The sequence below is a fragment of the Monodelphis domestica genome, chromosome 7 (genome assembly GCF_027887165.1).
Source record: "Monodelphis domestica isolate mMonDom1 chromosome 7, mMonDom1.pri, whole genome shotgun sequence".
Taxonomy (NCBI): domain Eukaryota; kingdom Metazoa; phylum Chordata; class Mammalia; order Didelphimorphia; family Didelphidae; genus Monodelphis; species Monodelphis domestica.
Window position 1 is genome coordinate 45,012,162 of NC_077233.1, and position 72,089 is coordinate 45,084,250.

Genomic DNA, 72,089 nt, shown 5'->3' on the forward strand with positions numbered 1-72,089 from the left:
ACCTAATCTCCACAAATTAGGAAGGATTTTCAAGATAAGGAAATGCTTAGTATAAAAGTTACCAATGGTCATAACTATAACATAATTTTAAATTATAAACGTATCACAATCTAAGAGATTAACAGTTACTATGACTTTATAAAATATATAACTGTAATAATGCTTGTTCAGTGAATCTTGAGAATTCTGTCAGATATTTAGATTTCAATTAGGAGTAGCAAAGTTTCATTTTTTATTTTGGTTTATCATGAAATGATAAACTTGTATCTTCAAAATACTGATCAGCTTCTAAAGATTATTCCAACATCATTCACTCCCTTGAATCCCATCTCTACTTTTTTATTCTTCTCATGAATCACATCAATTGTGTACCACTAATTATAACATTTATGAGAGGACAGTTCAGATATCCTATAGATTTTGTTGGATAATTCCAAGGGAACTGCCCAAAACAGAAATTCCTATAGATAATTCTGTTGTGTAACTGAATCCCATAAACTGTAGGATATATCAATGCAGAAAGCTAGAATCCATCTTCCCCATAAAGGTACTTCTCCTTCCCCCTAGTAGTGATTATTTATATTTGCTATAATAGAATATGTGACATAAATATGATACACATGACTTGTTATAAATATGTAATAAGTTATGATAAATATGCTTAACCAAGAGAAACAAATTCTCATATTAACTTCTATCCAGAAATCTATGTCTTATTCTCTTTTCCCTCCCTTCTACTCTTCTGCCCTCCTCAAGAAGGCAGGTAATATTATAAGACTGTACATATATAATCATATAATTCACATTTCTCTGCTCATCATATTGTGAAAAAGGCACATAATGCTCACACTAGAGACAAGTTCATGAAGGAAATAAAGTGAAGAATAGTATGTTTCATTCTGCATTTGGTTCTGTTCTTTTTATGGCAGAGGTTATCCTTTTTTGTTATAAGTCTCTTGGAGTTGTCCTGGATCCTTTCCTTATTGCAAATAGTTGTCATTCACAGTTGATCATCACACATTATTGTTACTGTGGACAACATTTTCCTGGTTCTACTCACTTTATTTTGAATCATCTCATATAAAGTTCTTTTTTTCCCCCAACTCCATCTATGATCCTATGATACTATGTTTCTGATGGAAAATACAAAATCTTCTGCCTTGTACATAAGGATTTCCAAAATCTGGCTCCCACTTACCTAGCCAGTTTACAAACTCTCCATTCCAATCAAAGTGGCCTGCTAGCTGTTCTGCATAAAGGATATTGAATTGCCCACCTCTGAGCCTCTGTATTTCTTCTTGCCAAAAATGCCTTCCCTTCTAGCCTCTCACTTTTAGAAACATTAGCTTCCTTCATGGCACAGCAGGGTGGGAAAATGAATGAATGAGGGTCAGAGAAATTAGGTCTCCCAATTCCTTTTATATAACAGGGACAAGAGTTGGAAGGAGGCTAAGAAACCTGCCAAACTTCTTTTTCCTGGTAATCTGCCCTCTTCCCTCTCCTTTCTGAGTGACCTTATCTTTAGACTCTGGAACTTCTGTCTATAGTCCTTGGAGGCAGGGAAGATGAGAGCATGTTCTGAAACCATCTCACTGAACAGCATTGTATTGTATGGCATTGTACAGCACTTGTAGCAATAATCCTCTCATCAGTTCTCCTTGTTCTCTCAAAACATTCTCTCCATCATTAACACTGTTTATTCTTTTCTAGCTGCCATGACAAGATGCCAGGTTGGCTCCTTGACTTTGATGGAATCTGGAAATGCATCCTCCCTTCTCCCAGTTTGCCTATAGCTCATTATTAATGTTAATTACTTGACTTCATGTAGCATTCCACATACATGACCTGAGTTTGGATCCTACTTTGGTACTGGTTAACTCTGTGGCTCTGGACAGTTTACTTCATCTCTTAATCTCTGCTTCCTCATCTGTAAAATGAGGATAACATTTGTCTTAAAAAAATAAATTTAAAAAAAGAAGAGAAGGGAATGTATGTACCCTGAAATAGAGAGGGGGAAGAGAGAAGAGGAGATACCCCCCTTCCACAAAGCGGATTTTTGTGAGGATTAAATGAGATAATTTACAGTGATTTGCACTTAAAGTGCCATATAAATATTAGCTATTACCATTATTATTTTGAGTCAAACTCACAATTTAATGTATATTTATGAGACTCCCCAAAATGAAACTCTTCCTACCAATAGTGATCAACACTTTTTCTGGAATTGGAATCTAAGAGAGTAGCCTGGAAAGATTAAATGACTTGGCCAGAGTCATATATGTATCAGAGGCAGAACATGACCCCAGATTGCCCTGACTTTGAAGGTCAGTTCTCTACCACTATGCAAACTACTTTCCACTAAGACAGACAGGCAGGCAGCTAGGTGGCACAGTGGAACTCTGCCTTACTTCAAATCTAACTTCAGACACTTAACTAGCTGTGTGATCCCCGCAAGTCACTGAACCTTGTTTGGCTTAGTTTCCTCATATAAAAATGAGCTGGAGAAGGAAATGGTCAACTACTCCATTACCTTGGCCAAGAAAATCCTAAATGGGGTCATGAAGAGTAAAATCCAAATCGAACGAATATACAAGATAAGTACTATAGACTTCTTGAACTCCATTTTATAGGTAAGAAAACTGAGTTTTGGCAAAATTAGGTAACTTAAAATTCTAGTACTGTAGCTTTAGAGCTGAAAGAAGCCTCTGAAGTCACTAATTCCTCCCTGCTCAGTTGCAGATGAGGAAAATGGGGCCCAAAGAGGTTAAATAACTTGCCTAAGGACACTCACTTAGAAAATGGCAAAGTTAAGATATGAATTCACCTCTGCCCTCAATGGGCTTTAATATTCTGATTCTTACTAGGGCAAAAACTAATCTTTCCAAAGGTGTGTATCATCATCATTATCATCATGACAACTTCCAGGCCTTTTAGTTACTCTATAATTATAGTAAGCAATTCTATTGGAAATAACTTGTCAAATTTTCGAATCACTAAAATAACCAATGGAAAGTTCCCATCCTATGGGTGGTATGGTGAAATCAGTATTGGCTTTGGAGTCTGGAGGTCTGGATTCAAATTATCTCCAAGAAAAAAATAAACAAATACATATAATATATATACATTTTCTCTGATACACAGGTGTCTTTATGTGTTTGTGTGTTTCTATACAGCTTATAGATTCACAAGAACTGTTTGTTGATTTGTTTTGAAAACCAATTGCCAAGGTCCCCTTGATGACATTTTTCACTCCCCTGATATGTATTTGTATTCCTATATTTTTCAAAGTGGTTCTTTTTTTAAACAATGCATCTTGACCCCTGTCAATCTTGCCCCCATTGTGCGCTCTCTCGCTCTCTCTCTCTCTCTCTCTCTCTCTCTCTCTCTCTCTCTCTCTCTCTCTCTCTCTCTCTCTCTCTCTCTCCCTCTCTCTCCCTCTCTCTCCCTCTCTCTCTCTCTCTCTCTCTCTTTCTCCCTCTCTCTCGTTCTCGGGCTCGCTTTTTTTACAATCCTCTGGCTAAGAAAGGGCCAAGCGCCTTCCGCCTCCCCCCACCCCTGACTAAGCCCTCTTCCCCAGCAGCCGGTCCCCTGGACAAAAAGAGTAGCCCACTGCTCTCACCCCATAGGCGATAGAGCCTGTCCAGCCCTCTGCAGACAGGGCCAACCGGGCGCGCTCCCTTTGTTACCAGCCCCTCCGTACAGATGGTGCCTTGCCCGGGTCTCGGATGAGAGCGAATGAGAAGGTGGAGGGGGCGCTGGGGCTAGGAAGGAGGAGGGGCGGGGAGGGGGGGCGAGGCAGGGGGCGGGGGGCTGGGGGCACAAGGACGGGGGTGGGGGGGAGCGGCAGAACAGCCAATCAGCTTGCAGCCCATCAGCTGACCTGTTTTGCTTACACCAGGTGCACGCTGGCTGCGGGCAGCACAAAGCCAAGGGTGAGAGCGAAGCAGAGAGCGCACGGGTGGGCAAGCAGACCGAGGCGGCAGCCGCGACCCCATCAGCACCAGCGCCAGCCAGGGCATAAGGACCGGGGGCCAGCTGCGGCGGGCGCTGCTGGGGCCAGTTGCTCCAGCAGCGGACGACAGTCACAGCCCCGCCACCGCGGGCTCCCCATCCAAGAAACCTGCCTCTAGACTTGACCGTCACCTAACTGGGGAAAGGAAGCAGCTGTGGCCACCGAGCCCCACCCCCTCCCTCCAAGAAGCCAGTCGTGGTTCCCCAGTGCCGGTCCTCTCGGTTCCCGGCGTCCCGGTGCAGCAGCTGTTGAATGTGTCCCTGCCTCCCCGGAGCCCCGCCATCCCCCGGGCTCCCTGCTTCTAGAGCCGGGGTTGGGTGCGCTCTGTTGCTGCGGACTGGGTGGCTAGGTTCAGTCCAGCCTCCACCGGCCTTCCCCCGCTATCCTCCTAACACCCTCCTCCCCCACCCCCACCCCCAGCCCTCCACGCACACCCGGCGCCGGTTCGGGCCGGGCTCCACGGTGCCGGGCCTCTCTGGGTAAGTGCGACTTCCCTTAGGGGCTGGGGACCCAGGGAGGGAAGTCACGGTAAACTTGGCTAGATGTACCGCGGGAGTCCGGAGGCTCAGGGGACGTGGGTCCTGCTGGGGGTTTGCAGGGGAGGCTGGACCAGGAGCAAAGGAGGTAAAAAGGAAAAGAAAACAGTGGTACACGGGGGGTGGGGGAGAGGGAAGGGGTAAAAGATAGGGGGCTTCTAGATAGAAAAGAACCCATGAGATTGGAAAGAAATTGGAAAGAACTAAAATGTATTGGGGGGCTGGGAAGGAGGTGAGAAGAGAGAAGGAGAAAAGATCCGAGCAAAGAATGAGAACGTTGCGAGTTAAGAGAAAAGGGGAGAGCAGAACCAGAGAGAAGAAAAGAAAAAGGCAGAGAACAGGGAAGAGAAAGACGGGGTTTCAGTGATGGGAGAGGGAAGTATCAAAGGATAAGGAAAAAAAGGGGGGTGATGGGATGTGAAGGGGAAGGCAGAGGGTGGAGAAGAAAGGAAAAGATGGAGAGGAGGGGAATTAGTTAAGAAGGAAGAACTACTAGGAAATATGAAGCGAGGAAAGAAAGGCAGAAGGATGAGGGAAGGAAATGCCGGCATTTGAAAAGATCATGATTACAACCCTAGCTAATATGGGGGAAGAAGGTGCTTACATGAGGACAGAAGAGGTGCCTGTCTGGGAAACAGGTCAAGATCATCAGTCACCCTGGAAAACATTTTGAGTAGATTGAAGCACGTTTTTTCTACTTAGATAATAGCTAGAACTAAAGAACTAAAGAGGCTAGTTGGGGACCCCACAGTCTAAGGATGCCTGTGATTTTAGGGAAACATCTTCCAAAGAGAGCTGCATGGACGCTGCTGCCAACCCCACTACATCAGAGAAGTCAGTAAGGAAAGTTTGCCAGCAAGTGTCCTTTGTACTGCCCGGAGAGAATTTCATAGGAGAGAATGCCAAGGAGCAAAATGAGCATCCCTCCTTTCTTTTTTCTCCAAGCCCTTCTCTAAAGAACTGTTTGTCTGGGTAGGATTAGGTATCAGATGTCTCTGCGGATGTAAAAGGAGTTAAGCAATAAAAGTTATTATCCATCAAGGAGCCTGTCTGGGGCTATGGTTATCAAGAAAGGGGGGTGGGGAAATGGTAGCTTAGCTTAATGCCTTGGACTGACTCTTAGATTAGATCACAGTCAAGGGTTAACAGTGCAGCCCTATACTCTCGATGCCAGTGCATCTGCTTATACCACAGTATAATAGCTGAGAGAAACTCACCTGATATTGAGGGGCAAGACCTTGAGAGAAACGATTCTTTTTTCTAATTTCTATAATATTCCAATAACAAAAACTACCCTGCTGAAATAAGTTTCTACCTGTGACATTCTGGAGAAAAAGAAGGTTCTCGTTTTCCCCTTAGTAATTATATTCTCACAATTTCACATCATTCCCCTGTAGTAAAGTGCTTATCCACCATGCTCTTTTGTTTTGTTGGTTTTTAATTATTTGTTACTAGAATGAAAAGTTCAGGAACGAAGTTTGAACACCATAAATATAGAGTAGAAGTGATGTTTGGCTACCAGGAGCATGTGTGTCCCTAAGTCTCTGATTTGCATGCAAATGTGAGTGTATCCTGGCAGATGTCTTGCCTCATCCATTCACATGAAGGAATTTTAAAAGACAAGGAGTCTTCAGTCAACAATGGTCCTTAAGAAAAGGGAATAAAGGCGCAGTGTGAGTTTTTCTGTTTGAGAATTGTATGGCTTGCTGTCACCTTTATTCAGGAGCCAAATTCTTTGAGTGCTATTGTATTAAAAGCTCAAAAAGTAAAGCTAACTCCCTACCTGGCTGTTTGTTGTCTTGTATAATATTCCGGCACTATTTTCTAGATTGGTAAATATGGATTGTTGTGAAGCAGTATGAACTTTAAACTGCTTTTGATGCTGGAGAGTGGTTTCCTCCACATTCATTTTTTAGATTAGTTAAATATATTGTTAGGGTATTAAGTTCGAGCTATGTATAAGGCACTGTCCCAGGTACTGGGAATGTAATGATGTTCATTCATTATAAGAAAATTGAGGCCAAAGGGATCAAGGAGGGTGGGTGTGATCAGAGATGGTTTCATGAAAAAGGAATTGCTATTTAGGGTAAGCTCTATTCTCTGTCTCTATCTCTGTCATAGATAGATAACTATAGATACTTGGAGAGATCCCTATTTTGTATAGCTGTATAGTTGCTAACATCACCATGTTCTCCCCAGGAAGGGGAGTTAAGCATCTGGCTAAAAGAATTCTCAGTTTCACTTCTATCTTCTCCCAAAGCACATCTCATATCCCACTTGCCAGGTCCTTCCTTATAGTGAGTTTTTTCTGATTCCACTATTGCCTGTCCCAACCGCAATTACTAGCACTTCCTCTCGAAGTTCTTGTGTGTGTATCTGTGCTTATGTGTAGCTACTTATGTACATATTGTATCTTCCCTGACCATCTTCCACATACCCCCAGTCGTCTGTAAGCTAAGGGCAGGCTGTCTTATCAACCTTGTCAACCTTATGTAAATTCCATAAATATTTGTTGAATGAGTGACTGCCCAATCTATAGAATGGGCAGTGCTACACGATTGCCACACTCTCCAGTCCCCTGGCCATTGTAAACATTTAGGTGTAAGTACCACTGATCGTAGAAGTTTGTAAGAATAGTACAATTCAAAGGGACAACAAAGCAAGAGCTTCACTCCATCTTTGCTGACATTAGCTTGATAGACAACACACGGTGCACTGTTCACCTTCTGGTATTGTGTAACCTGCAATACAAAGGGTTGGCAGCATGGGCTACACGTGAGGCTGGGTGAGTACACCTAGTAATGTGCCAGCATCAGTTGCCTCTTCCTTTGTTGAATCTCAAACAGTGTCCAAGAGTAAAAAGACCTATTCTATTCCCCAAGAGGGGTTTGCCCCACTATTCTATAGCTTCATGAAAGAGACATAAAAAAAGAAGACGGCATTGTGTTGGAGTTCAGTGTTATTTTGGGGGAAGGGGGAAACAACAGATGTTAGTCTGCTATTCTACATGTTTTCTTAAATTTTTTTTTTGGTGCTCGTTCAATGCCTTTTACCCATGAGAGAACATTCTCCCAAAGAGAAAAAATAAATAGAATCAAATTTAAACAAGAAAGAGTTCTAGTTCACAAATGCTATATCATCAGAGAACGTATACATTTTCAGGGGGTAGGTATTAAAGCTGTGATGCATCTTTAAAAGGCAGACGTAGAACACTATCATTGATGTGGAAATTGGGAGTCTACCTTCTATGTAGACTGAAAGTATATACAAACTAAACTTGACATTTCTAAGCTAGAAGATGTTAAGCTTTTTTAAATTATTATTTTGAATACTAAACAATTGAAGTGTTTGTGAAGTAACTCTCATATCTTTAAAATGACAAACTCCCTGATTTAAATGAGAGCCTGACACTTTAATTTAACCTTGCTGGGCAGTTTGGTGATCATGCTCTACTTAAAGAAAGAAAGGCTTGGCTTCAAATTCCAGACCCTGGGCAAATCTTTTCCTTATCATTAGAATGGATAATAATGACATCTACTTCATGGCAATGTTGTACAATTCAAATGAACTCAAGGATATAAAATGCTCTATCAAAGTGAACTATTATTATTACCCTATTTCTAGATAGAATTTCCTTTGTAATATTTTATTTTCCCCCAAGTACATATAAAAATAATTTTAAACATTCATTTTTTATGTTTTGACTTAAAAATTCTCTCCTTCCCTCCCATTTCTCCCCAATCTCTGAGATAAGCAATCTGATAAATATTTTACACATATAATCAAATAAAACATTTTCCCATTTTAGTCATTTTATGGAAGGGATCTCAATTAAAAAAGAAGTAGAAAGAAAGTGAAATATAGTGTATTTCAGTCTGCATTCAGACTCCATCAGTTCTTTCTTGGAGATCAAATAGCATTTTTCAAGCCATTCACAATTGTTCGTAAAAAAAAAAAACATATATATATATATATATTGCTGTCATTATATATAGTGTTCTTCTGGTTCTGCTCATTTTGCTTTGCATCAGTTCATGTAAGTCTTTCCAGGTTTTTCTGAAATCATCCTCATCATTTCCCATAACACAGTAATATTCCATCACAATTATATACTACAACTTGTTCAACCATTCCCCAATTGCTGGACAACCTCTCAATTTCTAATTCTTTGCCACAATAAGAGCTGCACTAAATATTTTTGCACAAATATATCTTCTTCCCTTTTATTGATCTCTTTGGGATACAGAACTAGTAATGGTATTGATGGATCAAAAGCTATGCACAGTTTTAGAGTCCTTTGAGCTAGAAAGCATTTCTTCAATAGATGTAATTGAGTAAAAACGTTTGAAAATCTGACTTATAGTAAGCAAGTTAAGAGTAATGTTAGAAAATGAAAGACTGTTAGAAAAGTCACTCTGTGAAGTAAATGAGGATTAATGAAACTACGTCCATCCATTGATCCTACTTCTTAATTACATATAATAAAGTCCAGGCCAGAGATTCAGAAAAATAAAGGGGAATAGATGGAATGGAGACCACCTCAAACCTAGTCTTTATCCCCCTGTTATTGAATCTAGTCACTTATTTTTAACCTCACCAGATATAGTAATTAACACTGAATTGGCTTAACAGCAGCAATTCTAGCAATTCTTAACCTTTTTTGTGCCATGGACCCCTGGGGAAATCTGATGAAGCTAATGGACTCTTTACAATCAGCATTTTAAATGTGTAAAATACATGAGATTCCAAAAAAAGTACCAGTTATGTTGAAATAGTTATCAAATATTAATGACCAACAAGTTCATAGACAATTGGTTAATAACTATTAGAGATCATTGACTCCAAATCATTCATTTTAGAAAAGAGGAAATTGGGGTCTAGAGAGATGAAGCAATTTGCCTAAGGTCACTCAAGTGACAGGGCCAGGATTAACCTGGAAAGTCTTTGACTTTCCAGAAGAAGGACCATTAAATCCAATAGAATTTTTTCTGCAGTTTCTGAAAGTTGGCTGCTGGAATAATTTTGTTGATAATAAATTCCAATGAAAAGTCTTATGGTCATGAAGGAAAACATGGCAAATTATAAGGCATGAAATTCATTTCTTAAGACTTTCATAAAGCATTCTTAAAATTACATTTTCAAGTCATGAAATAATAGGCTTTCTCTGATTCATTTTCAAAGTTAATATATGGTTGTTCAAATATTGTATTTATCATTTTTAAATGGTACTGAACATCTATTTTTGGTGTAAGCCAATCTGGAGATAAAACATTCCATTTTAGAATCATATTTCAGCTCCTAGAAACAATAGAACCATCTTTAACTAGTGAATAGAACTTTGATTAATATTTATTTAGGGTAAGGTTTAGTGTATGAAGTTGAAATTACATTTAAGCAATCAAAATCATGCAAAGCTAAATATGTTTGGTCTCTTTTGCCTTAAAGCAGAATAGAAAGATGATACCATTTAAGCCTTATGCTTAAAATTTAGATATTTTAGAGACAAAAAAGAATGGTTCCAATCTAATGATTCAAATGTTGGTGTCTCTTGGTTTCTTTGTACATCTTTTAATTGAAAGTAATCCATCAGTGTTATTTTTTGCAGGACAATTTCCTCAGAATCTATTCAGTCATTTTTCAGAAATTTGGGGTTGAGGTATTTCTAGATAACCTTTCATGTCTCTTTCAGATCAGGGATCCTATGCTTTGCTTTACTAAAAATGATTAACACAATACCTTAATGAATCTATTATAATTTTAACTTTTGAATAGTTTCATAAAGCTCTCAAAAAAAGATGTGGAATACTTAGTTTAAAATTCGGCAAAGCCAGGTGTCAGTAGAAAGAATATTGACCTGGGAGGCAGGAATCTTGGGTTTTGTCCTGGATATGCCACTACCCAGCTGTATGACCTTGGGTCCATCATTGAACCTCTATGGCCCCTATAAATATGAAAAGTGAAGAGACTAGACTAAATTATATCAAAGGTCTTCTTCCAGATCTAATATTCAGAGATCCTGGTAAAATATTTCTCAAAGTGAAACTTTTAATAATGTGACTAATATCAAAGTTTAATTTGGAGTGTAGTGAATGGATTTAAAACCTTTAAAAATCACCACTGAGATGAATGCAAGAAGCTAGACCCAGAAATTGAAATGATGAAACTTGATATCTGCACAGGGTCCCAGCAACTTTGACTTTGGAAAACTCTCATAAAATGTTCCTGCATCTGCTGAGGGTGCTTATTTTGAATGCTATTGCCTAAAAATTATCTTTGTAATGTTATGTTCCTTTCCATTTCCATTTTATAGCTCTGAGCCTGGGATGCTATGTGAAAGCTCTGATTAATATAAATGAGTTGTAATTTTCTGACCCAGGCCATCCCTGTTCACATCTATTATTCTATTGGCAGACATGTGGACTCCACAGCTGTCCCCTCATTTGTGTATGAAATGGACACACTGGTGGCATTTGTAGGTTACCATAGCTACACCAACAATACACGTGTGACACTACATCCTTCTAAAGCTAAAGATTGTTGTTTTTTTTGTGGCAGACATTTTGTGGACCTCTCACTCAAGGGAATCTATTTAAAGTCCGAGAGAACCCATAAATTAGTTCCCCTTCACATGGGAGCAAAATTTTTTAATAACAGAGGAATAAACTAGCGGTCCAAAAGTAGAGACCAATAAAGGTTAACCATAAGATTTTAGTTAACTAAGATTTCCAAGAGGTCATCTCTAGAGATGTTTAACCTCTTCAAGATACTATTCATTGAATATTCATGTTTAAATATTTGACTTCATATTTAAGAGTATCCTTTCTGGAATCATATATTAACACATCCTTTTAAAATTCAAATGAGGAAAGCGGGAAGTATTAATGCAGCACCTATCACAATAGCACCTAAGAGTTAAAGCATCCTCCCCCTCCATTAAGCAAAAAACACAAAGAAGGAATCTTCAGGGAGGTGTAGGGGAAGAGCCTTTACCTAGAAAGAAAAGTTACTTAACTGGTTCCATGTCTATAATTTTCCCCTCTAGAAAAAAAATTAGCAAAGTAATAAAGAATATCATTGACCTGCATTGCTTTTTCACTATACTAAAAAGTATTAATTTGCATCCAAAGTAATCAGCTCCTTTGTAAGGAGTTAAGATGATTGAAATCCATGAACTTCTGTCCTGGGCTTTGTTCCCATCTCTGTGCCAGTGCTTCAGTCTATGACCTTCAGCCTGTCCCTTTAAATCTTAGGACTCTGGTTTTCCCCATCTGCAAAATGGATGGTTCTAAAGAAAAAGAAAGCCTAATAAGCTTGGTCTTGGTAGAGGTGTTTCAGAAGGATTGATGGGAACTGTTCCAATATGGCTTCCAATAGTTTTGATTGTTTCCCACATTCTACGTTCATCCATAAACTGGGGTGGAGGTGAATATCACACAACTGTGATACTGTTGTGTGTATGTGTGTGTATGTGTGTGTGTGTGAAAGAGAGAGAGAGAGAGAGAGAGAGAGAGAGAGAGAGAGAGAGAGAGAGAGAGAGAAAGAGAGAGACAGAGACAGAGACAGAAGAGAGAGAGATGGTGGGGGAGAAGGGGAGATGGAGAGAGGGAGGGGAGGAGAGAGGTAGCACAGTACAGGTAATAGAGCACTGGTGTCAAAGTCAGGAAGATATTATTTCAATTTCCATCTTAGATATATACTAGGTGTGTATTGACTGAGAATATTTCTACATATATGCTTATATACACACATACACACATGTGTACCTATCTTCATGTGTATGTATAAATAGAGTATATATGTAGGTACTACATATAAAAGTAACTCAACTGCTGGACATGTATTAAAAACAAAGATATCTCCACCACCCTGCTTCCTGTCCCCCAAACAGGTGATTTATCTGGGGGTCAGGATCTCACTGAACCCCTACCTAATCCCTACTGAGATCAAAGGCATCCATTTGTAAGGTGGCTGATTGGGAATAGCTTGTTAAGAACAACGGTTTATATAGCAATCGACAGCTTGGCAGGTGCTTGCAATATTTAATTCAGATCTCCAGCAATGTTGTGATAGACACAGGACAGGTATTTTTATCTTCCTTTTCCATTAGAAGAAGCCAAGACCCAGAGGGAGTTTGACCTGATCATAGTCACGCAGAGAGTCAGCGATCAGTCTAGGACTCCGCTCCCATCGCCTCATTGTAAATTCTACTCTGTTTTCATCATGCCCCCCATCTCCTCTGGGGTATATACACACCCATGAACCAGAGGAATATGGATTTGTTTGGGGGGGTGACCCAACTCTCACGCCCTAACTTTTGCCAAATCGAGACATGCTGAATCATAAATGTCAGAGTGGTGTCAAACCACAACACAAAGCTTTAAAACTTGCAAAGTTTTGTACTCATCTCATTTGTCACAACAGCCCTGTGAAGTAAGTGCTATTCTTATCCCCATTTTTCTAGTGAGAGAAACTGAGGCTTGAGAAGGTTAAACACCTTAACCAGAGTCACAACCACAAGTAAAGGTCAAAGACAGGACTTAAACCCAAATCTTCCTCTCCCCATGCCATTGGGCTGCCTAGAAGCTCCCTAGAAGACCCTAAAAGTCTTCTCAGCTGGAGTCAATCCTGAGTTCACTGTTCATTAACTTGAATTGTAGAATTAATTCTTTAGGTTTACCAGTCCAGAAAATAAAGAAGGAAATGGAGAACTAGTGGGAGGAAAGAGTGGGTTGCTTCATATGGAATGCTGATAAACTCTTCATTTTCCATTGCAGAGAATGATAAAATAGTGGAAAGAAATTAGCTTGGTTGTAAAGGAAATATTTCTTAATATTAAAGAGTGATTCATAATTTCATTGAAAAAGACTGGACTTGGAGTCATATGACTTGAATTTGAGTCTTAGAACTGCCATTTACTGTTTGTATGACTTGTAAGACATAACCATTCTGTGCCTCAGTTTCTCTATCTGTCAAAATGGAATAATAATATTTTAACTGCCAGATTTAAAGGGTTGCTGTGAGGAAAGCAGTAGAGATGAATATAAGCTGATTTTATCAGAAGGATTTATCTAGGGAAGTTGAATAATAGCTTTCTCTGGATATCTTTGAAGGTAGGTTGAATTTTAGGTGGAGGATCATGGATGGTCAGAGCAGGAAAGGACCTTAGAGATAATCTCATCCAACACTCTCCTATTTAGAGATCAGAAAATTGATATTTTATGTGTTGAGAAATTAAATTCAGTTGATCTCTCCAGGTTCTTTTAATTCCTATAATTTTACAATTCCAAGATGAGAAGTTATGATGTTCCAAGCCTTCATTAGTGGTATGGCACTTTGGGAATCTGCTTTAAATCTTCCAGAACACTGCAATCACATGCAGCAATTAAATAACTATTGACTTGAGTGTCTCTGGTCTGTTAGGTCAGAGACTGAGACCACAGTGCTAAGAAGGCCCAGGTCCCTGGACTCCATCTCCCACCAAAGGACCCATGAGTCTAGGCTGGCCTGATTGTTCCTGCAATCCCAGTTAGTCATCCCACAGATTCATGCATGCCCTAGGTTTCAAAGTACCTGATAAAACATCGGATATATCATTGTGTGTCCATTCTTAGTATAAGGAAAACTCAAATGGGCAGATAGAAGATGCAGTATATAGAGCACTGAGCTTGGAATAGGGAAGACCTGAGTTTGAGTTGTGCCTTGGAAGGCAATTACAAGGTTTGTAACTCTGGAAAAGTCACTGAAACTTACTGAACCTCAGTTTCCTTATCTGTAAAATGAGGATAATAATTTGCAGGGTTATTGTGAGGAGGATTAAATGAGACAATATACCAAACTACTTTGCTAATCAAACATTTTATAAATCCTAGTTGTTGCTATAATATATCAAAAATGTTTTCATTACATGTGAACTTATCATTCAAGTATGTGTTCATCATTTGTGAATTTCTTTTTTAATAATATTTTATTTGATCATTTCCAAGCATTATTCATTAAAGACAAAGATCATTTTCTTTTCCTCCCTCCCACCCCCCATAGCGGACGCGTGATTCCACTGGGTGTCCATCATTTGTGAATTTCTAAAGAGCACTCGTATATAATATAAAGACTAGCATTGGAAGACAGGCTTGATAGAAGATGTTTAAAGATACACGAGGAAGGGATATTCTATAAACAAAACAAAAACATAGTCAGAAGAACTGGAGAGGACTCAGGAGTCAGCAAACCCCAAGGTTATTCTCAGTACTGCTGTGAATTTATTGAATGACCTTGGACAAGTCACTTCACTGCCATTGCTTTATGTGGCGAGGTAATCTCCAAGGTCTCTTCCAGCTCTGAAATTACATGATTCTATTATGAAAATATAGTTGTATAAAGCAGACCAGCATGCTATTTTATCGCTATTAACTCTGGAATCCATTTATTATTCTGATAACCGATGTTATTGAATCATCCTTTATTTTCGAAAGAATCGTTAAGTAAAAGAGTCCTTTTTTAATCACGTCTCAGCCAAGTAATTTAAATTACATTTTTCTAACCATGGTCGTGATACTTCAAACTCATTTGTGTAGCTCTTGGCTAAAAGTGTCTTTATATCAATCTCAAAGTTTTTCTTCATTAGACAAAGACAGATAGAAACAAAGACAATGGTCTTTGAGATTATTGTCTTTAATGTCTGCAAAGATGAACAAATAGTCTCTTTTTTGCAAATCAGGAGGTATTGGGAGTGAAGAAATCTCCTTGGCCAATGCTGATTGGTAAGTCCCCTCTAAATTATGGTCTTGGAGAGTAAAAAGAAAACTCAATATATAATTTAAGCTCTTGTGATTATCCTCATTTTATTTCATTTGTTTTTGTAGAGTAGAAAAGAGCTCCTCTTCCTTCTATATGGTACAGTTCCATTTTCTCAGAAGAAAACATGAAATACTTTGTTTATGGAACAAGACAGCTAAGTTCCTGCAGTATCATTTTATAGTTTCACAAAGTATTATTATCTGTGCCTAAAGAAAAGTTATACCACAAACAACATAATATATAAGTATACCTTGCTTTGCTAATATTCTTCTGCCTAGCTCCCAGCCATGGAGAGTTGAAACTCTTCAAGGCTCTACAATCTGTTGCCATTCCACCTTTCTAGTCTTCTCTCCATGTCATCTGGCAGCTCATGGCACAGTCTCTAGAATTACCTGGAGGTAGGATGTTCAGCCAGCCTCAGACATTTCCTAGCTTTGTGACCCTGGCTAAGTCACTTAACCCCTGTTTCCTCAACTACAAAATGGGGATGATAATAACACCTACTTCCCAGGGTTGTTGCAAGAATCAAATGAGATAATATTTATAAAAGAATTTAGCACAGTGCCTGGCACATAGTAGATGCTCAATAAATGTTTGTTTATTCCCCCCTTACAAAATCTGTGCCCCACCATTCCCATCCTCTGTACTACTCCATCCAGCTTTATGCCCTTTGTGATACAGTTTGCTGGATCTGGGATGCTCTTCCTTCCCCAATTCCAAAACATTGAACCCCTACCCATCTTTTTTAACCTGTGAATTCCTGGTCAAAGTCTTCCTCCCTAAAGTCTCCTCAGATTTCTACCCTAAACAAGTATCAGAGACTTAAGACTTTATACTTCTCATGCAAATATTATATATATATATATATATATATCCATCTCCATCTTAGTTGCTTTTATATGTGATTTTACCTGTATGACCTTAGACAAGTCATTTAACTGATTTGAGACTCAATTTCCTTATCTGTAGAACCAGGGAGTTGGACTAAAATGTCCCTGAAATCCCTTTCCCCTCTCTTTCTTTTTATTTTGGGGAGCCTATGATAGTGCCCTAATGGACTGCAATCTCAATGAATACAGGCAGCCTTTGGGCTTCCCCTGGCACCTCTTCCCCTACACCTAGCTGAGTCTTTCCTTGAGACTATGTGAGTTGAAATGAGTTGAACTGGAGTTTCCAGTAAAAGGTAAAAGCCATAGGAACAACAGTTGTTCCTCTTGTGTCCTTAGTCCTTCCTGCATTCTTAAAAATTCAAATCGAGTCCACAAATATTTAATAAGAGCCCACAGACACCCTGCTATGCTCTGAGGGTAGGAGGAAAGACAAGAACAGACTCTGCCCTCAAGGGGCTTCCAGTCTATTGGAGGAGACAACCTGCCAACAAGTATATACAAAAAAGATCTATACAGGACAGATTGGAGGTAATCTCAGTGGGGAGGCACTCCAGTTACATTAAGGATGACTAGGAAGGTTTTTCTACATTTTCTCCTGAATTCATCTCCTCGTGTCTCAGCAATAATAGGAAAAGACAGAAAAGGTCTGAATGGCAACTTGTCAGGCTCCAAGAGAAATCTTGCCCTGATATTTGCTGTTTCTAGATAGATTACCTCCAAAAAATTAAAAGCAAAATATCAAATTTCAATTTGAATTCATGGCAGAATACTTCAAGAAATTAGTAATAATAGCTAACCAATAAATAGAGCTTACTCTGTGCCAGGCATGGTGCTAAATGCTTCACAATTTTTATCTCTTTTGATCTATATAACAACCCTGAGAGGCAACTGCTGTCTGTTACAGATGAAAAAACCATGACAGATAAAAATTAAGTGACTTACCCAGGTCACTCAGCTAGTAAGTTTCTGAGGTCAGATTTGAACTCAGGTCATCCTGATTCCAGATCTGTCATTCTATCCCTCTGCATTCTAACTGCCCAATATTTTCAGTGAATGTCAAGCAGGGAGCTATTGAAGGATTTTTGATCAGTGAAGCGATACCAAGCAAAACATGTGTTCTCATTTATCAGGTTCTTAATGGTGCATGTCTTTAGAATTTTTGAAATAGCAAATAATAGAATTTAGTGACATTCTTCCATAGGAATTTTTTAAAAATCCTTTTACCTTCTGTCTTCAAGTCAACACTAAGTATTGGTTCTAAGCCAGAAGAATAATAAGGACTAGACAGTTGGGGTTAAGTGACTTGCCAAGGTCAAACAGCCAGAAAGTATCTGAGTGTTTGAACCCAGGACTTCCCATCTCCAGGGCTAGCATTCTATCCACTGACCCATCGAACTATACCCCACCCAAGGGAATTTTTAAACAAATTATCTAAACTCCAAGTAGAGTAAATAATAAACCACTTTAGTTTCAGGAGCCATGCTAGGCGCTAGGGTTACAAAAACAAAAATAAAGATGCTACTCTCTAGCATCTTGTGATTCAGTCAAGGCAGAGACAACATAGCTGGACAGAGACGTAGACATACACACATATACATGGATATATAGACATATGAATATACAGGATAGACACAAGGTGACTATGGGGAGACACTAGGCACTGGCAGGATTGAAGAAGACTTTCTGGGGAAGGTGGTACTTGAACTAATGCTTGAAGGAATCAAGGAATACCAAAAGAAGATGGTGAGGAAGGAGTGGGGCTAGCCTGTGTAAAGAGCTCTAGATGGCAGATGATGACCTGACACCATTTTTGAGGCACAGTAAGAACAATTTGACTAGATCATAGCATGTGAACAAGAGTGGATTCAGGTTGTGAAAGACTTTAAATGACCAGTAAAGAAGTTTGTATTTGATCCTAGAGATAATAGAGAGCCTTGTTTAAATGAGCCAGGAGTTATTTACCCCCAAAGTAGCCAGATCCATCCATCCATGCAACTCGCCTCGGTCCATGAAACTCTTCTCCCTGTCCTCCTCTGGATTCTTCACAAAAGGTCCCTATTTTATCATTTCTGTCTCAGATGTGTCAGAGTTGTTTAATTGTGAGCTAGAACTATTTTGCCATTCTCTATGAATTCACATTTTTGCGTGTCAATGGTCAGAAGTCATGTGTGTTGTTATTCAGTATTTTTAGGTTATATTTGACTCTTCCTAATCCCATTCATGGTTTTCTTGGAAAAGATACCAGTATGATGCACTGTTTCCTTCTCCAGCTCATTTTAAAGATGAGGAAACCAAGGCACATAAGGGGAAGCTATTTGCCTGAGGTCACACAGATAGTAAGTGTCCTGAGGCTAGATTTGAACTCAGGAAGATGGGTTTTTCCACTGTTACTTGCTACCTATTTATCCTTGGGCAAGTAACTTCCCTGGACATCAGTTTCTCCACTTCTCAAGCGAAAGTATTAGGCTAGATGACCTCTAAGGTCCCTTCCAATCCATGATCCTTTTAAACTTTGAAAAGTCTCATTTTCTTTGTTTCTAAAATGAGGAGTTGGTTAGTTTATCTGTGTTTTATCTTGGGTTTTTGTTTTTCTATATGTATTCTCTTACAACAATGACCAATATGAAAATGTTTTGCATGATAATACATGTAAAACCCAGATCAAATTGCTTGCCATTTCCAGGAAACAGCAGAAAGGAAGGGAGGGAGACAATTCACATGTTATAATTTCAGAAAATGTATGTGGAAAATTATTACATATAATTAGGAAAATAAAATAATTAAATAATAAAATAAAATGTGGAGTTAGATTACATGACCTTTGATGTTCACCTCCATTTTAAAATATATGAACTTATGACTGACTCTTCACATGGATTTTAAAATAAACAATCTATTTATTAAACACCTACTGTATACCAGGCACTACTCTAAGCTCTTTACAAATACTATCTCATTGGATCTTTACAAGAACTTGGTGAAGTAGGTGCTCTTATTATCCCCATTTTACAATTTAGGAAACTGAGACAGACAGAAGTTAAAGGACTTAATGCACGTTTTCACAGCTAGTACATTTCTGAGTCCCCAGTTGAATCTAGATCTTCCTGACCCCAGATCCAATCTCTAGGCATCAGACCATGTAGTAGCTGCTCTCAAGAGAAGTCCTCTAATTTCCTAGACCTTTTGTTTGAGGTCTGAGTTAGTTTGTGTACTTCCAAAAAAAAAAAAAAAAGAAAATAGTGAATTAAATCAGATTATTTTCCTCTGTATTGAAATGTTTTTCCCAATAAAAATATTAGTTTTACCCAGCCACATGGATCATATATTTTAAGCTAGAAGGGATTTTAGAGGTCTTCTAGTACAAACCCTCTCCTACCATTTTATCGAAGAAGAAACCAATGCTCAGAGATGGAACACACTCAGGAAACAAGTGGCATAGGTGGGATTCAGATGCAATCATCCACCTAAGGGCATTCTTCTAGCTTCAACTTGATAGGAAATAATAGTGTTGGCACTTAGCCAAAAGGTTGCCTTTATTTTGAGATTTAAGTGTGAAATAAATTGAGTGTAGGATAAAGGGTGACTTCCAACTACGATCCATGTGGGTGGGTAAAACTAATATTTTTATTGGGAAAAAGTTTCAATACAGAGAAAAAAATTCAGATTTAATTCTCTATTTTCCCTTCTTTGGAAGTACACACACTAACTCAGTTTTCTGTCATTTTAATGTTCTCAATTGTTGTGCTTGAAGATTCCACAAGACCGAAACTGTATAATCCAAAGTTTACCCTACTAATGCAGAGTGGCAGGTTTCTGGTGCTATGATCATTGGCGAGCTAAGCCCTTCTAGCACTGTTTCATTAAGTTCAAATGCACAAATACCAACATGGAGGGAAAACAGCAGCATCAAAGAATTATTTCCAAATTTCACTTGATTTTGCCTAAAGATACAATTGTACTAAAACCTCAGTTAACTAGAACTCAGTATTGAGAAACCTCCAACTGCTAGAAATTGAATATACTCTAACTTGAATAGAAAATGATAAATTGTAAGAAAACAAGGAGCAGCAAGGTGGCTCAATGGATACAAATGGAGGCTTGGAATCCAGAGGACTTGAGTTCAAACCTAACCTCAGATACTTCTTACCTATGTGAACCTGGGCAAGTCATTAACCCTAATTGTTTGGCCCTTGCCACTCTTTGGTCTTAGAATTGATACTAAGGCAGAAAGTAAGAGTTAAAAAAAAAGGAAAACTGTGTCAGGGAATTATTATTATTATTTTGTAGTACAGAGTATGTTCTAGGATTGCATATTCAGCCCAGTCTTCTCCTATATATAAGGTGGCCCAGCAGATAGAGTGCTGAGCCTGGAGTCAGGAAGATCTGGATTTGCCTCAGACAATCTTTAGATCTATGAGTAACTCACTTAACAACCAACTGCCTCAGTTTTCTCAACTGTAAAATAAAAATCATAATATATTGCACTGACTTTTCAGGGGTTTTGTGAGGATCAAATGAGATATTATTTGAAAAGCTGTGCAAACAGTGTGGGTATAGACTCATAGGTGTATGAAAGGCATGTATTATCTGACTCCCCTCTTTACTGCATCCTCTTTGGAAATTACTTGAAGGTTTGCCCTGGGGATACATGAGTTGACCAAATTGGGGGGGGGGGGAAACCAAAAGCATTAAATATTCTAAAAGGACCAGCCTTCAAAGGAAAATGGCTTAGGAAAGAGCTTTAAAGCCATGTTTATTATTCTAAAGAGGTTGACATAAATCCAAAGATAAATAATATTTTCAAAAGGTTAGCATGGATATATCTCTGTTTAAAAAAGCAATAGAGATAGTGTGATGGAGTAGAGAGAATTTTTGAATTAGGAAGATCTGGGTTGAAATCTTGTTTCTTATGTGCCTTGGCTCAGTTTTCCCCAACAAAAACCTTTAAACCACTGGTCACAAATTCAAATAAAGGGGTACAGACGGTCCAGAAGGGTTCCTGTAGGTCACTCCTGTTTATATTTTTATTGATGCATCAACAAACTGAAATCAGCTAAGAATTACATTTTAAGCTGGTTTGGGCTGCACTTGGGAATATCATGGGTTGGGTTGTATGTTTAATGCCTCTGCTTTAAGTCATTCTAAGATTATAAATTGCAGAGCAGGTGTGGACTAGCCTTGGCAAAGAGCATTTCTTCACTGTGGATTCCCTAAAAAACAAACAAAAAAACTATGCAAGTTTATTTTTTTCTTTAAAAAATTTTTAAATTAATTTAGAATATTTTTCCATCGTTACATGATTCATATTCTTTCTCTCCCCCTCTTCCTACCTTCCTCCTGTAGCCAACAAGCAGTTCCACTGCTTTTACATGTGTCATTGATCAAGACCTGTTTCCATATTTTTTTAGTATTAATATCAGAAGATAATTCTTTTTTCAATATGAAGTTTATTTTATTGATTAAGAAAATTTTTCCATGGTTACATGATTCATGTTCTTTCCCACTCCTCCTCCAACCCCCTCCCATAGCCAAAACACAATTCTTCTGGTTGTATATGTGCCATTGATCAAGACCCATTTCCATATTATTGATATTTGCACTAGGGTTATTGTTTAGGGTCTACATCCCTAATTATATCTCCATCAAACCATGTGTTTAAGCAGTTGTTTTTCTTCTGTGTTTCTGCTCCCACAGTTTTTTCTCTGAATGTGGATAGTGTTCTTTCTCATTAATCCCTCCAAGTTGTTCTGGATCATTGCATTTACATTATGCAAGTTTATCATAGAGAAATGCATTTTGTCTTAATTAGAGTACTGTGGAAAGAACACTAGATTTGGAATGAGGAGAATTATTTAAATTTTGGTTCTGCCATGATACAGTTGTGTAATCTTAAATCACGTAATGTGATTTCCATTTCTATAAAATGAAAGAGTTGGACTCATTGGCCTTTTAAGTTCCCTTCTAGCTCAGCTCTATGATTCTAATGGCCAACATTTATATAGCTCTTTAAATTTTTGCAAAAACCTTAATATCAGTTTGCTTTTTCAACAGTCCGGTGAGGCTAGGTGCTAGAGTTATTGCTGTACCCCATTTTCAAAATGAAAAAACAGGTTTAGGAACATCAAGTAACCTGTTCTACAGGACACATAGTTAATTAGTGTTCACCTGAAGTGACAATCACATTTAGATATCTCTTAAATCCAAGACTTTTCCCTTTATTGACTTGTTGTATAAGATACTGTCATAGTCATTGTTCAGTTATTTTTCAATCATGCAACACCATATGTAGTTTTCTTAGCAAAGATGGTAGAGTGCTGTGCCATTTCCTTCTCTAGTTCATTTACAGATGAGGAAACTGAGGCAAACAAGGTTAGGTGACTTTCCTTGGGTCACACAACTAATAAGTATATAAATCCAGATTTGAACTGAGGGGGATGAATCTTCCTCACTCCACACCTGGCACTCTATCTACTGAAACTCCCAGCTGATTATAGTCATTTGCCCCAACTTCTGCATTGTCCTTTACCTTGACTACTAAGAACTTCCATACTAATGAAATGTATACTTCTACTCATCTCTCTCTCATTTTTGAGATATTTCCTTGTGAACATGTATCTACTTTTGATACTTTCTCACTCCAAAGTTTAAGCCATTCTTAATTTTCCATTTAGCATATTTTCTAAAAAAATATAACCAAATCTAGGCTGACAGTCAAGGATCCCATTTTAAAGAGATGGCACATTTTTATATGATTTTTAAAAATAAGGGTTTCTTAAAACACCAACAATTTCCCTAAATTATCATTGAATTAGGTAATGTAGAAAGCTATGCCTAGCAATGGACCATCAGAGCCACCAAATAAGATGTGAAAATATGGTTGCCATTAATGAAACTAACTCTTCATGTCAATATAAAACAATATAATTCCATCTGGAAACCAAAATAAATATATCATTTCCTAATGGTACTTGAACTGGTTGACTTTCAAATTCATAGCTTAGTATTAACTCAGTCTCTATTGAAACTTTCAGTGCCTTCCTTTGGGCATCTATTTTTATTGGGTATCTGTACTCCAGGACATTGTACTCCTGAACAATCAGGAGCTCTCCTGGTACTGGTACTATGTGACATTTTGTTAATATAGCATGGAAATCCTATAATGGAAGTAACAAATGTTCAGCAGTAGGCTGAGTGATGCTTAAAATAAAGTAATAAAAATAGGCCTCATAGGCAGACACGGGTTGTCAAAATAAAGATTTAGCTTTTGCTTAATGTTTAATCATGCCAATAATTACAAAGTAATTACTTCATATGGACATATTGGAGAAAGAGAATTAAAACTATAGAAAACGTGATTAAAATTAATTGATTTTACTATTAAGTATACCATCTTACTTATTGAGTTACAAATTAAGAAGTAAATATGGGGAAATTATACATATGTCTTTTTATTTTATTGTTATTTTCTGTCCTTATTTTCAAAGTTTCAGTCATGTGCATTTCAGTGTCTGTTTTATAATTCCACAATGGCAAGTGATTTACTTCTTTTTTCTTTAAAGAAAAAAAAGATCTTTACATCTGTTCCTTTAAAAAAAATTATTATTGCCTTCATTCTGCTTGGTTTCTGGAATCAACTGCTCTTTGTGATACAGTACATGCTTCCCAGCTAGGGAAAATCTATCTGTCCCCAAATGTCAATTTTGGATCCAACTTCGATGTAGCTATATTCCTTGGAATCAGTGTTTGGACGAACATTCTCTACTGCTGTTAAGAAGAAAAGCAAAGTATCTGACATCAACAGTTTTTCAGTGGGTAATTATATTACCAATGGGAATACCAGAGCCCTTGGAGAAAAATGACAAAAAATAGCGAAATCTTCCTTGGGTTTTATAGCCTGACAAAGCAATCACCTGTTATTCAGGAGGTCTGATTCAGGAGATGAAGTCTAGGCTCATCTACCTGCTGTTGTGATTTTGAGCAAGGGTTCTAAACCTCTCAGAGATAATGCTTGGCAGCAGCCGATGATTAAGAAGATCAAATGACTTAATGTCTGTGAAAAAATTCTTTTCAAACAAAACTCAGTATATAAATTATTGATTCTCCATATTTTATAAAAACAGTTGCCTTGACGGTAAGGAATATATTGCTGATTCATTTCTCCCTTGACTTTCACATATAGGTTAGGGAGAGGATGAGCCCCTCAGGGAGTTCTCTGGTACATTCTACTATTTCTATGTACCTAAGTCTTCTAAGATAGTTTACTCTTCTCTCTAAATTTCCAAGTACAACGGTTTAATAAGGTGTGTTTGTTTTCTCTAGGTAGTTTTTTCAGGATGTCCCTCAACTCTTACTTTAAAGAAGTTCGTTTATTTTAAACGAATCTCTAATTTAAATATCTTAACTTAAACCTCACATTCTCATGTTCTATTTTAAATAAAGAAGAAAAATAATGGGTAACATTTCTCATGGTGCTGCTGTATGTCTTAAAATACTCCTAGAATAATAAAACATAGAATGTCCAAGATTTAAAGGAACACAAGAGATCTGACTTCAATAGATTTGAGAGTCCAACACTCTCATTTTACACCAAAGAAACTAAGCCTTAGGCAAGTGAAATTATACACCCAAAGTAATAGAACCAAGATGGGAACCCAGACAACTTGATTCCTAGTCTCATGTCCTCACCTTCCCAACACATTGCTTCAGTAAGTTACTATATTTCTTAAATACCCTTTCATAGATTAAGAATTCCAACTTCTGAGCCAGAACTTCAAAGTTAGAATTAATTACTGCATGTCAGGGAATAGTCATACTCCCCAAAATGGAAAGATCATTAACCTATACAATTGTTGTTGTTATTCAGTCACTTCCAACTCTACATGACCCCATGGACTTTGTCCTTGGGGGTTTTGGCAAAGATACCAGAGTGGTTGGCCATTTCCTTCTCCAGTGTGTCCCCATTTTACAAAGTGGAAGTGAGGCAAATAGGTGTTAAGTCACTCACGCAGTGTCACATAGCTAGTAAGTGTCTAAGAACAGATATGAACTAAGATTTACCTGAGTGTAGGCTCAGTGCTCTACCCACTGCACCACCTAGCTGCTCCTAAGCTCTGTGATAGGATCATAGATAAAGAGATGAAAGGGATTTCCCAGATTTTATCATCCAACGCCCTTACTTTACAGATGAGGAAACTGAAGTCCATGGAAGTTAAGTGATTTGTCCAAGGTCCCAAAAGGTTGGAGATGGGAATCAAACTCAGGTCTTTCTTCTCCCTTTTCATTTTTACTATTCTTAGTGAAGTTGCTCAACCACCGATGACTGTCAGGAGGTCATTATTGGTTCTCCATATTTTATAAAAACCGTTGCCTTGACGGTAAGGAATATATTGCTGATTCATTTTATTTTGGGGGGAATCTACCATATTATTATAACAAGGAAGGTAAGGGTAGTAGCATTAGACCTGGACAGTCATCAGCTAGCAAAGTAGCTGCTTCTACCAGCAGTCTTGAGGATGGCATCAGTTTGGGTTCCATACTGGGACCACATGTAATCAATATAAAAAGCTGGAAGAAATAGGAAATCTTTCCCAATATTTACAGTCAGAGCCATGATACTCTTCTGGCAGATCTAGTTGTACTTAAAGGACAAGGAAAAAGGCAGGTTGGAAGCACTTGGTCTCTGATATTTCAAAATGGCTTTTATAGTACCTGGGCACATAGGTTATGGGTGATAAATAACATATTGTTTGCCACTATCATGTTTATTCATGTTGTGTGTGTCCCCTGGGGGAGGTGTATGTTAGATCATGCTGCCAAATCATTTGAGCCCAGTGAATACCAAGAGACTTATTCTTGGCCTCACCTTCTGAGCAAGGGATGCCTATGTCATAGATCCCAGGAGCCTAGCAAGCTGAGGTCTTAGGAACCCGACTTCTATTTCCTATTGTCCCATACTTGTGCATCCTCTCTTTATTCATCTAATGGCAGCCAAGATAATGGTGGGCATCTGTCACTCTGTGAAACTCACCCCTCCTCTGCTGAGTGACATTCTATTTTAAATTGCATATACCAACAGGATCAGAATCATATTCTTGAAGATTTCTGTAGGCAACTGCTCTGGCCCCTTGGGGATCCCTAAGGGAAACTTCACTTCTGGAGAAACTTCAGAGCCATAGCTGCTGCCCTGGGGGCCACATTGGAAGTACAACATCTATTGGCTCAGCCCCAGTTTGAAAGTTATTCCAGGCAGGAACATTGGATTTCCTTGGCCTTTGGGGAGCTAAGAGAGATGAGAGAGTGGACCAGAGGGGTTCCTGGAAAGCCATCTGTATAATCATGACCTACAAGCAGTTGGAGCCCAGGATGATGTCCAGATAATTGCCAGTGTACAAATTCCACCCTTGTTTGAGTTACTTTAAGCCAAACTATTCTAGCATCATCAGGCTGAGTTACTGGTGTCAGCTGATTAGAAGCTGTGTGAACAAGAGGTGGAATGGTTTCTTGGCTTCCTCCAGCACCCTTTCTCCTACTGCCAAAGTTGGAAATCCAGATAGAGACCAGGGAAGGGGGATTTGGGGGTGAAAGCACTGGATTTGGAAACAGAGGACCTGGCATTGAATTCAGGCTTTGTAACTAGAATGGCTATATAATACTGGTCTGTTCACCTCTCTAGGTCTCTATTTCCTTATTGATAACATGAGAATTGGCTTCCTAGTAAATTCTATACCTAAAGCAATTCCTCACTAATAATAATAATGAATAGCATTTATATAGCACCTATTAGGTGCTAGGCAGTATTCTAAATGCTTTACAAATATTGTCATTTCATCCTCACAACAACCCTGAGAGGTAGGTGCTCACTGACCCCATTTTACAGTTGAGAAAACAGAAAAAAATGGTTAAATGACTTGCTTAGGGTCACATAGCTAATAAGTTTGGGAGATCAGATTTGAACATAGGTCCTCCTCTCTCCAGACCTAGAACTCTATCCATTGCACCTAGATGCATTGGTAAATATTTAATATGGTTCTTCAGTTGTATCCAACTCTCCATGACCCCATTTGGAGTTTTCTTGGTGAAGGCATTGAAGCATTTTGCCATTTTCTTCTCGAGAGACAAACAGGGTCAAGTGACTTGTCTAGGGCCACACACCTAGAAAGTACCCAAGGTTAGATTTGAACATAGGAAGACATCTTCTTGACTCCAAGCTCACTGTAGCACCAAGTAGCTTATTAACTATCACATCTCCAGAGCCTCTTAGAGCTCTCATCAATAGATGCTACTTCTTTCTTACTGATTGTGTCCAAATCCATCCTTCTTGTTTCCATAAGGTACGTCCTTTAGAGAAGAAAAAAAAGAATTTTGACTGACAGACTTTCTTTCCCAACAGAATATTTGTCATTCTTCTATGGTTCTCCAGGTACCAGCTATTTGCTAGTTTGTTCTGGATATTGAAGCAAAGTTGCAATTTCTTAAGATCTCAGAAGTAATATCTAATTTCTCTGCAATATGATTTGTCTAGCCCATTTGTTTTTATAGGGGCTTTTCATCTAAATATCTTATAATTATATGGTACAAGCATATAATCCATAAATAGAGAACATTACTCTTTGATGCAACTAAACTACCTGGTATGTATCTTGTCATTATTCAAAATAATGTAAGAACATCACAGTCACCTTCTAAAAGCTGATTCATGTTTAAAGGGGGTGGGGGGAAGTATTATAGAAGAGATAGCCTACCCTCCCAACCATAGACTCAAGCTTTGAAAATTCCCAGCATTTTGTCTTTCTTTGACTGAGTCTACTACAACTCCTCTTAAAAGCACAGAGGATAAATATACTAGACCCAGAGGCAGGAAGACCTGAGTTCATAGCCAGTCTGATATAGTTTAATAGCTGTGTGACCTGAATAAAGTCCTTTACCTCTTCCTGCCTCAGTTTCCTTCCTTGTAAAATGTATATAATATTAGCATCCACCTCTCAGGATTGTTGTAGGGACAAAATGAGGTATATTTTTGAAGGGCTTTGCAAGCCTGAAAGCATTATACAAAGCATTATATATTTATTACATAAATATTATATGAATATTTTATAAAATAACTTATTATTAACATCATTATTGGCTATGGTAGCAATAGTGTTAGAAATAGCTACCAATTTATAAAACACTTCATGATTTGCCAAACATCTTATATTACATTATCTCAAGGGAGCCTCCCAGCAACATTCATTTTACAAATGAGGAAACTGAGGCTAGTAGAAGTTGTAATCCAGGGCAACACAACTAATAAGCCTCTGAAAACAGATTGGCTCAATGGAAAGGGAACCAACTCTGGAGTCAAGAGTGTTGTTCAGTTGTTTCCAGTTGTAGCTAACACTTCATGACTAGAAAAATCATTGTTACGTTGTTGACGTTGAGTTGTTTTCCTCTCTCCAGCAAAATTATTGTAAAGTTGTTGGTGTTGAGTTATTTTCTTCTCTCTAGCAAAATCATTGTCAGAGTGTTGGTGTTGGCTGTTTCCCCTCTCTAACAAAATAATTGTCAGGTTGTTATTGTTGAGTTGTTTTCAGTCCTGTCTGCCTCTTTATGACCCCATTTGGTGTTTTCTTGGTGGAGTTACTGTAGTGGTTCACCATTTTCTTTTTCAGCTCATTTTACCAATGAGGAAACTGAGGCAAAGAGGGTGAAGCAGCTTGCCCACAGTCACACAGCTAGGAAGTATCTAAGGCCAGATTTGAATTCAGTGAGTTAAGCCTTCTTGACTCTAAGCCCTCCATTCTTCTACTAAGCTGCCCTTGGACCTGGGTTCAAATTTTGCCTCTGGTGCTATCTCTATGACCTTGAGATAAATTGCCTTTGTTTCTTTACTTATAAAATGAAGAGGTTAGACAAGCCAGCCTCTGAGGTTCCTCCCAGCTTTGCCACCTAATCTCTAAGCTTCTCTTTCTCCATCTATAAAGTGAGGGAGTTAGAACTGAAGCCCTCACAGGTTCCTTCCACTTCTCCATCCCCTGGTCCTGTGATTCCAGGTATTCCTATTTGGAATCCCAGTTCCTGGGTCTCACTGCCTCTCTGTTCTGCATGTCACTTGACAGCAGTGTCTTAGTAGTGTTCAACATTTGTGTTATTTCCTATGTGAAATGTTAACCCTAATGAACTACTAATTTAGAATCCAGTAACAAAGACAGCAGTGTTTCATTTCAGCATCTGGCTGGGTAAACAGGCCCTATATTCTACAGTGTCAACCCTATTTTCCTCAGGCTGGGATTGTGAATGAAAGCATTTCATTTTCTATCCACTGTGTGAATTTGCCTCAAGATTTAAATAAAAAGCGCTCTGCCTGATTTTGAAGACTGAAATATATCTTGCTAATAAATCATGCATTTTACAAGAGCCATTGGATCTAATGTTCTTTTCCTTGGATACATCGATTAGAAATGTAGCCTTTTCTGAAGGGCTTTTGATTTATCAAGTGTGGCATCCATATTGAACAAGACAGGAGATAGTAATTCAAACTTATCTTGTAAACTTAGTAACCTAAACCATTCATTTTATACAGCCCAGAGCCTTAGGGAGCAGCAGGAGCATAGACTTAGCTTTGGATCATTCCATTGCCCCCATTAAATACCTATTCTATATTTATATATACTCCTATGGTGGCAAATTGGATAGAACACAGAGCCTAGAGTCAGGAAGACTCAGCTTTCTAAGTTCAAATCTAGCCTCAGACATTTCCTAGTGGTGTGACCCTGGGCAAGTCACTTAACCCAGTTTGCCTCAGTTTCTTTCTCTGTAAAATGAGAAGGAGAAGGAAATGGCAAACCGTTCTGGGATCTTTGCCAAGAAAATGCCAAATGGGGTCACAAGAGGCAGATATCACTGAAAATCCCCCAAACAAGGCACTGATTCCTTTGAGAGATCCCATAACCAGAGCTAGCCATCTCACTGATGTTTTTGCCCTTGCTAACCCCTTTGTCAAGACCTATGGGTCTAAGAGGTTGGTAGAATTCAGATAGTCAAAATGGCAAGCAAATAGGATTAATTACTAGACAAGAGGCAGTGTGAGGTGGCAGAAATTGCACATTATTTGGGGTCAACGAATCTGAGTTTGTCTTGTCTTTGTCATTTATTACTAATGTGACCTTCAAGAAAGTACAAAACTTTTCTGTCCCAGATTCCTCATCTATAAAATGCAGGTTTGGGATTAGATGACCTCTAAGATCCCTCCTAATTCCAGATCGATAATCTGATGACCCTGAACTTGGTTGAATTTGGCTTGCCCTTTTAACTTTCTTAGGCCTCAGTTTTCCTCCTCTTTAAAATAGAAGGATCAGACTAGATGGCCTCAAGTACCTGCATCTGAACTCTGCATCTGTTATCTCTGACTTGGAGGCAAGGAATTCCTGTATTCAAATCCTAACTGTATTTTCTATCTATGGGAATAAGTGAAAATCTCTCTGAAAATCAGTGATCTGTTAGAGGAATAAATTGTTATAAAGTACCTTCCTTACAAGGAAAAATCAGGATACAGTGCACAGGGTGCTAGCTTTTGAGTCAAAGGACCAAGATTCAAAGCCAGGTCCTGATTCATCCTGAATTTGTGACCATGGAGCACAGAGGCTCACAGGATAGACTTGAGCCAAGAGTTAGGAAGACCTTAATTCAAATCCAGCCTTGGATACCTACCAACTATGTGACCCTGGATAAGACAGTTAACCTTGTATGCCTCAGTTTCCTCATTTGTAAAATGGAGATAATAACAGTACCTTCTTTGTGGTGTCCTTGTTAGACTCAAATGAGATAATATTGGTAAATATGTAGGATAGTGCCTAGAATATGTGAATATTAAATAAATGCTTATTTCCTTTATCATTTAATCTCTCCCATTTTTCTCACATATAAAATGAGGACGTTATACTTACCACTAAGACTCTCTCCAACTCTCAATCTCTGACCATAGATCATTGGCTTATTACTTCCCAATCAAGCTTAAACCAATGTTCTTGGTCTACTAGGTGTTCTCCTTATTAGCCTTTTTTTTTTCCTACGAAACCCTGGACTGAACTTATACTAAAGGCAAACACAGAGTCAAACTTTGAAGCCTTCTTCCAATCTTTGGTAATGTCTTTAATGTGAATGGTATTTGTACTGTAGAGAATCCAAAGCCTGAAGGTTCAAATAACTTTGGTGACCACATTTACTGAACCATAAACTGAGTTTGACAAGGGCTTCTCCTTCCGTAGAGTCTTGGTCTAAGTAGGCTTTCTTTTCTTGACGCGGGAGAAAGTTCTAGAGATTAGACCTGAATAACCATCAAATAACCATTTGATAAATGACTTCATTCAATATGGGCCCAGATTTCTTGATGCTCCTAAACAAGGTATGGGAGGGAGAATTCAATGCAGTTCTTAACCTGGGTTCCATGGACTGCCAAAGGTCCCACAGTTATGGTTCATGGAGTCTGTAAACTTGGGCAGAAGAAAAATACATCTTTTTTTCATTGTAATTGATTTCCATTATAATCCTCTATATTTTATTTTATACATTTAAAACATGATTCTGAGAAGAGGTTCATAGGCTTAAGAACCTTTGGTCTAGTGAATGGATTGAAGCAGAGTCCAGCCAGATAACGGGAAAGGCTGTAAATGTAGAAGAGAGATTAGACTTAAATTCTGTTTGGCTCAGCAGGGACAAAACAAAGGCACAGAGTGGAAGTATAGACAAGATATAAGGGGGGATTCCTTAAAATTATGGCTTCCCCAAAGTAAAATGAGAAGCATTGGTTTCCTCTCACAAGGTTGAATTCTTTTCGTAGCTATAAAAAGAACTCATTGACCAGTGGAGTCCTTTTCAACTTTGAAATTCAGTGACTAAATCCTCATGCTTCTAGAAATGTGTTTAGTGTTAGGCAAACAGTTAGGCATAACTAAATGAGATGGCTTAGACAAGAATAAAGAGTGTAGAATTCAATATAATTTGAAACATTCAGTTATTACTGTGTTTTGAGACGCCCTCCCAGATACACACATAAATCTCATTCTCAAGAAGCCAATCAGTTAAAAAGTGATGGTTAGCTTTTGTTCTTGTTTAAAGATTTCTATCAGCATCACCAGAGTTCTGGATCAAACATTGCAAGATGGGAGATTGCTTAGCAGTTACAAAGGCCAACGTTGTTTGCATACAATGCTGCCTTCACTGTGCCAAGAATTTGTTTATTTTTTAATTTCTGTTCCATTAAGTTTGTTTTGTCTACAATATCTTGTATCTATAGTAATCTCACAAGGAAAAAAAAGTGACCTGGTTGTAACAGTTTTAAGACTGAATTGTAAAAGTTACTGTAAATATCAAACATATGGATTTTGTTGATGTGGGGGGAAGGAATAGTAGCCCCAAGAGGTTCCACTCTCAAGAACCTGTTAAAAGGAAAAAGACTTCTGGTGCAAGGGTTCTTAATGCAGTACTTAAAAGAGGATCCCTTAAAGGGACTCCCCATTAAACTCCAAGATTAAAATTCTAAGTAACCAGAATGCAAAGATTTAATTAGCACTGTATCATTATAGCAAATGCGATGCTTTACCCCCTTCTTTTTAATGGCATCATCTCTTTAAATACAGGCTGGAAATGTGCTTCCAAGAGGAAAAAATAACTGAACAGCAACTGTGTGATACTCAGAGAGGTACCACATATTGTGCATTCCAATATCCTGTCATGGTTTGTTCCTCAGGGGAGACAACACCTAGTCATGTTCTTCGGTATCGCCTTTTTTTTTTTAACTTCTGTGAACTCTGGAGCCCTTACATCTCCTGAAACATAATGAAAATTAACTCCCCAGGCTCTGAGGTAGACACGATGTCCTAAAGAGTCTGCTATGCCCTTTCTTGGAAATAGAGTAATTCTGTCTGCTCCAATGCTCTGTAGCCAGGAAATCATATCTTCCCCACTTCTCCAACTCGTGTGTCGCTATTACTAAATCACTACATGGAGAAATAAAAATATCTTTGTCTTCACTAACCTCTAACTTAAAATGAGCATTTCTTTTAGTTTTGAATGGTTGCAAGAAGCATTTTTAAGAAAAGATTCCATAGACTTCATTAGGCTGCCAAAGACTGATTTCCTCATTTTACAAATGAGGAAACTGAGGTCCCCAGAAATTATAACTCACCAAAAGCCACACAGGTCTTAAGTTGCAGATTAGGCTTCAGAGACAAGTCATCTGAATCCAAATCCAGCTGTATTTCTGTGATACCATGCTGCCTGTCTTTGGGGTTACATGTTGTTGCACCCCCAAGAGAATATAAACTCTATGAGTACAAAGATTGTTTCATTTTTTTTCTTTGAATCCTCTGCACCTAAAACAATGTCTGGCTCACAATGGGCCCTTAAAAATGCTGTTTATACAGTGAATGGTTTAACAAAATAATGAAAGCTAGATTTACAGTTTAAAGAAGGATGTATGTGCATATGTATGTTTATTTTCCTAACTGACCCTCAAAAAGATGGGCCCAATAACTGTAATGTCCCCAAACCAAGTAAGCAATATTTAGAGAGATTTGGTTTGCATTTTTTGCTATTATTGGAATGCTAACACTTCCAAGATGTTTTGCAACTGTGTCTACATAGCCATGAATCATTCCTGAATCAATTGGTCAGTAACATTCACAGGCTCTTAGATTGAGAGGTGGAAGGAATTTAGAGGCCATCAAATTCTACTCCCTTGTTTAACAGATGAGGAAATAGGCAAACAGAAGTTAAGTGAGGAGCCTAGGTTCATACAGTTATTAAGTAGAAAGAACTTGGCCTCGAGTTTTCCTGTCTTGAAATCTAGTACTCTATATACAGTGCCACTGAACTACCTCCAATAATAAGAACCCACAAACTCTGTAGCAGCCCCGTTTTAGTCTTGGTTATGTCTCCTTGTCAACAACATCTTCCTGACCTCAAATAAATTTACCCCATGTCATTTCTCCCCATTGCTTCTAGTTCCCTTCTAAAGCCAAGAAAAATAAGATTAATGCCCATTCTATCTGATAGCCTGAATACTGGAAGAGCAGTACCATGTTTCCTCTTTGCCAAGATGCACATATCTATTTCCTCCTCTTCATCTCAATATGGGAAGAACTTGAGGTCCTTCACCTTCATGCTTGATCTCTTTTAGACACTCATCAGCTTATCATTGGAGGTGTTATCTGATGCCATGAAAACTTGTACCAAAAGCCCTGTCATAGATTTGTAGAATTATGAGATATCTAGAGCTGGAAATGAAAAATAGAGGTTATCTAGTCTAATTTCTGTGTTTTACAGTTGGGGAAACTGAGGCACAATGAGATTTTTTTTTTTTAACATGACCTTATGCCATTCAGGTAGTGAGTAGTTGAACCAGGATTGAAACTTAGGTCTCTTGATTCAGAACCTTAAGATCTTTCTACTACAGATAAACTGAGACAAATCAAGCCAACCTCTCCCCCATCTCAAATATCTCTACTTTCTATTCAGTGCAGTTCTCCATCAGCAACCACATTTTGGAAAGTCATCTCAAATTCAGCCTATTCCAACACCAATTCCTGGTCTTTCTCCCCTAAACTCATTCTTCTTTCAAACATCCCTTTTCTGTCATGGTTATAGCACCCTTCCTTCTTATCACCTAGGTTTGCCAAGGCTTCTCATTTCTACCTCTACAACAATTCTTGCTTCTGTCCCCTTATCTCCAATCACACAACTACCACCCCCATTGAAGCCTTCATCACCTCTTACCTGGACTATTTTAATTGTTTTCTAAATGGTTTTCTACCATATGTCTCTCCTGCTTCCAATCCATCTTCCACAAGACTATGAAGATGATTTTCTTTTCTTTTTTAAACCTTTACCATCCTCTTAGAATCAATACTGAGTATTGGTTCCAGGGCAAAAGGCTCCTAGTAAGAGCTAGGCAGTGAGGGTTAGGATGACTTGCCCCAGATCACCATTCTAGGAAATGTCTGAGGCCAAATTCAGAACCAAGACCTCACATCTCAAGGGTTGGCTCTTGAACCATGGAGCCTCCATAGATGCCCCCATAAGGGTGATTTCCTTAAAGTGTACATCGAAGTTTATTACCTTTCCCATATACTGAATAACTCCCTTTTAGTTCAAGAACAAAATGCAAATTCCTCTATGCTTTGAAACTCATTACCTCTCTCCAAATTTTCTTTCCTTATTAGACATTACTTTCCTGCAAGTACTCACTCTTCAACAGTGTAGTCAAAGGAGTGTGTTACTCACATACAATACTCCATTTCCCATCTTGGTGCCTTTTCATTGAGTGTCTTCCATGGTACAATGAACTCCATCTTTACCTCTACCTCTTGGAATCCCTTGCCATACTCAAGACTCAAATCAAGCTCACATGGGTCAATGGGGATATGATTGTTGATGTAGATTCTAAACGATCACCCTATCCATCAATAATATGGAATTAGGTCTTGATCAATGACACAAGTAAAACCCAGTGGAATTGCACTTCGGCTTTGAGGGAGGGAAAGAATATGAATCATGTATCCATGGAAAAATGTTCTAAATTAATTAATTAAATACAATTTTTCAATTAACAAAAAGACTCAAATCCACTTCTGCAAGAAGCCTTTCCAAGTCCAGATGCTAGTGTCGTCCTCCCATCCCAGGGTTACCTTGCATCTATCTTGTTTGTATCATAAACAGATCTATGCATGCCTCTCTAATCAGAATGTAAGTTCTTAAAGGCAGGAGCCGTGCTTTACCTCTGCCTTTTTTATTCCCAGTCCCTGGCAAATAGTAAGTACTTAATAAATAATCACTTAACAGACATGAAGTCAAAAATCCCCTACCCTAAATCCCTATCTAGTAGCTTATTCACTATATTTTACTGTATCTACTCCAAAGCGATGTTAAAAATTCACACATTTAAAGTTTACAAAGGGATTTCATCACAAAAGCCACTAGAAGGAAATAAAATATTTTTTCTTTTTAGAGATGAAAAAAAAAAGAGTTGAGATATGAACCCCAGTCTCATGACTTCATGCCCAGTACTTGATCCATGGAGCTCTGGTAGTTTTAAGCACTTCAAAAAGTGATAAAAATTCATTCATAGGGTTCAGTATATTTATTGTTGAGTCTCTGATATTCTTTATTCAGTCACAAGTTCCTCAAAGGCTAAAACAACTGGAAGGCTAGAGATTCTTCCTCTCTATATCTAAGGGTCATTCTTGGAATTTAACCAATTATACAATCCCTTCTAGACAGCAAGCATCTGGTCTACCATCTCCTCTGAGACAAGAATCACCAATTATTCATTCAACAACCGTTCACAGGGTAATAACTCTGTACTTAGCACCTTGCAAGGAACTATGGGGAATGGAAAGAAGGACATACACTGTATGATCTCTGCTCCCAGGAAACTGATTAACTAGCTAGGGAGATAAGACATGCAAGTAAAAATTATCAGCAAATCACAATATTTAGTTACTCTGAAGAGTCATCTGAGGAACAATACAGACACTGTCAGGGAAAAGGAAATCAAAGTATCTTGTAGCTGGAAGAAGGGACCTCCAAGGTCATCTCAGCTTCTTGGCTTCCTGATGGAGGGAACTCTGTTTTTCATATTTAAATCCCTAGTACAATGCCTTCAAATAATGCTTAAATGTGTATTGAATTCATTTGAGAACAGAAATTTCCTCTAGAATATTTGAATTTAATATAATTTTAAGGTTTGCACAGTACTTTACATATATTATCTCATTTGATCTTCACATCTCTGGAGTGTAGCTGCCATTAGTGTCTTCCTTTTACACATGTGAATACTGAGAAACAAGGACATTTAACTGACTTCCCCACGGCCAGATAGCTAAATAATGTCTAGGGTAGAATTCCAACCCAAGTTTTCCAAACTGCAAATCCAAAAGTTATGGATAGTTTAATCATGTGACAATTAAAATTATCTCAGGAGGCTTAAAAAAAATTTAGAGATGAAGAATCATAACCCTAACCCTAATCACTCTGCCATATTTCTTTCCCTGGCAAGTGACCATCTGGCCTCTATTTAGAGATCTCATAATATAGAGTTTGCACCTCTGAAGTAGCCCTTTCCAATTTTGAATGTCTCTAATTCTTGGAAACTTCTTTATATGAAACCAAAACTGCCCCCTACAACTTCCACTCATCTCTTCTAGTACTGCTTGAAAAGTTATGAAAAGTTAGTATAATTCTTCATAACAACCTTCCAGATACTCAGAAATGACAACTATCATGTCTCCATTAAATCTTTTCTTCTCAAGGTTAAGCATCCTTCATTATTTCAATTGAAATAATATTCCAGATGTGGTCAAACAAAAATAGAATGGGGTGAGTTATGAGCCTTTGTCTTTTTAGCTATTTGGGGCTCAGCTTCCTCAACTATAAAAATGAGGGGATTAGACTTAGATGATTCCTTCAACTTCTAGGTCCTGTAATTTTATGATTCCCCCTTCCCTTTCTCTTTTATTGTCATTAATGTTCCCCCCCCCCAACCTGTCATGTCATGTTGTTGCCTTATATTGAACTTAAAGTTAATTAATAAATTACTGGTCTTTACCAAGTAAACTGTTGCTTGATCGTCTTACCTATCCTGGATTTGTGAAGCTGATTTTTTGAACCCCAATAAGAGTTTACATTTATCTTAATTCCATTTTATCTTACTATATTTAGATGATTATTGTAAGCCCTTTTGGTTTCCCAATTTTGTCTTCTAAATTAGAGGAAGGAGGCATGTCTGCCCTCATTCTCCTAATAGTGCCAGTGATTTGTATTCAAAGGACAATACAAATAAATATTAGTCATATGGACATGATCACAAAATGCTTTACCTTCAACTTTATGGCAAGAAAGTATATAGTATTATTTTATCTCTTGTCCAAGATAGAATATTGCTATTAGAATGTTGGGATAATCGATTTTAGCATGAAAGAAACCTTAGAGATCATCTAATCCAATTGTCTCATTTTCTAAATAAGGAAATAGACCAAAAATGCTAATTGACTTTACCCATTTGGGTAAAAATTATATAACTCAGATTTGTACTCAGATCTCATGATTCAAGTCTACTACTGTTCCCATTGCACCATATTATCCAAACCTCTCATTTAACAGAAGAGGGAACTGAAGCCCAAAGAAATTAAGTGACTTGCCCATGGACACACTTGTGCCCATTTCAGCCAACCTCTGTGGGTTTATCACACTACCTGTTGCATTAGTGGGGCTCTGCTCATGTCATCCAAGAGATGATTGTCTACTCTTTGTCCCTTTAAAATTTCTGGAGGATGCAATGTCATTGTCCCATGATTATATGGGCATAAACTTTTTGACTTTTTATTCCTAATGGTTATCCCATTCTCTGACACATAGTAAATCTTTAATAAATACTTGTCGAATTATATTGAATTCCAAAATCTAAGACTTCCTCTCCTTCACCCTTTTCCCCCCCAACCAAAAAAAAAAAACCTCACCATCAAAAGGGCAGCTACCTTTTAGGGATGTTTAGAATGCCACTGGAGGCTGGAGGATGAGCAGATTGGATGATATCCTGAGATCCCTTTCAGCTCAGAGAATAAAGAAATGAAGACACCAATTTATGTTATTTGGTCAAGGTCACATTGAAAGCTTTACGTGCCCGTGCCAAAATTAGGAATCCCTACTCTAGTGTGTCCTCATTCCTTTGTTTGGCCCTCTATCCCATGCTGCTTTGCCTATTGATGAATAATATGGGCTCTCGGGAACATTTCGTTATGCAAAAGAGTTTTAGGGCTTGCCTATAGACACACACTGTCCATTATGTCCTTGCAAGGATAGGATATAAACTTTGTTTTATTCATAATGCATCATAGAGACCATTACAGCTCTTATTTCTGTATGGAGTCTCTAGCTGCAATCACTAAACCAAATGGTGACATGTTGGTCTCCTTAACAATGGGTGAACCAGGAGCATAATTTGCTAGAAGTGATTAGCAAGAGAAATAGGAGAATTAGAAAATGTTTAAGGGTAGCATAAAAGTCCAACAAATTTTTTTTAAGATTTTGCCATAGGGAAAAATATTTTTTTGGAACCAACAGAGAGTTTATATGGTAACACAATAAGTTGTTATTCACTTATTTGCATCCCCCACTTTTCTCTCCCAGTTTAATTCAACTCAAGCTTTGTTAACTGCTTGCTGTGAATCAGGTATGTGAGGATCTAAAGACAAAAATGAAAGGATTTTACATTCTACTAGGCAGAGGTAGGAGAAGATAGCACAGCCTACACATCACTAAGTACATTTAAATGAATACAAATTTAAAGGGAATTACTACCAACTGGGGTAATCACGGAAGGCTTCTTAAAAGAGGTGGCACAGCTATTAGTTACAAGAGACAAAGGTGAGGAAAGAGAGCTTGTTGAAAATGGAGTGTAACTTGTGCAAAGACATGGACAAGAATACTAATAACAACAATAATGATGATGATGACAATGAAGATGGATGGGTGTGTGTTTGTGTGTATATATTATATATATATATATATATATATATATATATAAAGAGAGAGAGAGAGAGAATTTTAAGGCTAGAAAATACTTTATATTCTTTATATCATTTGATCCTTAAAACATCCCTGTGAAGTGAGTATTATTACTATCCTCCTTTTACATATGAGGAAACTAAGGCTGTGAATGGCTACAGGACTTGCCTAGGATCAGAAAGCAATGAAGGGATTGAGGTAGAATTCAAACCTAAAACATAAATGAGCAATAGCTAGTAGGGTAAATTGTCTGGTACATAGCATACTTGAAGGGGACTGATGTAGAATCAGTCTAAAATATAATTTGTGGCCAGATTCTAAAGAGTCTTAAAGAGAGAAATTTGTATTTTATCCCTAAAATAATAGGGAATCACTGAAACTTCTTGAGCAGGGGTGTAACAAGATCAGGAATATGAATTTGGTAGCTCTGCAAACAGTAAATCAGAAAGGAGAAAGATTAGACACAGAAGAGGCTATTAGAAGGCTACCACTCCGTGATGCACAGTCCTCTAGCTAGTATTAGGGAGATAATATAATAGAGCAGGAAGAAAGGATGTGGACCTAAATTAGGGTTGGGTAGTATTAGTAGAGAGAAGTTGATGTATGAGAGAAGATTTGGTAACTGATTGGATGGGGAAGTGCCTAGGAGGGTATGAGTGAGAATAAAGAATGGTGGATGTCTCCTGGAGACCCCCACCAGAAAGTCAAGGTGATTTCTCTCAGTTTCTCTGTGGGTACTATAAAGGCTCTAGTGCTGGGCACAGCTTCTTACTCCACCCTCTCTCAAAACATATCAGGGTTTTGATTGTGTATTGCCTCTTTCTTCTGCATTCTTCTATTTTCACCTTAATCACCCTATTACATACTCTTGTCATCAGCCTCTCCTATTATCCCTGTAGACTTCTAAAAGACCTCCCCTCCACTTTTGCACTCTTCTTAGTTTGATTCATAAGCTTCCGGAAATATCCTTTCATACAAATATATAATCATGGTAAGTCTCTACTGAAATTTACTCCCTATTGTTGACTCAGTGATGCACAAACTCCTCTATCTGGCATCCCATCCTTCCACAATCTGGTGCCACCACACCTTTCCAGCCTTATCTCATATTGTCTCTGTACATTTTCCACCAACTGTACTATTCTCTGAAGTCTATTCATGCATTCAGGTTCCTGCCTTCAGACCCCTGCAAGACCCTTCCCAGTACCTATACGATCCTCCCTCTCTCTCTCTATGGAGTTAGCCCAACTGCTCATAGGGAACAGATGGGTACCAAACCTATAATTTCATGGGCACGAGAAGCTCCTTTTTCCAGTACAAATACGCATCTTCTTTACTAGTTGGAGTCTTAGAAATATGCCTGGAGCATTGAGACATTAATCAGTGAGGCAGAGTGAGATTTCAACTCCCATCTTTCTGGCTTCAAGGCTAGTTTTTTAATCCACTCTGCCACACTGACCTGACTTATTTTTAATGCTCAGTTTCAATGCCATCTCCTCCCTGAAGGCTTTGCTGATCTTGGTCCATAAGGTCCTTTTCCTGGAACACCATTCAGAATTTTATTTGCATACTTTTAAAGCACTGAAAATATTCTATGTCAAATCCCTCTTCTACATTGTAAACTACATGAAGGTAGGACTCTGCGTATGCTCTCATGCCCAGAACAAGGCTTTGCATACAATAGGTGCTTAATAAGTGTTCATCAAATGAACAGATGGCATGCCTCTGTGGCAGCCTTATACCAAAGCATATTGACATGAAACAAATGCCTTTGAAGACATTCCTGTAAACATTCACCTCTATATATACAGGAAGCATGATACACTGTACCTCAGTCAGTCAGTAGATCTATGGTCCTGCCCTGGGTGGAGGAGGATGCTCCTCTGGTATTTCCTCTTTTGTGACTCTCCCCCATGAATGTTATTTACCTTCTTTAGCATTACATTGGCCCTTTTGTCCCTGGACAATAATCTCACATTTAGTGTAGCAATAAATAAATTCATGTTTGTAGGTGATCTTGATACCATGTACCTCTAAGCATCCTTGCTTCCATTTTCTTTTTGTTGCTGGTTTTCCATTGCCCCGTCATCACTGGGAAAACAGAAGGGGTCTGCAAAGGACTGGTGGCCATTTTTGTATCATTATATTGCAGGAGAGGCACTATAGCATAGTAAATAGAAGATGGGTTTCAGAATCAAAAAGACCTGGGTTCAAATTTTCCTTTAAGCCAAAGGAGCCCTGCAACAGCAAGCCACTTAATTTCTCAATGCACACAAGCCACCCTCTAACGCTGTGCATCTCTAAGTAGAGTTTCTATGTGGGGGTTTCTCCACACCAGTGAAGTCACAGGTTTATACCCAAAAATGTGTTCAGTAGTTCAAAGACTTTAGTATTGAGTGACCTACTTCCTGATGACCAAGCCTTTCTGATCTTAGCTAGTCAGGCCATTCAGTGGCAGCCGCGGGCCATCATTAAGAACATTTCCCAAATCTTCCCAATGGGGTAGAACCTGCTGGGCTTATGCTTTGCCAGTGTCCCTTCCACATGCCCATAAGACATCAGAGCAGCGCTTTGTGGTGTCACAGCTCTAGAGAGAGCTATATTTAACCAGCTTTATGCCCTCACACACATCCTGGCTTTCCATCCTGTAGTCAGAATCTCCATAAGCAAAAGCCTCTAGCATAGCCCTCTGGGAGCTCATCCAGGATGGAAGAATTTGCCTGGACTCTCACCAAAGGAGGAGCCAGTGAACAAATTTCACTTCTGGAAAGGCATTAAGACCTAATCAAGCTGGAATGAAAGAGTGGGGCTGACCAGATCCTAATATCCCACTCTGCGAAAAACTGGTGTCTCGAGGATCCTACGGATTTGGAGAAGCCACAATAAATCTTTCAGACCACTCTGGGGCCAGAGAATAAAGTGAAGGAATAATTTTTAGAAAAGTCTGCGGTGTTGATTGAATGAATGGAAGTACACATGAGCGATGTGTTCCCAGCATCCTTCTCTCCCTCTGTTTGTTCTGCTTGACCCCCCACCCCACCCCATTGACAGAGCTGGGAGCAATAAGTGGAAGTTACACAGAGGTATATTAAGGTTTGAGAGAAGGGAAAACGTCATAATGCTTTTAGACATTCACAAATAGAAGGGGCTGGTGCAGAAGGTTCTCCCTTAATAGAGTCCTTCAGGCCAAAGTTTATTGTAAAGGAGATTCTGATTCAGGTGTGGACAGAGGTAATCTGCTATTTGTATTGTATATGTCTTGCTCATACCTATGTATTTGTGTTTTGTCTCCCTTATTAGAATGGAAGACCCTTTAGGGACTTTTGCCAGTGTATCCTCAGGATTTAGTAAAGTGTCTCATACTTGGTGAATCCTTAATAAATGCTTGTTGACTGATTGACTCACTGATAAGCCAGGATTACCCCTTGAGATCCCTGGAAATTGACATTCTAAGTCCTTTTCCTCTACAGATGACCAGTTTTCATTTGTCAGAGGATTAGAAAAAAATTATATGACCCTGTATGATAAAGTTCTCCAAGATTTTAAAACATTTTAATTTCATAAAAATTACATCTGAAAGAAATATAACCTAAATTTTGAAAGGTTGGATTATAGGGGTCAGCTATGTGACTTAGTGAATTGAGAACCAGGCCTATAAATGGGAGGTCCTGGATTCAAAAATGGCAGCAAACACTTCCTAGTTGTGTGACCCTGGACAAGTCACTTAAATCTCCATTGCCTAGCCCTTATTGATCTTCTGCCTTTAGAATCAATACACAGTATTGATTCTATGATGGAAGATAAGGGTTTTTAAAAAAGATTAAATTATACAAGGTTTGTTACAAAGACTCTTTAATAAGTGGGTATGTGTGTACATGCTTAAGAATTGCACAGTGAAAAGATGCTAAATTATTATATTATGATATACAGTTGGAAGAAAGGGAAAGGAAAATGGTTTCCTATAATCTAGTTTAAAGGGGTATGTTTGTGTGTGGACACCTACACATTAATAAAATGTTATTCTTTGAGCCTGTGGAGGTTTTATAATTTATTTGGATCCTAGATTTAGAGGTAGAAGGAACCTTGAGGGGCGTCTAGCCCAGCCCTTTCATTTTACAGATCTCCAAAATGTGAAATGACTTTTTCCATTAGACAAGGAGATTGTTATTCAGTCATTTCAGTTTTTTGTGACCCCATTTTGGGGTTTTCTTGGCCAAGATATTGGAGTCATTCTTCATTTCCTTTTCCAGATCATTTTATAGATGAGGAAACTGAGGAAAGTAGGGTTAAGCCCAGGATCACACAGCTAGTAAATGTCTGAGGCTGGATTTGAACCGAGGAAGATGAGGCTTCATGACTCTGGGACCAGCACTATCCCCTTTGCCACCTAGCTTCCACATAGTGGGAAGAAAGTAATATAGAGATCAGCTTGAATTAAAGTCTTCTGTCTCCAAATTCAATTTTATTTCAAACCAACATGTTGTGTGTAGGCTCTGGAGGAGGGCAGAAAGGGAAGAGAGAAAAATGACCCCCATATTTAATATGAGACCCAGCATCCTAGATGGGTCTTGTTATAGCAATGGGTGTGCATGATTCATAAAGAGCTCAACATTTTAATATGGTTACCTCAAATCGTATTGTTTCCGATGGAATGGGGACACCACTCCTGAAAGTCTCTTAGCTTCTGTCTCCAGGAGAGACAAGGTGATGAGCAATTTTGCTAGAAGCCCAGCTAAGTGCAACTTCTTGGATTTAGGGCATGATGTGAATATCATTTTTACTTCTTGGTTTGTCTCCTTAGTAATGTTATTGGTGCACCAATGTTAGGAGAAATTATATTGTAGATACGGAAAAAGGCAGCCCACAGATTTATTTTCTTTTGAATTAAGGTTGATATAGAAACCTGTGGTGGAAATTATGGAACTCAGGGAGTTTATAGCTATTTGTACCTGTCATATGAAAACTCTAAAATGAAACCAAAGTGAACCAGGAGGATAATTAAATACAAGTGATAATAATGAGGATAAGAAAACTACGCTATCAGTGGGTGAATTTCATTCACCAAAGCATTGTAGTATTTGATGGCTATGAAAGGACAAAACAGAGAGAGAGAGAGGAGAGAGATGCATAAATAAAAAAATATATGTAAATATTATATATAAAAATATAATTTAAACATTTTATTTTTAATTTAAATATATTTACACATTTATTTTAAATATATTTGGTTAGAAATTTTATAGGAAGATTTGTGCAGAATAACTTGCAAACTGTCTTAAGTAAAACTTCTATTGTTTAATTTGAGATGTCCCTGACTGTTAGATGGTGCGGTAGATAGAATTGGACCTGGAGTCAGGAAGATCTGAGTTCAAATTCAGCTTCAGACACTTGCTAGCTATGTGACTCTGAGAAGGTTCCTTAACCACTGTCTGCCTCAGTTTCCTCCATTGTAAAAACAGAGTAGTAGTAATAATAGCATCTAATTCTGAGGATTATTGTGAAGATCAAATGAAATATTTTAAGGCACTTAGCTCAGTCTCTGGCACATAGTAAATACTTGATACTTATTTCTTTCCATTCTTCCTTTGTTCCTTTCTTCCTCTCATTCTTCCTCCCTCCCTTCCTCTCTCTGATCCTCTCATTGCTTCTCTCTTTCCTTTGTTCCTTTTGTCTTTACTTTATTCCATATTTCCTTTCCTCCTTCATTCTTTCCTCCTTTCTTTCCTCCCTTCCTCCCTCTTTATTCTATTTTCCTTCTTCTTTTGTTCTATCTTTATTTTATTCCATCTTTCTTTCCCTTCTTTCCTTCCATCTTTTCTCCCCCCCACCCCCGGTACTTTCATTATAGCATGTACTTAATAAATGTTTGGTTAAATTAAATTTGAGTTTGAATGTCTCCTGTTTGTTCATACAGCTAACTTTCCAGAATTATACTGTGTGACGTTCTTTCCAGATACTCAGTGGGGTAGCCTATTTTGTATATTTATAAAATAAGTATAAGCATTGCTGATGTGTTTGCTATATACACACACACTCACACACATGCACACGCCATCTTAGAAATGCTTCACTTAGATATATATTTTACAAGTGACTGTTTTTACTATTATGCTTCTTGACTATGCACAGCAGTATAGTCTTGCAAAAGAAATGAAGCTTCATGTTTTATTAGCCACTTGCCATCTTATTGAATGCTGCTTTAAACGCTGAGGCATGCACAAGCCCTTATTCAAAGGGGGCGTAGGCATTCAAGTGGACTGGGGTGTGGGAAACCAATCCAAAGTTGCTTTTTGATTACACTGTGCCTTTGTTTTATTGTTACATCCAAACTTCGCCAAGGCTAACACAGATTTGGACATGATACGTAAGTGACTGGTAACATCCTCCCTTCAAAAAACTGTCAAATATTATGGTAGTAGAAAATACCTGATCCAGGGATTGTCACCATTGACTAGGAAAGGGGTGAAGCATACAGAAATCAGAGGCAATGCCCAATGCAGGCAGAAATGAATGAGTAGGACTGAGTTTGGTCCCATGTCATGTTCTTTTTGCAGTCTTGGGCTTGCTCAAATTTAAATGGAAATTCCTGTTTATATCCCTGTGGATGAAACAAAAGCCACTCTGATTTCCAAGCACATGAACATATGTACTCCTACAACAAACACTTAATGATGATAGAGGGCTTTGAAGTAGAGTAAGCATGACATATTAGAAAACATCGCATTCTAGTTTAAATACCCACTCTTGCAACCAGCTCCAGTTTGTACATCCATGTAGAAATTTGCAAATATTGGAAAGGTGAGTCAATTCTGGACTCTAAGAGCCCTTTAGACTTCTTTAAAATGTAGCACCCAGACAAATGGGGACATTCCTATTACCAGCTAAGAAATACATCTCTGACATCAAGGGGATTCCATTGAAATCAATAGATAAGAGGCTAAAAATAACCACTACTTAACACTAAAAATGCATGACTCGCACCCATAGCCATATTTTCATGAGATTAATGAAATTAAACATATGTAGTATATAATTATATATAGGAACACACACATTCCATTCCAATTTTATCAATAGTGTGACCCATCTTCTTCTTCTAAAGTTGTCATTAGACAGCACAGTGTCCTGAAAAAGCTCACATATAGTTTTAAAACTGTGTATTCATGGGGGCAGCTGGGTAGCTCAGTGGATTGAGAGCCAGGCCTAGAGATGGGAGGTCCTAGGTTCAAATCTGGCCTCAGCCACTTCCTAGCTGTGTGACCCTGGGCAAGTCACTTGACCCCCATTGCCTAGCCCTTACCACTCTTCTGCCTTGGAGCCAATACACAGTATTGACTCCAAGACGGAAGGTAAGGGTTTAAAAAAAAAAACAAAACTGTGTATTCATGCATATATACACATAGGTATATGCATTTGAATACAGCCGTATACATACATATGAACTCATAAATATAATTATTATAGTGATGGTGAAATACTTAAATAATTTAATTAATAATTAAATAATTATTTCATAATAAAATAAACAATATTTAAATACATCAACAAAAATATAAAGGTACTCTTTGGTGAAAGTGACAAAATGTAAATAATTAAGTTTTAAAAAAAACACTTATTAACTGCCTACTATGTGTGATAGATACCCTATGGTAGACATTGAGGATACAATGGCAAAGTCTTTGCTCTCAAGGAGCTTACATTGCACTGGGAGAAAACAATGTATATATAAATTAGTAGAAAACATAAGCATATAATGTAGAAATGTTTTTCCTGACTTCACATGTATAATGGAAAACATATTTCTTGGCTTCTTAGTAGGTGGTGGAGGGATAAGAATGAGGGAAATAATTTGGATCCCAAATTTTTTTTAAATGAATGTGAAAAAAAGAAAAGAAAAACTTAACAATTACCAAATAATTTTTGCAAATGACACTTAAAATGATGAACCAGGAAAGCAAATTTAAAAATATTCCAAAGTTTAGTAAATGTTATTGAGGATGATCTTTTAATTATTTTGGTATTTTAAAAAAATATTCTTGAGTTCTTAGTTTCTGAGGTCTTCAGTCCTTTAATTAAATGATAGTTTCATACTTTTCCAAACCTTTCTTCTGGCTGTGTTTTTAGGGTGTTTTTTAGGTGAATTCACCCAGAAATAGTACAAAGAGTTCTAATTTCACTGATGAAGTAAAGTACATCTAAAAATAGGTTGGGTACAGTAAAATGGGATGTGTATTAACAGAGTGCCCTACAAAATCCAATCTTGTTTAGCTTCCTCAAATGGATTTGGAATATTCCATTATTAGATTTGGGAATGATTATGCCTTTTGAGTAAACTGAAGAAAAGACTCTAATGTAGAAAGCATGTGGAATGAACATAACATCTGTCCTAATCTGCTTTTCAGGCACGTCTCCAGACATTGATTTGACTGAACTAATTCACGCTGTGGAGCTTTGTGCCCAGGCCTGGAATTGAGAGGCACTGTTAAAAGACCCCCAATCACTTCCTGCCCTTTGAAAACCCAGAAAATCACCCTTCAGACTCTGGATAGACACACATCACAACTAAAACTTTGCTTGAATGTTTATGTTTTATGCTTGCTATCCTGGATCTCTCTAAAGTGTTTGGACCTTGTTAAATTGGAAAAAGGTGGAGGCTTGAACTTCCTACCAAACCAGCATGGCTAAGATTAGCTTTGCCTTAGTAGTTTGCCATTTGGTGCTGGAATTGCTAATGAATTCATTAACTGAGTCTTCCATCCAGAGTAACGAATGTCCACAACTTTGTGTGTGTGAAATCAGGCCATGGTTCACTCCGCAATCCACATACAGAGAGGCCACGACAGTGGACTGCAATGACCTCCGCTTAACAAGAATTCCCAGCAATCTTTCCGGTGATACACAAGTTCTTCTTTTACAGAGCAACAACATTGCCAAGACCTCTGATGAGCTTCAGCAGCTTTTCAACTTGACAGAGTTGGATTTTTCACAGAATAACTTCACAAGTATACGGGAAGTGGGGCTGGCCAATCTCACCCAGCTCACTACCCTTCATCTAGAGGAAAATCAGATCACAGAGATGACTGATTACTGTTTGCAGGACCTCAGTAACCTACAAGAACTCTACATAAACCATAACCAGATCAGCAGCATTTCTGCTAATGCTTTTTCAGGTCTGAAGAATCTTCTAAGACTCCACCTCAATTCTAACAAATTGAAAGTGATTGATAGTCGCTGGTTTGATTCAACACCTAACCTAGAAATTTTGATGATTGGGGAAAATCCAGTGATTGGCATCTTAGATATGAATTTTAAACCCCTTTCAAATTTACGCAGCTTAGTTTTGGCAGGAATGTATCTCACAGACATCCCTGGAAATGCCTTAGTGGGCTTGGACAGCCTTGAGAGTCTTTCTTTTTATGACAATAAATTGGTCACTGTCCCTCAGCTTGCACTTCAAAAAGTTCCAAACTTGAAATTTCTAGACCTGAACAAAAACCCAATTCACAAAATCCAAGAAGGGGACTTTAGAAATATGCTACGGTTAAAAGAACTTGGCATAAACAATATGGGAGAACTGGTATCAGTGGATCGCTATGCCCTGGACAATCTGCCTGAACTTACAAAACTTGAAGCCACCAATAATCCCAAGTTGTCTTATATTCATCGCTTAGCTTTTCGCAATGTCCCTGCCCTCGAAAGCCTGATGCTCAACAACAATGCCTTGAATGCCGTTTACCAAAAGACAGTGGAATCTCTTCCGAATCTACGTGAGATCAGCATTCATAGCAATCCTCTGAGGTGTGACTGTGTCATCCATTGGGTTAACTCCAATAAAACTAATATCAGATTCATGGAACCCCTGTCCATGTTTTGTGCCATGCCACCTGAATATAGAGGGCAACAGGTAAAGGAAGTCTTAATTCAGGATTCAAGTGAACAGTGCCTCCCTATGATTTCTCATGACACATTTCCAAATCATTTAAACATGGACATTGGCATGACGGTATTCCTTGATTGTCGAGCCATGGCAGAACCTGAGCCTGAAATTTACTGGGTTACGCCACTTGGGAATAAAATAACAGTGGAAACTCTTTCAGACAAGTATAAGCTAAGCAATGAAGGCACTTTGGAAATCACTAGTATACAGATAGAAGACTCAGGGAGATACACTTGTGTTGCCCAAAACATAGAAGGGGCAGATACACGTGTAGCTACAATAAGAGTCAATGGAACCCTTTTGGATGGTACTCAGGTGCTGAAAATCTACGTCAAACAGACAGAATCTCATTCCATCTTGGTCTCCTGGAAGGTTAATTCCAATGTCATGACTTCAAACTTAAAATGGTCATCTGCTACCATGAAAATTGATAACCCCCATATCACATACACTGCCAGGGTCCCTGTTGACGTTCATGAATACAACTTGACACACCTTCAGCCATCCACTGATTACGAAGTATGTCTCACAGTGTCCAACATCCATCAACAGACTCAGAAGTCGTGTGTTAACGTCACCACAAAGAACGCCGCTTTTGCGCTTGACATTTCAGATCAGGAAACTAGCACTGCCCTGGCTGCAGTCATGGGGTCAATGTTTGCGGTGATTAGCCTGGCCTCCATTGCAGTTTATGTAGCCAAAAGGTTTAAGAGGAAAAATTATCACCATTCATTAAAAAAATATATGCAAAAAACCTCTTCAATTCCCTTGAACGAGCTGTATCCTCCACTAATTAACCTTTGGGATGGCGACAGTGAAAAAGACAAAGATGGTTCCGCAGAAACCAAGCCAACTCAAGTTGACACATCCAGAAGCTATTACATGTGGTAACTCAGTGGATATTTTGCTTCTGGTAGTAAGGAGCACAAAGACGTTTTTGCTTTATTCTGCAAAAGTAACAAAGTTTGAAGACTTTTGTATTTTTGACTTTGCTAGTTTGTGGCAGAGTGGTGAGGACGGGTGGATATTTCCAAATTTTTTAGTATAGCGTATCGCCATGGTTTGACACAAGTGGCGGCTTCTCCAAGCTCCCAATTTGTGTTTGGTTTTTATTATTATTATATTATGATTATTTTATTTGGTTTTAGTTGTTGTGCTAAACTTAATAATGCTGTTCTAACTACAGTGCTCAATAAATTTATTCAAGACAGGTCGGGGTTCCCCTGTGATTCTACCGATAGCATGACCCCCTCCCTTCTTCTGAAGCCATCAGTAGAGAGTACAGTGTCCTGCAAAAGCTAACATACAGTTTTGAAGCTGTGTTGAATCATTTGTAGAAGTCTGGTCTATAGACTCTTCACCCAGGAAGCCAGGACTAGACTTGCTACCTTTGTTGAATGATGTTAGTTGACTGTACTGTAATGTTGTATCAACTGAACTTTGAATGTTTTGACTTTGAACAAATGCCTTTTTTCCTCTCTTTTTTTTGTAATAGTTTAAGAGGCTTAGGTCAAGCTAACAGGCAATAGAAATATGTATATCAATTTTTTTAATGTAACAAACTACATGTTAATTGTTATCTTATTCTTTTTATTATATTTAGTAGACACTTTTAAAAGAAGACCAGAATTTTGTTGTGTTTAATCCACCAACATGTGGTGTATAATGAAGACAGAACTATAATAAATTAGTTTTGTTCTGATTTTTTTTAGAACAGTTGCGATAATGAATCATTTATAACTATTACAAGTTACACTGGGGATGCTTTTCAAGAATGGGCCAAGAACCTGTGATTTCCTCTGTTGGAAATCTTCCTTTACCTACCCACAAATGTGTTCATAAAGAGCATATGATGGCTTTGTAGCTGACAATTTGACATAACGGATAAAGCATTAATGGACTTGGATTCAGGGATCCTCGAGTTCAAATCCCACCTCAAAGATTTACCCATTTTGTGACGCCTGGAATGATAATCCAATAATAGCACCTACCTCACAGAGTTGTTGGGAGGATCATATAAGATAATATGCACACACACACACACAGTGCTTTGTAAACATTATGGGTTTGTTAGTTATTGTTACTAGATATTAGTAGAAAGAGGGCAATTCAGTTCAAAAAAAGTATTTGGACCAGAGGAAAATGGTTTTAGAGTTGGAATGGACATCAGAAGTCATCTGATCCAATGCTTTCATTTTAAATATGAGGAATTTGGGGCCCAGGAAGGTTTAGTGTTTTGCCCAAGATTACACAGGGAGCAGGCATAAGAGGCGAGATATGAACCTGGTCTTCTGGCTCATTTATTAAGTAACTACCAGGAATAGTTACTGTACTATATACCAGGGATACAAAAGTAAAAACAGTCATTCTTGCTCTCAAGGAGAGGATACATAACAGCAAATTCCTTGTAACTTCCTCAAAGATACAGATGCTTAGGTTCCATGTGGCTTTATCTTTGTTTAAATAATTGTAGCCACAAAACCAATCAGGTCTGAAAAATATTTCACTTCAAGATTAAGAAAAATATGAAAAGAAAAACCATAGTCTTAGAGCTAGCAGATATCCCAAAGGCCATCGAGTCTACTTCTTTCATTTTATAGATCCCTGAGGCCCAGGGAAATTAAATAATTTACCCAGGAGGTTAAATAATTTGACCAAGGTCATCCCAAATAATAAGCATTAGATGCAGGATTTGAACTCATATACCAAGCTCTGGGATGTTTAGAGACAAAAATGAAATAATCCTTGCCCACCCGCCAAGAATCTTTCTATACTGTAGAATAGAAAAGGTGTGTCATTGACTCCTGTGCAAATCCAAATTTTAAATATCAATTTCAGTATTTTAAATATTGCATCTCTAGCAGTAAAATCGATCAAAAACGCTTTTCCCTTTCTGAGTATTTTGTTGTTTGTTGTGGCAACCTGAGATTTAGGAGGGTTTGGGATTTTGTGATTACTTTTTTCCTGTGATTTTGCTAAGAGATAAGCAGTTCTTTGTAGTTTCTCAATTATAAAAACAGCATCACATAAATATGCCCAAATTTCTTTGGATGTGTTTTCCATTGTAACATTGATGTACATGGTTAGACCTATGTGATTCAGACTGAGGCCATCTGCTAAAACATAAAAGTATCCAACAGTGATCAGCAACACCATTTTCTACAGATAGCATTTTTTAAAAAGCAGACTCATATCTGAAAATAGTCAACAGAATGGAACTCTACAGGAGTATAGCTGGTGCATGGGGACGGTAAATTAAAATAGAAAAAAAAGTAATCTGATGAGTACCCGACCACAAGGCCAATACCAGGGGCAGGGAGACCTGAACAAGCAAAGGACTATGTGAAAATGAGAATCTATAAGACAAAGAGATAAAGAAAAGCTATTCCAGGTGACCACTGCTCTGGTACAAAATTTCTTTCCCAAGGAAAGATGAGATTGGGGGATGGGACCAAGGGGAAATAGGGATCTGAGAAGCAGAGAGAAGGAAAAGAAAGTCTGATGTTGAGTGAAGTCAATGAAATACTTGGAAAGAAAGATATTATTTTCTTAGAAATGGTGGAGGTGTAGGGGCAGGAAAAAAAGGGAATACGTGAATATATAAAACTTGACATTGAAATTCTAGAACTGTTCCTATGACAGCCTTGAAGGCAAAAGCATAAATATTGGTGATTATAGATCAGCAAGAAACCAGGGTCTGATGGAGAATTTGGAGTCTGGGTCTGAGATCAAATCTTGGCTCCCATGTGACTGGACAATCTCTTCATCTGTAAAAATGAATGGCAATATTGGGAGTTGGAGGTGGGAAGGCTTAGAGTAGATGACCTATGAAGTGTCTTCTAAGCCTTTCTAGAACCATGGTGATGGTGGGACAGAGATAATTTGGGAATGTCCAAGATCACTTAGGATGATGACATCAGAGGATATGAATGAAGCCATTTGGGAAAGCAGCTTTAGATGGACAAGCTCACTGGCTCATCTACTTTCTTGGTAAGTCAAGTTGCCCTTGTATGCTTTACTGGCCCAGGTTGCCATTCATATATTAGTCAGTCATGTTCAGCCACGTTATGACTGAAAGGTACCTGAAACAGCAGTCAGTCTAACCCTACCATTTTACTGATTAGGAAACTGAGACTTGGTGAGGTGAAGTAACTTCCCTAAGGTCACTAGATCTACTCAATGACAGATATGAAATGAGAATCCAAATCTCCTAACTACCATCTTTTCCATTGTATCAGGCTATCTCTGAAGCAACAGAGGTGATTTTCCTCAGTACTCAGTTCAGAAATCTTGGGTTCTCAGCTTTACAAACACAAGATGGTCTTTTGTTGATTTATAGCATCATTCTATCCAATAAATTTCTGTGTTAATATCAGCAAAAATATGGATTGTTTTAGTGAAATCCAAAACATTTAATTTTTTCTGTTACTGGTAATTTTAAATAATATGATACAAACTACTTACATATTTCCCTCTAATTACAAGAAATGTTCTCTTCTTACCTTTTCTTTAGGGAGTCCGTAGCTCCCATCATGGCTTAGCTCATTGTTACCTCCTATAGGAAGCCTTTCTTGAATACCACCACCTCTTTTTCACACCCTCAATATTCCCAATTACTTTGTATATATTTTTCATTATTTTATCAGTGAATAAGCATATTGTTTCCCACAGGAGAATATAAGCGGAAGGCTGGGGTCTATTCATGTCTGTCATTGTATTCTTCCTCCTCTCCCTACCCCATGCCTAGTGCAGGGTCTGGCATGCAATAGACACTTTAAAATTTCAAGAAATCAAAGTCCAGTGGAGAGTAGTGCACTTAGAATAAATGGATCTGAGTTCAAATCCTAGATCATGTTTCACTGGACAAATCATTGAAAATAAACTAAAAGACTGAGGCTAATTTAAAATTGCTTCTATTAACAAAAATGTATTTTTGGAGATTCTAGAGGTTCCCAGATACTGTTCATGTATGATGCTATGTCAAAATACTGTAAACTGGCTTTTTGTGTGCATTTTTGCAAAGAATTCATTTTGCCAAGCCAGTATAGACAGCTAACATCCCATTTTACTCCACTAGCAAGATACCTTCAAAGCGTTCTCCCAAATGACAGGCAGTAAGATGTGTGTGTGTGTGTGTGTGTGTGTGTGTGTGTGTGTGTGTGTTTTCGAATTTACTATTTCTTCAGAAGTACTTAATGCAACTTGATAAGGTAGACAACTACGGAAATTACTCATCAAACCTGGTTTTGGTGGATAATGAAGGTTAAGGTACCTTAATCCTTGAAGGGATCATTACAGATCACCTCCTGATTTCATTTATCCCTTTTTTTCATTCTACTGCCCACAAGGCACTGACAAAAGTCAACCTGCTTTCACAATAGAACACTTTCTTAGAACAGATGTTCTCGTATTTGTCCATCTGATTAGTAGCACATGTTATCTCAAATCACACCAGTGGTCTGAATATCAAAGCAGAGGGAGCATCCAGATACTGAATATTTTTGAAATGTAATTGACTGATTGGTGGAAATATCTGATCATATGAATCATTTATCAAGCAGAGCAAAATGTAGGGGAACTTTTCCTTTGAATTGTCAATTGTTTCCTAGATACACTACAGGAAAGATTCTCCTGGTAGTGGAATGACCACTATATTGAATTGGGAGACAGTGCATTTGAGACCCACTTCCAACCCTTACTTGATCTGTGATTATAGTCAACTAACTTGCTGCCTCAGCTTCTTCACCTATAAAATGGGAATAATTATGTCCCTACGAGCTGCATCATAGAGTTCTTCTAGGGAAAGTGCCTTGCCAAGCCTAATTAATGTACTCTAGAAATCTGAATTGGTATTGTTATTGTGGGGTCTAGAACTGTGATTTTATCTGTATAGGAAACTCCCCATATGAAAATATCTTTCACCAATGATGACATAATTCCTGTATAATGTACCTTTTATACTACAGGAGATCACTGAAAGATTGTGACTTAGCCATGTTCAAGCTAGTAGACTTGAACCAAAGGTAGGACTTGAACTCATGAACTGCTGAGTCCAAAGTTGGCCCTTTATGCTACACTACCTCTTTCTTATTCATTAGTAGTATTACTATCAATATTACTAATGTATCCTCTGAATTATTCTTCCAGGCCATTTTCATTACTTTGCTACTGTTTGTGAAATTGGAATAAAACTTTTGTTGGAGAACATCAATGCCAACCCTTCTTTAAAAGGAGACATGGCAACTTTTGAGGCACCATTTATGGGTCTCAGGAAGGACTAAATGGAAGACAGAATAACAGTTCATTATAGGTGGATCCCATGCTCACCAAATGACTTCTTCCCTTTACCATCAGATATTTCAGAAAGACTTTTGGAGTACTCAGAGGATATCCCCCTAATCAGTGAAAAGCAGATCCTTCTTTTTTTATTCCTTCTTTTTTTTCTTTTTTTTCTCTGCATTCTCTTCACCTTTCTCTATTCAAAGGAAGAGCCTTACATGAGCCAGTGTTCGGTTTTTATCTCTCCAAACTCTCTTGCAGTCTCCAATACAGGAAAGAAAAATAGAGGTAGCCGAGATGTCCCTTCTACATCCACTGAAGGTTCCACTTTCCATAGAAGCAGGGAACTGCACAGGCTTTTTTGCTTTTCCCTATTGTAAAATTCTACCCCTTTCCACTTTTTCCTTGTTTCTACAGTTAAACATTATTTTTTCACGTTCCCACAACTTCAAAATCATCATGATTTTATGGTATTCCCAAAATTCAATTCTCTTACCCAGCTATGTCTGTTTCCTTACAAAGCAACTGAATCAAATGAAAAACCTCATTCTAAATTCAGCCCAGTCAGCCTGCCCTGCATGAATAAGAACTTTCAGAATCCTATAGTTGAGGCCATCATATTATGGGGATTGAAACAGCCCTATATACATGGGGCCAGACAGGCCAGTACTCAGAAATCAGACCTTTTCATCTTTACTTGCTGCCATTATTCTGTGCATGCACAGATATGGAGTATATTTCCTCTGCCTCTGCCATGTCTTCACACCATTGAACAAAAGCATTGGAATGATCTTTTGCTCTGGAATACAGTCCTTTTCCATTTGAATGTATTATGGAATTTATTCCATTTTGCTTTGAAACTTTTCTCTATACAACTTTCACTGTCCCTTTCCCTATCCTTCTTCAGAGACCTTGTATGCTGAGGATCTATAAGATCCAGATCAAAATTTTATTTTGCATCCATCTGAATTTTAATTCTGACCTTCAACTTCCCCTCTACTCTTTTCTGTTCCTCTCTACATAAAACTAAATAATAAAAACAATAGACCAAAATAGCATCATTTCTCTGAGGGGGGAAATTATAGAGGACATCTGGAACCAAGTTTAATGTCATTCATTCCCAAAAGACTGATTATAAAATTCATCATGAAATCTGGCCAGATGATTGTGACCCCCCCCCATTAGAGGGACTCCCAAATTGATTGGGTAGCACTGGGATGTATTGATGTCCTGTTTGTAAATTGGCTAATATTTGACATTGATGAGGATTAGTATGATGTGGTTCATTCATTTGTGGAGTAAATCCCCCAAAGCATAGCATGGAAAGGAGCAGCTTTTCCTGAGATTTTCATCGTGTATCCTTTAAAAGTGTTGGACCACAAGATAAACACAGACTAGTGGTATAGAAGTCAAGTCATTTCAGCAAACATTTATCAAGCACATAGTATGTGCTCAGAATTTAGATTACAAATATGGAAAATGAGAGTCCTGTGCTTGAGCTTCTAGACTATTGACAAAATATATCATGTACCCAGATAGATATATAGATTAGACAGACAGACAGATAGATAGATAGATAGATAGATAGATAGATAGATAGATAGATAGATGGAGAGATAGAAACATAAATTAAACATAATTTCAAAAAGAAGCTAATAGCCCCATTTTTGAGTTAAACTTAGAATGAATGCTAAGATGTTGGAATAATCGTCTGGTGGAAAACAGAGGTCCCTAATGCTGAAAAAATTCCATAGTAAATTGTTGAGCTAATTTCTATTGGTTTTGGAATCTTCCAAATGCAGTCTTCTAAAAATCAAGGGAGGGGATGATTTCAATGATAAGTCAAACTCTTCCCAAATTTCCACATTCAGTTTTAGTTTTTAATCAAGAACAGTGGATATGGGCAGAGTGTCTGTGTTCTGTCACTCTGTGAAATCTTAGGTAGATCACTTAACCTCATTTGGGCTTCAATTTTCTAATATGTAAGATGAAAAGGTAGGCCAAATGTCCCCTACTGTGCCTTCCAGCTCTAAATTTGTGGTCCTATGATCCTAAGAATGGTGACAGAATTGCATTTACCAGCACAAATTTAAGGGTGAGGGCACAAAGACAGGATGAGAAAGAGGAAAAAAATAATGCTTTCTCACATCTTAACCTCATTTCTCACCTTTAAAACTACATTCTATAATCCAAAGCTTAAATGTGTTCTGGTGGCCTATTTTCCAAGATCTTAAAATAACTTCCCTTTACAACATTTCTTGGGAAAACAATAACTTTCCTTCAGCAAATTATGCTGAAAAGTTTTTCTGCTGTATCCAAGTTCTTGATGTCAAGACAATAATAGTCCATTTCTCATCTACCATAATAACTCTTGGCTTGAAACAAATATAATGCCACTTTTCAAGTCACAAAGAGTTCGACCATACCCTTTCCTATTGAAGAAGTAAGATAAAATGGGATACTTGTATACTCTGATATATGTATTTTTAGATATGTGTGTATATTTATATATGTATATATATATATGTATACATCTAAAAACATGCTTTTCTTCCTTTAACAAGTCTTCATTTAGCTAAATTGCATTTGCTTGCTTTCAGTGGGTTTTAGCCAGAGAAGAAGCCATTTTGTAACATCAATCTTGTGAAAAAGCCCATAAATATCCACTCCAACTTTGTACCTATAAGTAATTATTTGTAGATGTCTCAAGGAAATAGAACGACCAATTTCTTTGTCACTTGTGATTTGTTATACCATGCTGTTGCCTATGGAACTACCTTCCTTCAAAGCTTAGCCAGTTGACTGATCCACCACACTGGACAGATACACATTAAATCCTGAAACATCCAAATCTCTTAAATTCCCTAGGATTTACAAATTTGAACCAAAGGAATCACTGCTTAAAAGAAAAAGTGCATATAATACAACAGTTACGTCCACCCAGGGATCTTTAAAAAATAAGAAAAAAGTTCACTCTTAGTTAATAAAAATGACAACAGCTATAATTTGAATACTTTTTAAGTTTTTCAAAGTGCTATAGATAGATAGAGATAAATGGGTTTTGTTGCTTAGTCATTCGTTTTTCAGTTGTTTTTAACTCTTTGTGACTCCATTTGGGGTTTTCTTGGCAAAAACACTGGTGTGTTTTGCGATTTCCTTTTCCAGATTATTTTACAGATGAGAAACTGAGCCAAACAGGGTTAAGTGACTTGCCCAGGGCCATGCAGGTAGTAAGTGGCTGAGGCCATATTTGAACTCACAAAGATGAGTCTTCTAACTCCAGGCCTGGAATTGTACCCATCATACCCCCTAACTTTTCTATATCTAGCTATACCTAGTGCTATCTCTTACAATAGATGTTTAGAGCTAGTGAAGACATATTTGAGCCTATCATGAACTCTGTGAGTAAAGTAATATTGCTATTATTATACCCATTTTACAGATGGAGATTGGTTCATAGTCACACAGCTTGTAATTGATGTAAACAAGATGCAAACACAGGTCTTCTTGACTTCAAGTCCATCAAACTGGCAATGAGTCAATTCAGCCTTTCACTAGAAGCAGATGCATTGAGCACAAGGGAGTGATTTTACACCACAGAAAGACTATTTTCAACCCATAACCATGGTCCACTGCTCATACACATTTTCAGCTTCAACATAAAATGTAGATGGAGAGATGATGGTATGAATTTCTTTTCTTTTTTGGTTAGCCCTGTGATTTCATTGATAGAGAAGTTCTGATAAGGAAACTACCAATGGAGTTCTGTACTGGCTCTTCAACTTGTATGGTTGCCTGGTAATCTAGGTTTAAGGGCCTTGCCCAACATCACAAAGTCAATATTTCAGAAGCAAGTCTTTAGCCCAGATCTTCCTTGACTGTTAAGTTGGCTCCATCCACTCTATCACATTGCTTCTCATGATTTCATTCAATTTGCATTTAAATTATCCAAATTCGCCAATATCCTAGGACAAGCTTCTACCAGGCTTTTTGCCAAAAGGAAAGGGAACATGGAAGGTGAAGCATTTCCAGTTACAGTATAATAAAGGAGGGTCTCACATTAGTGCGGTCTATTATCCTGGGTAGGTACTGAATCACAGGTGTAAGAGATGGTAAGAACTCTAGCAAGAGCTTTGTTCTACCCATTTAATATATAAGAAAACTGAGATATGGAGAAGTTAAATGGCTTGTCCAGGGTATGTTGATTACAGATCCAAGAAAGGAACCCAAGTGTTACTCATCTAGATGCATAGGTTCTTAAGTTAGGGCCAATGAACTTGGCAACTTTTGGAGAACTGTATTTGATAAATGAATTTCAATATCTCAATTTCCTTTGAAATCCCCTCTATCTCATTTTATGCATTTGAACACATTGAGAAGGGTCCACAGTCTCCACCAGATTGCCAGAGGTGTCCATGGCTAACTAAATAATTACAAGAACTTCTAATATAGAACCAACTTTTTGATTTTACAAATAAGGACACTAAGGCCTAAAGAGACTAAGCAGGTTGGCCAAGATCACACAGGTCATAAGTAACAAAGCCAGAATTTGAACTTGGATCCCATTTTTTTTCATCTGAAGTATGTCAATTCCTAAATATTTCAAGGGTTTTCATTTTTAAAAGGTAGTAGACTTGCTCTGAATAGTTCCCCACCAGGCCAAATGAGGAATAATGGGTGAGCATTACAGGGAAGTTAGCCCCAAATTTAAGTTGGCTAAATAAAAAAATTTAAATATTTTTTCTTACAAATAGAGTTGTCCACCAATGAAATAATTAGACTTATAATACAGTAAGCACCCTATCCTGGGAAGTTCAAGCTAAGAAATCTGTGGTCTTCTCTCAGGTATATTATAAAAGAGATTCCACCAACAAAAAAAAGTCAGTTATAACAGTAGCCTTCTAATCTTTTAATTATCTTAACACTATCATTTTTACATAAGTAAGTGCTCCAAATACATATATGCATGTATTTGCTTATTAATAAGTGATATACATGAGCTACTATATTAAAAATTAAACTTGCACAAAACTTAAAACTAGTAAAAAGTAGAAACTTTAAGATGGTGAGATAAAGATAAAATTATATTTGATCCTAAAGTCAATAAGATAAGACACTGGAATTTATTAAAAGGGAACAACATGATCAGACCTCTTCCATAGGAAAATCTGTTTGTTATTGAGTGGAGAATGGATTTAAATGGGAAGAGAGGTGAGTCAAGGAGACTAGTTAGGAGGCTTGTAATGTAATGAAGGCTGGAACAAGGATGTTGACTATATGGGTAGAGAAGGAAGTAGATATGAGAGATAGCAGAAATAGAAAGATTTGGTAACTGAACATATGAAAAGTAGGAAAGGATGGGGTCATAGATAACATAGATAACTGAACATATGAACCTGTGTGACTGGAAGGGTGGTGGTATCCTTGAAAGTAATAGAAAAATTTGGAAAATGAATGGGTTTTGAAATACTGATAATTCAATGAGATGTGCAATCATGTTACAATCCATCCATGCCTTATTCATCCAGTGCAACCCATCCTACCCTACTCAAAAAGGATAGATGGGGCTATCATTCATCAATTTCTACCCCAGAGTGCGGTGTCTGTCATTCAAGAGCATTCAATGTTGTGGCCATTAGATGATTTGAAGGATAAGGGCTAAATATGATGGGATTGGTCCCAATGTCCCAATGGCCAACAAGTAATTGAGTTATATATGCTTTGAAGGACCTGACACCTTGCTCAGAAGGGGGAAGGTTGGGAGCCTACACAAAGTTATGGGGGGTGCAGTGGTCGAATGTTTGAATGTTGTTTGGGGGACAATCTCCATGCTTGACTTTCACTGGTAGGGTGACTGGTCACATACTTCTTAGAATCAAGCTACTGTCCCCATTTTGGAGACCTCTGGGATAGGTTATTTCTATGTCCATTCCATTCAATTAAACATTTCTGAGCACTTACAATGTTAAAAAACTGTTCTAGCTGCTCAAGATGAATAGAAAAAATAGAACACACCCTAGAGAGGTTTCTGTTCTATTGGAAGGATACAAATACTTCCAGATTTATGCAAAGCAATTTCACAAAGCACTGGGGAAAATCAGGAAAGTCTTCATCAAGATCATGGTACCAGAACTGTGTTTTGAAGGGACCTATGGAAAGGAGGTGAGAAGAGATGACACTCCAAGTATACATCCCCCAAATTGAGGGCCACCTGTGCAAAGACACAAAGAACCTTGGGATTTCATGCACAGTGACAAGGCAATTAGACTGGGACGTAGAGTGTGAAAAATAGGAAATAGGAGTACAAAAGTAGGGGAAAGGCAGATAAAAATGGACTTTAAATACCAGGCTGAGGATTCAACTTTCAAATTCCATGATTCTACATAAAACACATCAACAATGATCTATGACGAGAAAGGGATGGAAGTCTATAACATTGGCTGTTTTTATCTAAAAAAATCTGTACAAACAGAATCAGTTATCAACCCAAAGATCATCTTCAAGAAGAATGAATGACATATAAACCTCCCTTTCCTTCTGCCCATCTAGAAAGATAGAACCTATACTATGAACTTAGCTGTCAAATACAGGATGCAATAGAGACCAGGGACTTTCTAGATTTGTGATTGACCAAAAAAAAATCTCATGGGATTATTTGGGACCCAAGATCACTGTGTTATGCCTAAATGTGTACCAGTAAATGTTTAACGTTGAGGTGGGAGATGAGGTAGGGTGAATATACACATAATTCAGCTAGAAGCTTATTCTTCATTATTAACATGATCTCCATCACTTTCTTACTTCTAGACAATTAAAGAAAACAATGAATCAAGTCTTAATTTGTAATACCAAAGCATAAATGATCACATCACAAATTTCACAATTGGCTCTTGAACGAGTATAAACTGTCTTCATCACCCCCCCACAATAAATAATTTTATTTATCTACATCTAAATCTACATTGGTCTAGTTAATTAATCTGGGAAGATTAAAAGATCAAAGATTCTCTTTGTTTCTAAAATAATCCAGTGAGTCTCCTACCTTGGACTATATAGACAGAGCTGAGGCCCTAGAAAAAGAATGGGAATTGGAACTCATCTGGAGTGAAAACGTTAACTACAACCATTTTCTAAGGTTTCATTTTCATTTAATTTAAAAATTCATTTAAATGAAAAGTTCTTAACTTGAGTCCATGACTTGAATGTTTTCTTTTTAAAATTGCATTGTGATCCCCTGTATTTTATATGCATTTTGTAAAAAGTATTCTTAAAGGGGGCCCATAGGCTTCACCAGGCTGACACAGGGATCCATATGCAAAAAAAAAAAAAGAATCCTGAACTAAACAAAAGTCTGCCATAATGAAAAAACAAACTGCTCATGCTTAAAGCAATGACCTAATTATTGTGAACTAAATTCTTGTGGACAAGTGAACATGAGTCCAGGGGGTCTTCATAGACCATAAATTTGTGACCTAAAAAAAAAGAGTTTAAAGGTTTTCCATTTTCTAGTTTTATTTTACAGGTGAGAAAGCTAAGGTCCAGAGAGAAGTGACTTACTGAAGGTCACACAGGTTGTAATAGTTGTATTTGAACTCAGGTCTTCTGACTACAAATCCAGCATTCATTCCACTGTGTTAACTTTTGAGGAGCACATATCTCCCTATTTAATGGCTCATGATAGAGAAGGCGATGCTGTTTGAGCTATGATAGAGAATGATTTGGAAAAGAAAATAAGGCTGTTCCTAATATCATGGAATCTAAAACTGGCTGGCCTCGAGTCCTAGATGTTCATGAGATTACAAACCTAGATTTGGAAACAATCTAAGAGACCATTTATATTAAATTCCTTCTGTTTACAGGTGAGGAAACTGAGGCCCACGAAACTTAAGTGATTGGCCCAAGTTATATTCCAATGTGCCACACTTCTTCATTAACCCAGAAGGAAAATAGGACCCAAAGAAGTAGGATGACTTGCCCAATGTGACACAGGAGATAACTAGTAGAGTCAGTATTCAAACTGCTATGAAATTAATATTAAATCCTAATAATTTTATATGAAACCTTTCTTAAACTTCAGGTTTTGATGATCAGTCAGCTTCTAAAGTAAAGTAATTTACTCCCTGACCTTAAGACATCTCACTGGACTAGCTGTGGTTAGAGGCAGGTAGAAACCTGCTCCTTATCTATCTAGAAACAAGAAGTCACTTGGGTAAAAAATGTTACCATGTTGAGCTATAGTGACCCAGCCATGTTCTGGAGAGGAAAAGGTGTGTTGGCATCCTTAAGACCCACCTCTCCTTGTAATGAAGGAATGAGGGAGGAGTTGGCATCTCTAAGTCTACCTCCTCAGTGGCTACTTACCAATCAGAAATGTCCAGGAGTGGAACTGAGAAGTGAGGTCCCAAGGGGTATATGTTGGCCTTCAGGAGAGGTTCTTGGTCTCTTTTTTCCCCTGTCTTTTGCTGGTCTCTCACTAGCTTTTGCCCTACTTCTTTGCCCCTCTTGCTCTCTTGGTGCCCATTCCAATTGTTGAAGTCTCTACTGGCCAGTTTAGCTTTTCTTGAGCAGTTGACCAACAAATCAATTTAAAATGAAGAAATCCTGCTTCTTGAGAATTTCAGTCCTTACAAACCCAAGCCATCAGACCCCAGGTGGAGTAACCCCTCCCTTGCAATAGTTACACATGCAGACCTTCACTTGGAAGGATGCCACTAGACAGATAGGCAGGGTGGCCAAAGAATGGAGGCCTTAAGCAAGTTTGTTTAAAACATCAAAGGGGTGGGTAGGATCACAGAAGGAGTCAAGAAAAGTGAGCCAGCCTGGGGCCTCAGATGAAATTTTGTACTGTTGGATGGCTTCGGATTTTGTACCACTACATGTAATCACTTCGAAGAGGGGCTCCCTGCTGAGATCAGGAAGGCATTGCTCTTAGGAGAACAGCTTCATAACCCTCCCTAACCCCTAGGGCCTCAATTTGGAATCTCAGCTGTCCTCATATTCCCCTACACTAATAGCCAAACAGATGGAAGATTGTACTAATTACTTCAGGCTGCTCCAGGCAGTGGCCTGCAGTTAGAAGACACTTTGCTTTGTGGTGGTAGGGTACAGTGTCAAGAAAATGGGAAATGCATGTTGTTCTGGAAAATTAAAACCCATTCTGTGAAATTTTAAAACCCACATTAATCCTATCTTCATCCTGCCTCTTGTCTGCTCTATGCAAAAAAAATGGGACTCCCCCCCACCCCCCGCCACCCCAAATCAGTTACTTAGATGGTTTTGTCTTGGGGTGGGAGAGAGGTGGTTGGGTTTTTTTTTTTTTTTGGCATCTCAACAATAATCCGAGCTGAAAATCCTTGAGAAGCGGTGGGGAGCACATTATAAGCATCCATCCTATCCTTTACCCATTGCCTGTCAACACCCAAAGCGATAACAATAGCTCGGATTAAATGGCAGGGATTGTGGTATACTGGAAAGCATGGTAGATTTAGTCAAAGGACCTAGGCTTGATTACTGGCTCTGCTACTTATACCCAGTGTGATATTGAGTAAATCATTTACACTGAGATCTTTCATTTTCTTGTCTATAAAGCGGGGGTAATCATGTCTTTAATATTTATCTTACAACATTGTTGTGACTCAAATAAGATAAGACATGTACAAGTGCTTCATAGACTCTAAAGTGCTGTGTAGTCAGTTATTATTTTCTGAGCTTGAGTTGAGTTTAATAATAAATCTGTGAAGTTATATCACTCTTTTATAGATCAGACACAAGTTCCTCAGAGATGCTAAGTGACATGTGAGTGTCACACAGCTAGTAATCTCCTGAGGAAGGATTTGTACCTGAGTCTCCCTGACTCAAGAGCTGTTGCCCTGTACACTGTACCACACAGGCTAATCAAGTAAAGTAGGGCAGAAGCATTATAGAACAATGACAGAGGAGACTCATTAAAGTACTCGAGAGCAGACAAGGTTCCATTATGAGAATTTCAACTTCAGTTCTTAACTGATTCAGTTCCCAAGTTAGGAAACATAACTCCAAGAAGCAATTGAAGAATGAGTCCCTTTTCTTACTCTGCTATTAAGCAATGCTCTTGAGCCTATTGGATTTATTTTCATTGCCCTTTAAAAATAAAAATGGTTGATTCTGTCCAATGATCCGAATTTTTGCTTCAGAAGCCCAAATTGTGTTTGATTCTGTGAGGGTAAAGAGTTCACATGACCATCTTAAAGCAACTTTGATTACATTTGCCCCTATAGGTTGACAACAGAATAATTACTATTATACAATCCTTTAAGTTTACAAAGTACTTTAAATGTGTAACAGGCTTAGGGAAAGATATCTCATGTGTAGACTTGGAAGAATATGGTAGGCTTTGGGGCACACTATCCTGGTAAAGAGCCATCTTCACTCTCTAACTAATCCACTTTATTACTAGTTCTCTTTCTAGATTTTAAAGCAATCAAGGAGTCTGGTCTGATATTTCTCATGAGTTAATAATGTACAATTTCTTGAATAGCTCTGAGCCCCCACTCCAGTTTATAAGTGAATCATGTAAATCAATCTCTCTTCATAAACCTCTCTCTCTCTCTGTGTCTCTCTGTGTCTCTGTCTCTCTCACACCCCCTGCTTTTCATAGACTTAAATAAGAATCATTATTACTGACTATATGTTTTCTAATAGTGTGAAAGGTAATACAAAGACATTAACAGTATAATAAGTAATAAATATATATTTCAATAATTTACCAGATTGAGAAATATTCTAGGCAGAGTCACCACTATCCATTAATTGTGACTGCTGACTCTTCTTCAATACACAAATCACAGTTATCTCACAATGGAAAAATTTCTCAAAAATTATCTTCAGGATATCATTTTCAAAGGATAAGGATGAAATTCAACTCTACCAAAAATATCCTCAGGTTCTCACCATTATAGTTAAGTCTCTCCAAATGACAATGAAACTGCCCTGAAATTTTATTCTGTCTTAAATAAATAGTGATAATATTGTTTATTTCTTTGGGAAGGATTGCTGAAGCTGGTGTTGCATGGCTTTATAGTCATAGAGCTATCAGGGATTTTGGAGGTCATCTAGTACAACCCCCTCACTTTGTAATTTTGTATCATAACATTTGAGACAATTTTGTAATTATCACCATTTTACAAATAAGGAAAGGGTGTCTGAGAAATTGTAATGACAGGCTTAGTGGCTCAGTTTGTGAAAGACAAAGGAAGGATTTGAGCCCATGTCTTCTTGGCTTCTAGTCTAACATTTTGTAGACTATACCTTTCTCCCTCTCATAAACTTTTTTCATCTATATTTTTGTCTCTATATTATCATCTAAGTAGCTAGAAGAAGAGCAATGGCATGGATAAGTCCATATCATAGATATTCCAAAAAGACATCTGTAGCATGCCAGAGATGGAAATTATTTTGGAAATTACTAAATCTAATGTGCTTTTCTTTACAAATGAGAAAGCAGAGTTCCAAGAGAGGGGAAAGGATTAGGCCAAGAGTGGGATTTGAACTCCTAACTTGCATGTCAGTTCTCCCTTACAGTCAACTTTTGGAAAGAATAACAATTTTTTTAGTAGCAGCAAATTTAGCTTCTTCATTATGCTTTATTTTGTCTAATAAACTAGAGGGATAGTTTGGCATAATGGAGAACTGCTGTCCTGGGTTAATTTTCTGCCTCTAATCCAAACTAGATGTGTAACTGTGGTCAGGTTACTTAATCTCTCATGACTTCAAGACAATTTTTTAAAAATTCTGAGTTAGAGACAGTCTGTCCATTTATATCATTAGAGAAAATTTACATAACAAGAGTTACTGCTAATAAAATCATATATCTAGGCAAAATTTTATGTTAATTTAAAAGAAGAAGCAGTTCACATTTCTTGAGCACAAACCAAATGATAAGAGATTATAAACATGCTGCAAGACAAGGCAAGATAAATTTAGATTCATCATCATTGGCCACATATTCTTCATTAAATTTAAAAAAACTATTCACAGATGAGAGTTTAAAGTAGGTAAGAGGAGGAATAGCCAGTGCATTAAATAATGGACTACATATAAAGGATCACTCTTCTTCAAATATGAATAACATGGAAATAGGTTTTGAACAATAGTAGTAGTAATAGTAGTCTCTCGGTAACCGAGGATGATGATTATCTTTGTGCGTTTTCATCTATGATGTAGATGAGTGTGCACAAAGACACTTGTGCATGAAGATTTAAGTGGAAAAGTCGGTACACAGAGACAGTCCCACTCTCTCGGCATTGGAAGCCTGGGTCCAGTGGTTTTGAACAATGATTCATGTATAACCCAGTGGAACTGCTTGTTGGATTTGGGAGTGGGGAGGAAAGAGTGGAAGATGGGGATAATCATGAATCATGTAACCATGGAAAAATAATCAAAATCAGAAAAGGGAAAAAATAATGGACTACATGTCTGAAAATATCTTAAAAGGCTTGGGAAATGGGCTATACCAACAAAATGAAATTGATTGATAAAATTAATTTGACAAATGTAAAGTGCTATGCAGGTTACAAAAATCAATTTGATAAGCATACAGTGGATAGGATATGATTAAGCAACACTATATTTTTTAATGTCTTGACTTTTAATAAGCCAAAAACTCAATTTGAATCAACAGTGTTACATCATCCCCAAAGGCTAACATTAAGAGTGGATCCAAGGTATAGTGCCCAAGGAATGTGGCAATACTTCTTCCTGTATATTTTGCCTATCCTGGTAAGATTGCATCTGGAATACTGTTTCTAGTTCTTGAGGCAATATTATAGGAAAGATATTGAAAAGACTGCGGAAGAGGCAACCTGGTTATTGAGAAGACCGGATGGAAAGTCAAGAAAAGAGAAGTATTGTGTCTTTATAACTGTTCTACCTGTTTGGTGGCAGAGAGACTAGACTTATTCTTAGTCCATGGGGACAGAACTAAGAGAAATAGGTAGAAATTGTTGAAAAGCAAATTTTGGCTCAAAAAGAGGAAAAATTCATAACAATCAGAAATATCCAAAACTGGAATTGCCTTAGAAGGTAATATGATCTCCCTAAATGTTCCAAGCATGGTCTGGATGATTATTGAGTATATTGTAAAAGAGATTCTTGGTCAAGTAGGAGACAGAAAAATAGGCAAGGAACAAGAGCATTTATTTATAAGGCACTAGATGGGTGCAAGAGGCAAAACACAAGTGAAAAAATATAGTCCCTGATGGCAAAGAGCTTATATTCTAATGGGGAAGACTATACATAAAAGGGAGCTGAAAAGGGTTTGGGAGCAAGACTGGACTCGAAGACGTGTCAAATCAGACTGCATAATTTTGGAGAGCATCTCTAGCTCCTAACTTCTATGAGATGGCTGCCATCATCTGCTTCTTGGTCATACCAACAAATCAAGTCACATTTGTGGAAGAATCTCTCATGGTTTCTGATCAGTATTCAAAGAAGTCCAACACACTTTCCCAGAAGCTGGTCACTGCATAGGGCAGGCAGGCAGGAGGCCATGGGGGTAGCCTGCAATTGTGTGTTGAATTCAATTTGCATAATTCCTGGAAATTCTATATCCTGTTCTGGCAGTATGGGCAGTGTCCAAGGAAACCAGCCAACTTTGTGAAGGTAACATCACCACAGACATCTATTTGGACAAATCTGTTTCATGGACTACAGTTGTTTAATATTTCATTGAATACCCATGATGTTGTAAGCACTGAACTGTGCATATCTAGGAGGTCAGTTAAATTTTGCTTTCAAACCGTATTTCCAACACTTATTAGCTATGTGACCACAAGCCAAGTCACTTAGATCTCTCCAAGCCTTTGTCTTCCAATCTGTCAATTGGAAAAGAGAATACTTAGACTCTCAATCTCATAGACTTATTGCAAGGAATACTCTTTGCAAACATTATTTAGAGTATTCTCTCCCACTAAGATTAAGATAATATATTTTAATCCTCCTTCTTACAGAGGGAATAATTTGAGTTATTCTGTTTTTTACGCCTATAAACAAAACAGAACCATAATCCCAAAGACTAGCCATATTCATAGAGTTGATCTTCTCCGAAGTGACATAATTTAATGGGAACTACAGAGACTCTAAAATTGCTAAGCTATTCTTCCCACTATTTGCCATGATATAGCCTCCCTTCTGACATTTCCTGAGATTCTCACCTTTGGAAGGATACTAAGGTGAGAAAATAAAAGCAATTTTTTTCTATTGAGATCCCATTAGGAATCACATATGATCCTTAATTCTGGTTAGAGGCCCTTCTTAAACCCCTGGAAAGTATTCATTTCATTGTCACCTATTAAAGAACAGAAATGGCTCAATCTAGAAAGCTTTTTAGTAATTATATCTTTATATGGTTCATGTTGTCCCCACCTAAAGTTTCCCCTGGTAGCATCTGAACTTGGCTGAATTCTAAAATATATAAGCTAACTCACCTTCCAACAACAAAGATAGGAGTGCGTAAATGTACTTACGACAAATAAACAAAATAAAACACAGGCAGAAATAGAATTCTGACCTGAATCACAGCGAAGAATAAATTTAGAGCAACCTCAATGCATGCAATGGCTGGCAACCATGACAGGTGGATGAACTACATCCTCATTTGCCAACCATGTCACCTTTTAGAAGTTGTCATTGTTTCTGTGGCTGCCATCACCTGTTTCTCATAGCTCCTCCCATGTATCACCACCTGCCAATGCCACTAATCAATCAAGCAAAAAGAAGTTATTAAGCCCCTACTGTGTGCACTATGATGGGTAATGAAGATATAAAGATAGAAATGAAATAGGCCTGTTCTCATGGAGCTTACATTCTAGCAGGAGAAAACATATGGATACGTAAATAGTCATGGGGGGGGGGGTTCAGTTAGGTGGCTCAGTGGATTGAAAGCCAGGCTTAGAGAAGGTGGTCCTTATTTCAAACCTGCTCTCAGACACTTCCTAATTGTGTGATCCTTGGCAATTCACGTAACCCCCACTGCCTACCTTACCTTTCTTCTGCCTTAGAACCCATACACAGAATTGATACTAAAACAGAAGGTAAGGGTTCAAAATATATATATATATATATATATATACACACATATACACATATATACATGAATGAAGTATGGGTAACATACATATACATCATATAGTATATATATATGAGAGAGAGAGAGAGAAGAGAGAGAGACAGAGACAGAGAGAGAGAGACAGAGAGAGAGAGACAGAGAGAGAGAGAGACAGAGAGAGAGAGACAGAGAGAGAGAGAGACAAAGAGAGAGACAGAGAGAGAGAGAGACAGAGAGAGAGAGACAGAGAGACAGAGAGAGACAGAGAGAGAGAGACAGAGAGAGAGAGAGACAGAGAGACAGAGAGAGAAGAGAGAGAGAGAGAGAGAGAGACAGAGAGAGACAGAGAGAGAGAGAGAGAGAGAGAGAGAGAGAGAGAGAGAGAGAGAGAGAGAGAGAGAGAGAGAGAGAGAGAGAGAGAGAATGGTAGTGAGGGGAGAGGTATTAGCAACCCCAACCCTACAGGATCCCAACTTTATCAAGACCTCTTTATCCCCAAACCAATGATGTAATATTGAACCACTTCTTTTGTACTCATGATTCCACTAATTTCTTGGAAAATGTAATGTTTTCCTACCATTTGCTATATAACATTGGTGGTTTTTTACCCTCATACACTTTAGAAGTCATGAATATGCTAGAGCTATGATGGTGAACCTATAGCATATGTGCCAAAAGATGGGACTTGCAGACCTCTCTGTAGGCACATGCTCACCATCCCTGGCAGAAAGGCAGAGGGACTCTGGCAGAGCTGCTCCCTTCCCCATTTCCACTGTGCCTCCCTACCCCTCTGCACTTACTCCCTCCCATGAGTGGAGAACTTAGGTCATTCCCCTCTCTTTCTCCCTCCCCTGTCAGGGGTAAGACAGGAGGGTGGTGTAGGGCGAGCACTCAGTTTGGGGGGACAGGGCACATGTGATCTCTAAATGGTTCTAAAAGGTTCACCATTACTGCTCTAGGGATAGGATGAGTCAAAAGACACCTTGGTTTGAGAAAGCAAAGAAACAGTCTTGAATTG

At 38.0% G+C, this 72,089-nt stretch overlaps 1 protein-coding gene across 1 annotated transcript; it reads left to right on the forward strand.

Moving 5' to 3' along the window:
* Nucleotides 1-3,489: 3,489 nt before the first annotated feature.
* LRRN1 (leucine rich repeat neuronal 1) lies at nt 3,490-51,421 on the forward strand. Its single transcript, XM_007500129.3, has 3 exons — nt 3,490-3,743; nt 3,899-4,491; nt 48,176-51,421. The coding sequence occupies exon 3, from the start codon at nt 48,451-48,453 to the stop codon at nt 50,599-50,601; it is 2,151 nt and encodes a 716-aa protein (XP_007500191.1). The 5' UTR covers nt 3,490-3,743; nt 3,899-4,491; nt 48,176-48,450; the 3' UTR covers nt 50,602-51,421.
* The last annotated feature ends 20,668 nt before the right edge of the window (nt 51,422-72,089 follow it).

Coding starts and splice junctions, on each gene's coding strand:
- LRRN1 (XM_007500129.3), top strand. CDS start 48,451: ATGGCTAAGATTAGCTTTGCCTTAGTAGTTTGCCATTTGGTGCTGGAA.